The sequence below is a fragment of the Bidens hawaiensis genome, unplaced genomic scaffold (assembly GCF_021521415.1).
Source record: "Bidens hawaiensis isolate Kalapana, Puna unplaced genomic scaffold, B.hawaiensis_p1.1 tig00038085_1, whole genome shotgun sequence".
Lineage (NCBI taxonomy): Eukaryota > Viridiplantae > Streptophyta > Magnoliopsida > Asterales > Asteraceae > Bidens > Bidens hawaiensis.
In genome coordinates, this window is record NW_027496670.1 from 109,184 (window position 1) to 178,434 (window position 69,251).

The 69,251-nt window shown below is 38.6% G+C and overlaps 5 protein-coding genes across 5 annotated transcripts; all 5 read left to right on the top strand.

Moving 5' to 3' along the window:
* Window positions 1-1,860: 1,860 nt before the first annotated feature.
* Window positions 1,861-7,307, top strand: LOC143589991 (rho GTPase-activating protein 5-like). The gene is made up of 5 exons (XM_077070601.1): window positions 1,861-2,372; window positions 5,374-5,494; window positions 5,569-5,688; window positions 5,764-5,994; window positions 6,647-7,307. Exons 1-5 carry the CDS (start codon window positions 1,939-1,941, stop codon window positions 7,124-7,126), a joined length of 1,386 nt encoding a protein of 461 aa, XP_076926716.1. The 5' UTR covers window positions 1,861-1,938; the 3' UTR covers window positions 7,127-7,307.
* A 3,071-nt stretch (window positions 7,308-10,378) lies between these two features.
* Window positions 10,379-10,942, top strand: LOC143589996 (uncharacterized). Its single transcript, XM_077070604.1, has one exon. The coding sequence runs from the start codon at window positions 10,379-10,381 to the stop codon at window positions 10,940-10,942; it is 564 nt and encodes a 187-aa protein (XP_076926719.1).
* Window positions 10,943-23,778: 12,836 nt separating this feature from the next.
* LOC143589999 (F-box protein At5g07610-like) lies at window positions 23,779-25,033 on the top strand. Its single transcript, XM_077070606.1, has one exon. The coding sequence runs from the start codon at window positions 23,779-23,781 to the stop codon at window positions 24,886-24,888; it is 1,110 nt and encodes a 369-aa protein (XP_076926721.1). The 3' UTR covers window positions 24,889-25,033.
* Window positions 25,034-55,124: 30,091 nt separating this feature from the next.
* LOC143589997 (F-box protein At5g07610-like) lies at window positions 55,125-55,840 on the top strand. The gene is made up of 2 exons (XM_077070605.1): window positions 55,125-55,425; window positions 55,527-55,840. The coding sequence occupies exons 1-2, from the start codon at window positions 55,125-55,127 to the stop codon at window positions 55,838-55,840; spliced, it is 615 nt and encodes a 204-aa protein (XP_076926720.1).
* Window positions 55,841-58,100: 2,260 nt separating this feature from the next.
* On the top strand, window positions 58,101-59,605 carry LOC143590000 (F-box protein At5g07610-like). The gene has a single exon (XM_077070607.1). The coding sequence runs from the start codon at window positions 58,284-58,286 to the stop codon at window positions 59,568-59,570; it is 1,287 nt and encodes a 428-aa protein (XP_076926722.1). The 5' UTR covers window positions 58,101-58,283; the 3' UTR covers window positions 59,571-59,605.
* The last annotated feature ends 9,646 nt before the right edge of the window (window positions 59,606-69,251 follow it).

Here is a 69,251-nt window from a genome sequence, read left to right on the forward strand (position 1 = left end):
CCAAACCCCTTTGGTAAAAAAAACTTGGTTTATGCTTATGTTTATGTTACTAATATAGTGTATTAATTATATATTTAATTATTTAAATGAATTATTATTTAAAAAAACAAATAAAATTAATAATGACTGGGCGCCACGTGGCGCATAACCCCTGGATGTGGAGAGTTATGACTACAACCTGTTTTTGTACAAAACCATAACTCTGACTGGGCGCCACGTGACGCATAACCCCTGAATGTGGAGCTTTATGACTACACATAGTCTTAGGGGCGCCAAAGACTAAGAAAGAACCACATGGTCTTGTGATTTTGTCAATTTCATTATAACCAAACTACAATTTTTTGTATAATTTAACCCAAAACTAACTTTTAAAAAATAGAAGCATGTTATATTTTTTTAAATATATATTTAGGAAAATTCCTAAAATAGTCAATTCTGACAAACTATTTTAAAAAATAGTCATTGTTTAAGGTTAAAATACAAATGAAGATAAAAATAAGAATTGTGAGAAGGATTATGACAACACAAAAAACCTCTCAACAAAAAATAATTAAAAAAAATCATAACTCAGTATATAGTTAAAAAACAAGAGAACTCAAATGTTTCCTCCGTCATTCTCGTTAAAAAAATGACGAAAAGACACAATTTCGATATCAAACACACTTGTGAAAATGAACAAAAACACAATTATAACTAAAAAAACACAATAAATCGCAAAATATCATACAATGTCGAACAAAATATAACATAATGTTGAGCAATATAACACAATACTAAGTATAAAACACAATATAAGGGAAAAAAACATAATCAATGGCGAAAATAAACACAAAACACAATGATAGTTTTCCCTCAACATTTTTTTAAATGAGGAAAACAGTGAAAACATTTTTTTGTTTAAACTTTTTTTGATTTTTTGTTAAATTTTGAGTTATGAATTTTTTTTTTATTATTTTTTTTGGGGGGGGGGGGGGGGGTTGTGTGGCTATAAATATTTTTATCCTTCTCATCTTTGTCTCTTTTTATAGAATAACTTGACCATTTTAAAAATTCCCAAAAATGGCCATTCAGTCGGATCCGATGTAAACCGTTTCTGAATCGACAAATTAATCTACCCTATCAGAAGTTACCACATGTGTTGCTGTCTAGTCTTTCGGCGAAAAACAAAGTTTTTCTATTGTCCGACGTAATTTTTTCCATTTTAATCTTTTTCATCTCAAACCTTAAGACCTTTATAACATATCTCTATCTCCACCTTTCTTATTGCCACATTATAATCAAGCAAATCTACAATGTAAATGACCTAGTTTTTCGATAAGAACGCAATCATAATGCTTATTTTTCACAAATCACATTTGTTTTTGACAAATCCACGCAAGAAAGTGACCAACACATGAGTTAAATTTGGAAAAATTCGATGGAAGATTAATCTGTCGAATCCAACGGTAACATGGATTAAACCTTCAGACCCAACTGCTTTTTTTTTACATCACCTAACTCACTAATCCGTCGGAAGATTTCGCTAAACGTCAGATCCGCCCCCGTCAGGTCAGAAACTACGTCAGATCCGATCGTTTTTCACCATTTTAGGAATTTCTTTAAAACCATGATTAATTTTGAAAATGGATAGTCAACAATTTAGCCATTTTAAAATTTTTCCATATTTTTCATATTTTAAATCTTGTTTGGTCAAATACCAATTACCTTCATCATAAATAAATCATAATAAAAAGTGAATAAAACAAACAACCAAAACCAAAACCAACACCACCAAGTGGACCATACGTCGAACTGTCATCCACTCCCGCCTTCATATTATACGAAACACTGAATACATCACATTACATATATTATTATTATTATTACCTGTCATTTTCCTCCATTGATGCATCCTTCATCTTCTTCAATTCCAATTCCAATTACTCATTACAATCCTTCATGACGTCACACCTCAGATCCAAATCCTGCGGTGGCTTACCTCACCCCAAATCCTCCTTTTTCCGTTACTCTTCCGATGACGTCGATGATGACGTAATCGACGATATTTGTTACTACTGTCAAGATTATACTAACAGTAACAATAACAATAATTACACACCAATTACCACCCCGTTTATTAGTCCACGTCAGCAAACCCCATCATCTCAACCCACTCACAATTTCACCATTGTCTCGATATTATTAGCCGCGTTGCGTAAGTCGCTGCTGACGTGTACTGTTAATGATTCCGATGATGTTTCGAATTCGTTGGATATTGGGTGTCCGACGGATGTACGCCACGTGGCGCATGTGACGTTTGATCGGTTTAATGGGTTCCTGGGTTTGCCTATTTCGCTTCAATCTCATGTTCCTTGTAGAGTTCCAAGTGCAAGGTATTATTATGCCCACCAACTGTTTGATGAAATGCCTAAGTTTAATCTCTATTGTTTTTTTTTAACATATTTTTTGATTTGGGTTTTGCCCACTAAGTTTTAGATTTTTATATTTTTTTAAGTTTTATTTGTTTTATTTTATTTGATTTACCGATGGGTTTAGTGTTGATTTAACTGATACCAACTGATACCAACTGAATGCACCTGTAAATAGCGGGTTTTACCAATGCCATGTCAGTAAGATATTTTAATCTATTTCCCTAATAGTTCTGGTATAACCGATACCAACTGAATGCACCTGTACCAATGCCATGTCAGTAAGATATTTAAATTTATTTCCCTAATATGACAATTTTTTGTGTTTGAGCATTCACGAATTTATTTTTTGGTTTAGTTATTTTTTTTTTATTTTTTTTTAACTTTTGATATTTTCTTATTTGGTTTTTATATTTTTATATGTTAGCGTCACAAACCTAACCGATACTAACTGAATTAACGTCGCTGGTTTTTGAGAGTTCACGAATATATTTTTGGGTTTAGTTCCGGTGCCGTCGTCGCGTTGCTTTCTATTACCAAGTTCTTCTATAATTAACAAATACATGATATGACTTGAAAATAAGTGTCACAACTCACATGTGACCCGTTACTAATATTATTAGGCTGAGGGGTGTGGGGGGCTCTAATGGGGGCTTTAGTGGGGGCTCTAGCCAATAATATTATGACGTGTGGCAGAGAGAGAAACTAGATAAGGGGGTTGTTGGAGCCCCCGTTGGAGCCCTGGCCCCTGGTGTGGAGGGGCTCCAACAGGGGCTCCAGCGAAATTTTTTTTATTTTTTTATTTTTTTATTTTTTTATAAATATATTCAAACAACGTATTATTAAAAAAACTTATAAATTATTAAAAAAACACACATTAATAAAAAAAAACACATTAATATCTAAAATTCAAATTACAAAAAAAAACATACTAAAAATTAAACAAACAATAATACTTAATAATAACACTAATCTAATACAAGATCATCGGGTCGCCTCGCCCACAAATGTTCAACCAACTCATGTCGAAGATCCCCGTGTATCTCACGGCTCTTGATATTTGCTATGTTATGAAGTCTTTGTTGATCACTGATTGTGGACGGTTGTGGCGGAATGTCACCTTGGTAGTTTTGGCAGATAGCTTTGCCCTCGTCTTCTAACGTCATGTTGTGTAGGATCAGACACGTGTAGACGACGTCCGTTATCCTCTCCCGAGTCCAATAACATATCGGGTTCGCCACTACATAATATTGTTTTTTCAGAGCTCCAAAAGCTCTTTCAATATCTTTTCTAGCAGACTCTTGCTTCTTCGTAAAATACTTCCGTTTGTCGGCGATTGGATCTGTAAAAGCTTGAACTAACAAAGCCCATTCGTTGTAAATACCATCGACCAGATAGTACCCGTACTTGAAGAGTTCTCCATTTGCAACAAAAGATTGAGGTGGTTCAACCCCGTCGATAAGGTCGTTGATCAAATGTGACTGATCGATAACATTAAGGTCGTTATTTGACCCAGCAACACCAAAAAAAGCATGCCAAAACCAAAGATCCTGTGACACCGCCGCCTCAAGTATAAGGGTCGGCCCTTCATGATCACCACGGTGGAACTGACCTCGCCAGGCCGTTGGACACATAGCCCATCCAACATGCGTACAATCGATGCTACCTAGCATCCCAGGAAAACCATGTTTTTCTGCGTGCACCTCATATATGCGTTGGATGTCATACATTGTAGGTTTACGCAGATATCTCCGAGCGTAAATCGATATGACTCCTACGTATATAAAATAATCTATAAACATATAATATATATTACAAAATGTAATAAATATTAAATAAAAACTAAAATTAATGTTTTTTACCTTTGCAGAAAAAATGAAGGGATTCACGTGCAACCCTTTTCGACATCTGTAAATACTCATCCAAAGCGTCCGACGAGATGCCGTACGCTAATTGACGGATAGCAGCCGTGCATTTTTGAAGAGGGGTAAAACCGGGGAGACCCCTAGCATCCTCCCTTTGTTGAAAAAAGGGATACCGTGCCTCTAAATCACTTGCTATACGCATGAACAATTGTCTGCTCATTCGGAAACGAGTTCGAAAATCCGACTCCTCGTATACCGGTTGAGGGCTAAAATAATGCCTAATCAAAGTATCGTTAGCACCCGATCGATCACGATCACGAGGTGGTGCTCTAACCCTCGGGACTCGAGGTTGATGGGCTTGATTTTGCAAGAGATCGACCACGGTTGCGGTCAAAACTCCCCCTACATGAAGAAGCAAATCATCCTCTTCGGAGGAGTCGGAATCAGACGAGTACCACGACATTTTTTTTAAAAAAAGTTGAGAAGATGAATTGATTTTGGGTGAAGGTTTGAAGTTGTGGTATAAAAATGGGATGAAATGGGGTATTATATAGGGAAAAAACGTTTTTATTTTTTAATTAAATAAGAGCCAACGGCTCTTTGAAACACTACCAACGGCTCTTTGTCCCTTCCCAAGGCTACTTTACGCTCTCCTCTGCCGCTAACCCCATCATGCCTGCTTTGTTTTTCGTGCTCGCGCCCCGCTAGCGCCCCCGCTAGCGCCTGGTGGTGTGGTGGTCGCGCCTGGGGGCGCGAGCGGAGGGGCTCTAGCGCCCCCGTTGAAGCCCCACACCCCTCAGCCTTACACGGTTTGATGAATGATGAATCTTGTTTTTTGTATTACTAGGCACAACTAAAGTTTCACCAGTAACGGCTGCAATTAATAACAAAAAGTGCAGGTAGGTGAGTTTGATAGTGACTTTTTGTCTCTAGAGTTGCATCATGGATAATGATGATTTGTTTTAGATATTTAAAATCAAGAAAAAAGAGTTTATAATTAAAAATGATGTCTTTATAGATCTTTATTGTTTAATCATGAATGATGTTCAACTGTTCATAATGGTTTATTGATTTGGTATAATGTTTTGGTTAATTAATAGCGTTTGCGTGTTTGGAGTATCTGTGGAGTCGATGCAGTGTTCTTATGATTCGAGAGGGAATAGTGTGCCGACAATACTTTTAACGATGCAAAAGCGTTTATATGCTGAAGGCGGTCTAGAAGTAAGTCAATGTCATATATCTATCTAACATTTAAATTAGACGTATTTAAATTTTAGATGTTTTTTGTAACTAAGGCGGAAGGTATATTCCGGATAAATGGCGAAAACGGTCAAGAAGAGTATATTAGGAAACAGCTCAACAAAGGGTTTGTGCCTCATGGAGTTGATATTCATTGTTTAGCTGGTTTAATTAAGGTATTTTGTCTGTTTCATTGTATGACAAAGTCTTATAATAAAGAATTTAAAATGAGTTATTTATGAACAAAACAGGCATGGTTTAGAGAGCTTCCTAGAGGTGTGCTTGACTCTTTGACCCCGGAGCAAGTCATGCATTGCAATACAGAAGACGAGTGTACTCGGCTTGTTAAATCCCTACCTCCGACAGAGGCTGCGCTTCTCGATTGGGCCATAAATTTAATGGCGGATGTTGTTAAATATGATCAAGTAAATAAGATGAATGCACGGAATATTGCTATGGTGTTTGCCCCCAATATGACTCAGGTATGCTAGCTTTATTTACTTTCTGCTTTTCACAATTTGACATTCAAATAACTAATTTTGTAGATTTTCAATATCGTTCAGTAGTTTGAGTTTCGTTAACGAATTTCTAATCCATACGCGCTTGTAGGCTGTAGCAAATTCCATTTACTAACTGGAAGAATATAAATATTTGTTTAAAAGTTAGTTAATTTATTATGCAATTTCCCCTTTGAGGGTAATTATGCATCGGTCAGTCTGGGTCGGTTTTGGGCTTAGACATAACCAAAAACCGAATATTCTGTTTTTGGGCTATTGAAAATCGTTCAATTTTTTTGGTTTTCAGTTTTCATAATAGGTTCAGTTTGGATCGGTTTTGGGCTCAAACCAAAATGTAAGTTTTCTGGTTATTGAAAACGATTTTGTGTTTTTGGTGGGTTCAGTTTGGGTAGGTTTTGGCTCAACCCAAAAACTCGGTTTTTGGGTTAATGAAAACCGTTCGGTTTCGCTTATATTCGTTTTCATAATGGGTCTGGTATGGTTTTGGTTTTACCATTTAGGCTTGATATTTTTGGGTCGAAAATAATTGTCAAAAATCATGAATCTCGGCTTGAAACTTTGAGCCTAATATTTTCCTTTTTGTTAATTATTACATATTGTTGGTTGTGTGATGCAGATGGCGGATCCATTGACTGCATTGATTCACGCAGTTCAAATCATGAACTTACTTAAAACACTCGTATTAAAAACTCTTCGCGAAAGAGAAGAGTCATCTCCCGGTTTTAAGCCAATACATACATGTGAAGAAAAGCCCGAGTATCATAATCATAGTCCTTTAGGAACTGCAACTTTAAAAAGACTAGGAAGCGAAAACGAGGAGCAATTTTGGAGTTTTCCAAGAAAGAGCGGGTCTATAATGGAATATGATTACATGTCAGGCAATAACTCGCCGGTTTCTAGTAGAAACAGCGTTGACCGGTCAAAAGAAGAACCGCATAGAGAGGTAGTAAATAGAGATAGGATATTAGAAAAGTTAAGTTTGAGAAAAGGAGTAAGGAGGTTATGTAGACACCCTGTGTTTCAGTTGAGTAAGCCTGCCAAGAAGACTGGAACCGTGGTTGTTGATGCGCGAGATGATGACGTGGCGTGGTCTTGATTTAAATGTGTTTATGAGGTCTTGTAGTATCTATTGTAAAGGTTGTAGTGGTTGGTCAAGACACCACCTCATTAACCATGTTTAATAACTCTTGTAAAAGTTTTTAAGCATATTTAATAAAACTTAACCTCAACTTGTAAGTTGTGTGCATTCAAGCTCCAAATGGATTTATTAATAGTTACTCTTATGTTGATTGATTTGAATGTTCTATTTATTATTATTAATGGTAAGTAACTTTATTGATTGCCAAGAGACTAGGGTTCAATTCTTTTATAGGCCCTAGCACAACTTATATGTTTTTGTTCTATTTTAACCTCTTATTGTTTTTTAAGCTATTCTTTGTTTATGTTATTTATTAATTTTTTATTTTTTGTGTTTGAAGTTTTCGATTTTTTCCTAGGCCCTATCACAACTTCTTTCTTTTTGTTTTATTTCATCTCTCTTATTATTTTTTTTTCTTTTATTTTTAAACTATTCTTTGTTTACGTTTTTTATTTTATTTTATGGTGTTTGAAGTTTTATAATTTTAACTTTTTTAGGCATCGTCTATTGTATCACTTGCTTATTTTATTGTACACTTTCTTAAGCTTTATCTAAGCTTTATATATATATTTTACAATTGTTTTTTTTTTCATCGTATGGGTCGTTGAATTTAGTTCTTTTTGTTTCTTGTTTTAGCTCCGGTACCGTTACAAATATATAACAAAAACCAAACAAATTCGCGTAGACTCATTGCATTTTTGTTTTAATTTCGGTATTGCAACCAATGTGATGGAAGTCAGCCGAAGCGTAGACTCACCGCCTCAACTTTCGGGATCGGCAATGCTCGGATATTCCCAACGCCCTAGTGTTTCCGACTAACGCCACTCAATTGATCCACTTCAAATTTTATATGTTTATGTTTTATTTTTGGTTTTTAGTTCCGGTACCATAATGCACTTAACCAAAACCGACAGAATATGCGTCGACTTAGCGCTTCAACACCCGGACCAACAACGTTTAAGTTTATCATACCAACCTATATAACAATGGTTTATTTATATTATCAATACTGACTTGATCGTTGAAGGGTGGTTCTTGAAGCTCTCCGATTTTGGGACCTTCAACGGTGAGTTATTCAACATAACGTGTGAATTGATATTGCTTTGACCATTCTGATGCTGACTAAAAGTTGTTCTAATTCAAGTTGCTTTGAAAATCTTTAATGGTTTTTGAGGGAGGTGGCTCCCATAGGGTAAACCTTTGTTTCTTATTGTCATGCTTAGCCTGTCTTAAATTCAAAGATGATTGATTATGTTGAAAAATGGTACTTGAAATATTTTTTTTCCTTTGTCTCATTTGACCAAACTTTATACACTAGTAAAGTCCTTGACAAAATGATACTTATTCCAACACTTTAGAATGTTTTGATTTCATGTTTTAACAAAAAAAGAAAAAAACAAAATAGGAGGAGTTTTATTTTCAAGTTCTTTTTGAAGCTTAAAGTTTATAATCAATCATAATAAAATGGATTATAGAAACTAGTGTTGTGCTTTTGTTGTTAGAAGTTGGTTATAATAAAATGGGTCGTAGAAACCAGTGTTTGGTTCTTAGAACATGTGCAGTGGATAGAGTCTATATGGAGCGCTTTGTGTCATGTGGCATCACGTCACCATAGGGGCATTTTACGAAAAAGTAGTGTAGTGGATAGAGCTATTTCCAATTACTATATCATTATTATTTTTTTATTAAAAGATAAATAAATAAAGCAACCACCAATCATCATGGCCCATGCTTTCTCCATCCGGTGCTTTGTGGGAGGCGCCCATCGCCCAAAGAAAGCCTGGGAGCCACAAGGGAGCAGTGTGCAGGGCTTTATATGGGTGCTTTGGGGTGCGCATGGTTCTCACTACGGATGATCTTAGATGTTAGTTCTAATAAAATGGGTTGTAGAAACTAGTTTTTGGTTGTGCTTTTGTTGTTAGATGTTGGTTTAACAAGGGTGAGATATAGTTTGCTTAGCTTATATGCTTCTCTTAAGCATATAGTACTTACGTTTTATCTGTTATTCGATCCTGCTGTCTTTCTCACCGTCTCTCGTTGCTTGTTTGCTACTAGTAGTTTTGTTTGCCATCTCACCCTATATAGGTCAGATTAAAGAGAAAAATTAATTGTTTGTTATTCATATCAACATGCCTTGCTTGCGTTGCGCGCATATAATGTATATATGTGTGAACCCTCGGGTGACAAAAGTAAAATTGCACTAATTTTAACGTTATTTTACTAATCTCGTGAAAATAACGTTAAAAGTGGCGGAAGGTTAATCATGCATCATGTGGTGGCGTTGATAGCCGAAAGACAATGGTACATGCACCAATCAGTCGGCGTCCCGATGATTGAGTGCTATGGCCTTATGTCCAAGGCTTGATACAAAACTACTATCGAGCCGGGGGTCTCATCGGAAGCAGCCTCTCTATCCCGGTAGAGGTAAGGCTGTCTACATCTTACCCTTCTCAGACCCTACCATAGCTTTGCTATTGGTGGGATATACTGAGTACGATGATGATGATTATTATTCATATCAACGATTTTACAATTAAATATGAAAATAAATAATATCTTGAAAAGATTTTAGTAGATGCGAATGAAATAAAGTTCTCATGTCAAGTTGGTTTAGTAATTAGTTGGCATGTCCTGCCCAGTGGAGACGCATGTTCGATTCCCACTTGGGTCATTTCCATGGACATCAGGCCGAATGGACGAATCATGGCTTTAATCTCATGTTCAAACCTGACAAAGGACGAGGGTTTACGGATTCCAACCGGTTTCGGCGCATAAGTGGGATTTGGTCTCATGGAAGTCGAGGAGTCGACCTCGGATATAACCCTGTAAATGATAGTTTTACACGTGAAATCAGCTGCCATTACAAAAAAAGTGAAATAAAATTATGAAATCTTGAACTTTCAAAATCGAATCAGAAATAACTTTAAAGCGTTTAAACTAATAGATAACAATCGTAACTAATAATATTTGTATAATATTTGTATAAATTAAGATGATCTTATCTTAAGTTAGAGTAATCTCTTGTATTTGTAATTCCCTATTTAAAGGGCTGAATTAATAAGAATGGGAAAAACGATTCCAATCATAATTCTATCATGGTATCATACCTATAGATCCTAAACCCTAATTCTCTCCCATCGCCTCCCTCCTTCCGCTACCTTTTTTTTTCTTCTCTGCCGGATCTCTCTTCTCCCTAACAGGCAACATTCAATGGCCTCTCCCATTCACCCTGCCATCACCGTTACCAATATCCGGAATTTCATTACGTTAACCCTCGACAACGAAAGCCCCCAATACGTAACATGGTCCGAACTTTTCAAGATCCACTGTACTGCTCATCAGGTGTCCGACCACCTCCTGCCCCGTATCAAACCTGCTGCATCGGCCTCAACAGACAAAGACAAAGGTCCTGCTGTCCCTCCTCAGACCGAGGAAGAATGGAGACGCATTGTCGCTATCGTTCTACAATGGATATATGGCACGATATCCATTGATCTTACTCAAACGGTGATGAAGAAAAATACTACTGCACATGAAGTCTGGATCGCTTTGGAGAATTTATTTCAAGATAACAAGAGTGCTCGGGCCTTGCATCTCCAATCGAAACTGAATAACACCCGTCTTGAATCTTTTAAAGATATGGCCTCGTACTGCCAAGAAGTGAAGATTTTAGCCGATCAACTGGCTAACGTGGATGTCCCTCTATCTCCAACCCAACTGGCCTTACAGGTTCTTGGGGGCCTCACGGAGCAATATCGAACCGTGCCACCTTAATCCGTTCCACCGACCCATTACCCGAATTCAATGTTTGTCGTTCAAGACTCTGCCAAGAGGAAACCGACTTGGCTGCTCATGCACTCCACGCTGCTCAAAGCGCAGGGGCTGCTCTCCTTGCTGCATTAAAGATAGAAACATCACATGAAGCCTCGCATAACAACAAAATAGAAAGCACAGCTGATCGGGGAAGAGGTCGAAGCCGCGGACGCGGCCGTGGTCGGGGCAGAACTACGTTTGGACGGGGCAGAGGGGGAACTCCACATCTTCCGCAGACTCCATGGGGACCGTTACTCGCCTATCAACCCGGAGCAACTCCACACTCCTGGCAACATTGGCAAACTATGCCACCGTGCCCGTACCCGACAGTTGCTAGGCCACCGACACAAACCTCTCAGAGCATACTTGGACCACGGCCAGCGCAAGCATATCAGATGGGTTACGTACCAACTGGTTACGTACCGACAGATATTGACCAGGCATTCCAGACAATGTCACTTTATCTGCCCGAGCAGCCTTGGTACATGGACACCGATGCTACCAACCACATGATCAACCATCCAGGTAATTTTCACTCCTTTTTAATACCGGTATCTCACGCAATATAATTGTTGGCGACGGTAATATCATTCCCATGACCGGACAAGGCAACCAAATCCTTAAACCACCTTACCTACCCTTTAAACTAAATAATGTTCTACTTGCCCCGAACATTATTAAAAACTTACTTTCTGTTCGCCGCCTAACTACCGATAACCAAATATCAATTAAATTTGACCCGTTTAGTTTTCTTGTGAAGGATCTCAAGACCAAGGCGCGTATCCTACGCAGTGATAGCACTGGGGACCTCTATCCTCTCACGCCCGAGGTTCTATCCAAGATTCGCTCACCTTCTACTTTTGCTGCTTTATCCCAAGACGTGTGGCATCAACGCCTGGGCCACCCGCCTCTCGATTTACTTAAGTCTTTAAATAAGTCAAACTTTATTCATTGTAATAAATTTCATTCTCAAGTTTGTGAACCATGTATTTTTGGGAAAAGCATTAAACTACCGTTTGTCAATTCTAGTTCTTTTACTTGCATGCCTTTTGATTTAATTCATAGTGATTTATGGTCATCGCCCATCATTAGCACGGGTGGTCATCGATACTACATTTTATTTATCGATGACTACACGAATTTCCTATGGACCTACCCGATTTCTAATAAATCACAAGTCTTTTCGAATTTTAAACAATTTTACACTCTCATCGAAACTCAGTTTGAACGCAAAATCAAACAGTTTCAGTGCGACAATGGAAAAGAATATTCAAACAACTCTTTTCTAGCGTTTGACGCTCAAAACGGATTGCAGTTTCGCTTCTCGTGCCCCCACACCTCTTCTCAAAATGGGAAAGCGGAACGAACCATCCGCTCAATTAATAATATTGTTCGCACCCTTCTTGCCCAAGCCAACCTCCCAAACAACTTCTGGCACCATGCCTTGGAAGTCGCTACTTACCTTCTTAATATCTTACCCACCAAAACCCTTAAAAACCGCACACCGACACACATCCTATACAATCGCGCACCGACCTATGATCATTTACGAGTGTTCGGTTGCTTGTGCTACCCTTTAATACCATACAACACAATTCACAAACTGGAACTCCGATCCAAACCGTGCGTGTTCCTCGGTTACCCGACCCAACACCGAGGATATAAATGTCTCGACCTCACCTCACATAAAATAATCGTATGTCCACATGTACGATTTGATGAAACAGTTTCCCATTCAAAACTATTAACAAACCGTCTCTTCAACACTACAACTTCCTCACTGATGACCTTAATCCAAATATTTGGTCTCAAGTTGGCAATCCAAAACCCACCGCCCTTATATCACCAAACACCAACCTGCCTTCTAATAGCCCAAATACCAGCACTCTGCCGTTTGTCTATTCCAGGCGGCCCAGAAACCAGCCTCCACCACAGCCCGTATTCCCACCACAGCCTTCGGCCACTTCACCAGAAACACAACAGCCCTCGGTTACCCCTCCCTTACCCACGACTAACCCACCAAACCCACCCCAACCTCAAAACACAGCCACCCGCACCATCCGTACCCGCTCAATGGATGGAATAACCAAACCGAAACAAACCTTTAACCTGAACACCACATCGGTAGCACCTATTCCCCGTAACCCAACGGATGCCTTGTCCACACCAGAATGGCGCCAAGCGATGAAAATTGAATTTGATGCCCTTATTAAAAATGGGACGTGGGAATTAGTTCCCCGCCAACCGGATATGAATGTTATACGGAGCATGTGGCTTTTCCGCCACAAATACAGATCGGACGGGTCGTTGGAACGATACAAAGCAAGGTTGGTATGTGATGGACGAAATCAACAAATGGGTATTGATTGTGGGGAGACATTCAGTCCCGTGGTTAAACCCGCAACTATACGCACTGTGTTATCCTTAGCTTTAACACAGTCTTGGCCGATTCACCAGCTAGATGTTACTAACGCATTTCTACACGACAATTTAAATGAAACAGTATACATGTATCAACAGATGGGGTTTCGACATCGGGATTACCCTGATCATATTTGTCGTCTAAAGAAATCATTATATGGCCTAAAGCAAGCTCCTCGTGCATGGTACCAACGATTTACGGATTTTGTGACCACTCTGGGATTTCGTCAAAGCCGCTGTGACAACTCTTTGTTCGTTTTTAATCACGGCAATCACATGGCGTATTTATTAATATATGTTGATGACATCATTCTGACGACTTCCTCCGACGAGCTCCGTAAGAATCTTATGGCTAGACTTGCATCAGAATTTGCCATGAAGGACCTCGGTCCTCTCAGTTTTTTCTTGGGAATTTCGGTCGAAAGAACAGGTAACCGGATGTTCTTGTCTCAAAGTAATTATGTTACAGATATATTAACGAGAGCTGGAATGTCTTCATGCAAGTCAGTCCCAACTCCAGTCGAAACAAAATCAAAGATGCGTGCCGAAGACGGTCCCCCATTTAATGATCCGACGTTGTTTCGTAGTCTAGCTGGTGCGCTACAATATCTGACATTCACTCGTCCTGACATATCATACGCGGTTCAACAGGTATATATGCATATGCATGCTCCGCACATCACACACTGGAATGCCTTAATTCGCATCCTTCGATATTTAAAGGGTACTCAAAATCTCGGTCTTACGCTTGGTACTACGGGTACTCAACAGTTACGGGAATACACGGATGCTGACTGGGCAGGCTGTCCGGACACACGCCGATCGACCTCCGGATATTGTGTGTATTTTGGTGACAACCTTCTCTCATGGTCGTCAAAACGCCAATCAACGGTCTCTCGATCGAGTGCTGAGGCTGAATACAGGGGTGTCGCAAATGTCGTAGCTGAAATATGTTGGCTCCGGAATTTACTTCTTGAGCTCCGTAGGCCATTATCGTCAGCCACACTGGTATACTGCGATAACATAAGTGCAATTTACTTGTCGGGAAACCCGGTTCAATATCAAAGAACGAAACATATTGAACTTGATATACACTTTGTGCGTGAACAAGTGCAACGGGGGAAGGTTCGAATTCTACACGTACCTACAAGATACCAGATTGCTGACATTTTCACCGAAGGCCTACCGAAGATTTTGTTCGAAGATTTCAGGTCCAGTCTCAGCATCAGAGAACCTCCCGCTTCGACTGCGGGGGTGTAATAGATAACAATCGTAACTAATAATATTTGTATAAATTAAGATGATCTTATCTTAATTTAGAGTAATCTCTTGTATTTGTAATTCCCTATTTAAAGGGCTGAATTAATGAGAATGGGAAAAACGATTCCAATCATAATTCTATCATAAACTATGAATCGGCCCACTTTTGCCTGGCCTTTCAACTTTGGCACATTAATTCCACGATCACTAACCCCTCAATTCTATAAACCCTCAAACTTGCTTTTAGAGGGCTGTCATGGAGGATTACGATAATCAATATGTAGCATTAATCGGTTCCAACGATGACCTTTTAACCGAAATTCTCATCCGTCTCCCAATTACCTCCATCCTTCATTTCAAATCCGTATCTAAACACCGGCTATTGATTTTGACTCACAAACACTTCACGAACCGGTATGATAATAATAACCTTTCAAAATCTCCTCTTGGTCTATTTGTTTCTAATGATATTTATATTCCCTTTGATGTTAAAGACAGAAGCACTCCTCCTTTCCGTAGTCTCGATTTTAACTATAATCGTTCCGATGTTAGAATCATGCATTCTTGTAACGGTTTATTACTTTGTTGTGCCGTTCACAATGATGATATTGATGTTGAATATTATGTATTCAATCCCACTACCAAGCAACTCGCATTCATCCCATCCGTCCCGGAAGACGCCCTAACTATGGCTCTGGCATTTCATTCAACACATTGTGCGCACTACAAACTTGTTTGTATTTGTCCTTTAAAGCCTCGTCGTAAAAACATGTTTCAGATTCAAGTTTACTCGTCTGAAACAAGGAAATGGAAGATTTGTATCGAATCATTCTCTGCGCCTATATCCAGGGTTGACCATCCGGTTTACTGTAATGGAGCCGTTTATTGGGTTTCCATTTATCATATTGTCAGTGAGTTCGTATGCTTCAAATTAGACGCTGAACATTTGCAAATGCTGCCCTTACCGGTGGAGAAGATGCCTTATGAAAGACGTGTAATGTATTTTGGGGAATCGAGAGGCCGTCTACATTTAATATTTCATACAGAAGGGAAAGAATATATTTTGAAAGTGAATGTGTATGAGATGTTGAAGGATCATTCGGGGTGGGTTGTCAAGTATCGGATACAGCTTGAAGAGCTTCTGGGTGATTACCCGTGCTTGATTGATCGCTATTTGTATCTGGGTTATATCGAGGCAGTGAAAGGTCAATACAAAAATGTTTTTGAAGTCCTTGATGTGGTTACTGGTAAAGAAGAAGAAGAAGAAGAAGAAGAAGAAGAAGAAGAAGAAGAAGAAGAAGAAGAAGAAGAAGAAGAAGAAGAAGAAGAAGAAGATACATTCTTGGTGCTGTTAACTGACGGGAAAATGATAAGGTACAATGTTCACGACAAGAGTTATAAGGAGTTATACAATAAAAAATATTACTCCGTTGCCTCCTCGCTTTGTCATCGTCATATAGAAACCTTGTCTTCTTTCTTGAAGACAAGTAGATTTGTTTATGATTTTCGTTATTAAGGTGTTTGAATGTGTTTAAAAGTATAATTAAGTTTTGTCTGGTTTTTTTGTTCAAGAATTCATCGACGTGGTAGAATATGTTCTGGCGTTATTTTGTTTGATTTGAAAATGGTTGTAGTAGCATAGGTATTTCATATCTTGATGATGGTTCCACAAATAGCTTGATTCCATTAGATTAAACTGTTAAACACACATACTCAACTTGAATTATAAGTTTGTCAAAGATAAACCAGAAAAAAGTTAGAATAACGATCTGAAAACAGAACTTAGCGCATTTAAGGCGCGCATAGGACTCGCCTAGGGCCTAGGCGAGAAGCGCAAAAAAAAAAAAAAACGAGGGTCTAAAGGAAAAAAAAAAGTGCACAATTAATTTATAAAAAAATATATATAAAATATCACATAACTTGAATAATATGGTTCAAAACTTCAAATACTAAACATTAACCAATACCAAAAGTTCAAACCCCCAAAAACTTGAATAAGATAGTTCAAATACCGAAATTTAACCAAGACATGCGCCTTGACTAGTATGAGCGGCTTACCAACGCTTCGCCTGAAAAATTGCGCCTACGCGCCAATATCGATTGCTTTTGATAACTATGGAACTTCGTAACTAATACAACTAACAATAGAAATTCTTTAAATTTCACAAATGAAATTGTCGGATATCTAAATTTGACACCATCACAACCTTTGAATAAGTTAAATAAAGTCTTTTAACATGTTTGGCTTGTTACTGATATATCATGGGACACCATTTTGTTACATGAGTTAAACCACCTTACCACAAGGACCATTAGGGGCCGATCTTTTTAAATTTGGGACCGCCACTTATATATGCAAATACCGTTGTTGGCCTGTTGTTTCTCGTTGCTCGTCTATTGCTTGTAGAGTTGTAGTTTTGTTTCCCATCTCACCCTTACAGGTCAAATTTTATCGGGGCAAAGTTGTTTGTTTGTTTGTTATTTTGTCAACAAATTTATAATTAAACATGATAAAGAAATAATAAACAAAAAAGAACCGAGGGAATGCAAAGTAACTTTAAAGCGTTTCAACATTGGCCCATTAGCCCATACTCCCACGATCACTCTAACGCCTCATTGCCATTACGTTTTCCGTCATGCAATTGTAAGCCTAAAACCCTAAACCTGCTTCTCGCAGGCTTCCATGGAGGATGATTCCGATCATCAATCCGTAGCAGTAATTGGTTCCAACGAAGACCTTTTAACCGAAATCCTTATCCGTCTTCCGGTTACCTCCATCTTTCGTTTCAAATCCGTATCTAAACACTGGCGTTTGCTTTTGACTCCCAGACATTTCACCCACCGGTATGATAATAATAATATTAACCTTTCTAAATGTCGTGGTCTTTTTGCTCTCACTCATTTAACCGACTATACCCTTTCAAAATCTCTTGGTCTTTTTGCTCTCACTCATTTAACTGATCGGGACGATACCCTTTCAAAATCTCTTGGTCTTGTTGCCGGCGATATATATCTTCCCTATGATGTTGAAGACCGAAGCACTCCTCCTTTATGTAGTAATCTTGATTTCTACTTTAATCGTACCAATGTTAGAATCAGGCAATCTTGTACGGTTTATTACTTTGTTATGCTTTTCACAATGGTGGTAGTGAGTATTATGTGTTCAATCCCACCACCAAGCAACTGGCATTCATCCCATCCGTCCCCAAAACCATCCGTTGTATGACTCTGGCGTTTCATCAAACCCATTGTGTGCACTACAAGGTTGTTTGTATTCGTGGTTTAGAACCCATCAGGGACTTGATTCAGATTCAAGTCTACTCGTCCGATACAAAGACATGGAAGATTTGTGTCGAATCTTTCTCTGCACCGAAACTAGAGTTCTGCCTTGAATGGAGCCATTTATTGGGCTCCCTCTCCCTTTTGTGGAACTAGCAATTTTTTGTACTTCAAATTAGATGTTGAACAGTTGCAAATGTTGCCCAAGCCGGAAGGGATGGTGTCTAATGAAATATCGACGATGTATTTTGGGGAATCGAGAGGTCATCTACATTTAATACTACACATGAATGATATTTTGTGTGTGAATGTGCATGAGATGTTGAAGGATCACTCGGGGTGGGTTGTCAAGTATCGGATACAACTTGATGAGCTTCTGGGTGATTTCCCGTGCTTGATCGTTCAAGATGAGCTTCGAGGTGATTTTGGGGAAATGGAACAACGATACCGCAATGATTTTGAAGTTGTTGATGTGGTCAGAGGTAAAGAAGAAGAAGATACGTTCTTGGTGTTGTTAACTTTCGAGAAGATGATAAGGTACAATGTTCACCACAGGAGTTTTAAGGAGTTATATAGTAAAAAACATTGCTTTATTGACATCTCAAGTTGTCATCGTTATATCGAGACCTTGTCTTCTTTCTAGAAGACAATTAAGTTTGTTTATGTTTTTCGTTATTAAGGTGTTTGAATGTGTTTAAAAATATTAGTAATATTTTGTGTTTGTTTAAAATATTATTAAGTTTTGTGTTGTTTTTGGTTCTAGAATTCATAGACAATAAGGGTGCTCATATGATTAGCAAGAAGCTGAAAGGCTTCATGGCTCTCTTACATGTTTAACTCTCAAAATTATAATAACAGTTCTTCCTTAAAGAAAAAAGGATCCATGAAAGTTTTTGGGTTATTCCACTAACTTAAAAGTGTAGTATGACTGAATCTAACTAGGTTTTGCTGTGGTGGAGGGACTGGATCGGAAAAAAAGCGATTATAGTTGTAAGATATCAAATGAAACCGTCGTTGGAATTGAGATATTATTCATGTCCTTGCATTATTTTGTTTGATTTAATTATGGTTGTGATAGAATAGGTATTTTATATCTTGATGATCGTGCCACAAATAGCTTGATTCAATTAGGGTAAACCGTTAAAAACACTAAATCAACTAGAATAGGTTTGCCAAAGATAAACCCGAAAATAGGTTATAATCATGATTTAAAAAAATAAGGTTAAAGAAAGCCTTTACCATGTTTGGCTTGTTGATAATATATCATCCGGCATCATTTTATTACATGAGCAAAACCACTAGACTGATGAATGTTGCACGTGGCAAGAAATGACCTAATCTTTACTTGAAAATCCACTCGATCAAAATGAGTGTTAACATGCATGTTTCGCTAGTTAAGCATGTCATGAATGTAGCATAGTGACATCAGATCGACCTTCTCGCTAAGTGTTAAATAACAAAGAGAAAGAGACGACGAGGCTGTGGTGTTGGTAAGAGAAAGGTAGCCGCTAATGCTCTCATTATGCATCGGTCAGGGTCGGTTTTGGGCTTAAACGTAACCAAAAACCGAATATTCAACTTTTTTGGTTTCCGGTTTTCATAACATGTTCAGTTTGGATTGGTTTTGGGCTCAAACCAAAAGTTCAGTTTTTGGGTTATTGAAAACGGTTTCATTTTTTTTTTGTGGTTTTCGGTGGGTTCAGTTTGGATCTGTTTTGTGCTCGACCCATAAAATAGGTTTTTGGGTTTATGAAAACCGTTTGGTTTCGTTTTTTTTTTTTTTTTGATTTCGGTTTTAACATTTAGGCTGGAAAATTTTGGGTTGAAAATAATTGTCAAAAATCATGAATTTTTGGTTGTTGATGCGCGAGACGATGACGTGGCGTGTTCTTGATTTAAATGTTTTATGAGGTCTTGTAGTATCTACTGTAAAGGTTCTAGTTGTTGGTCAAGAGTCAAGACACCACCTCATTAATCATGTTTAATAACTCTTGTATAAGTTTCTAAGCATATCTATTACAAATTAACCTCAACTTGTAAGTTGTGTGCATTCTAGCTCCAAATGGATTTATTAATAATTACTCTTATGTTGATTGATTTGAATATTTTATTTATTAATATTATTAATACTGACTTGATCGTTAAAGGGTGGTTCTTGAAGGCCTCAGACTTTGGGACCTTCAACGGGGAGTTATTCAACATAATGTGTGAATTGATACTGCGTTGTACCTGCTGATTTTGTACATGCTGATGTTGACCAAAAGTTGTTTTGAAAATCTTTAATGGCTTTTGAGGGAGGTGGCTCCCATAGGGTAACCTTTGTTTCTTATTGTCATGTTTAGCTTGTCTTAAATTTAAAGATGATTGATTTTGTTGAAAAATGGTACATGAAATATATATTTTTCTTTTTGTCTCATTCTACCAAACTTTATACACCGGTAAAGTCCTTGACAAAATGATACTAATTCCAACACTTGAGAATGTTTTGATTTCATGTTTTAACCGCAACTGCAACAACAACAAAAAGAAAAAAAATTGAAGCGAAAGTTTATATAGTTCAATTAAAAGCATTAATCAATGTGCATAACCAATCAATTGAGTAAATCAAATAATCAGCCGCAATAAAATGGGTTGTAGAAACTAGTGTTTGGTTGTGCTTTTGTTGTTAGAGGTTGGTTCTCTTATGCATATTTTTTTTACGTTTATCTGTTATTCGATCATATTGTCTTTCTCGTTGTCTCTAGCTGCTTGTTTGTTGCTGGTAGTTTTGTTTGTCATCTCATCCTTAGACTGTTCACTATAGTGGGGGCTTTATTGTTTTAAAGTCCATCCGCAATGCTACGCCATGGCACGTGGGCACTTGAGACTTTAAAGCCCCAAGACTATGTTCCCATCTATGGTTTGAAGCCCTGAGGGGCTTTAAACTTTTTTTTTCATTAAACAAAAAAACTAACACAATAAAATAAAAGTAAATAATAATAAAAATAACAAAATAAAAAAATACTAAATTAAAATTTAAAACATATAAAAAATGAAAAAAAAATTACAACTATTTTAGTTGTCACCACTATTTTGTTTGTTCCTCCAAAGATGCTCAACCAAATCCGATCGAAGACTATAATTTGTATCCCGTTTTCATGTGTTTAATAAAGTAGCAAGTTTCTTATCATTGTATAGTGTTGATATCGGCACTGGCTCATCGTTGTACTCGCCTTGTAAAATTGCTTTGCCCGAGTCCTCCAATATCACATTATGTAAGATAATACAGGGTACATTATGTTTCTTAATTTATCCGTTTAGTTAAAACGAGCCAAACATTTCTTTAATACACGAATGCCCTTTCGATGTCCTTTCTTGCGTACTCATATTTTTTTCTTGAAATATCGACATTTAGCGTCATTCGGGCATGTAAAACTAAGAACCAACGTGGCCCATTCCGGAAAAATACTGTTGACTAGATAATATTCGTATTTGTAGTTGACATCATTTGCTGAAAATGAGGTGCCGGGTGCAATTCCATCTATGATGTGGTAAAAATAGGGGACAAATGTATCACAACTATATCATTGTTTGCGCCGGGCATTACATAAAACGCATGCCATATCCAAATATCAAATTATGTGACCGCCTCAAGAATAAGTGTTGGACCATCATGATCACCTCGATGATATTGATCTTTCCAAGCAACTAGGCATGGTTACCAAGTTCAGTGCGTGCAATTGAGGCTACCAAGCATCCCGAGAAAACCGTGTCTTCGTTGATAAACCTCGTATATTTTTTGTATGTCACTTTGAGTTGGCCTTCTCAAATATTTTTTACCATAAAGTTCATTAATACCTATAATACTCACATTCGCAGAACATGTGGAAGGCCTCACGGCCCATTGTTTTTGACACCTGTAAATACTCTTCCATGACGTCACATGTAGTCGTGTATCCTGTTGACGAATTACCGTCGTGCATTTTTGCATATGAAAAAATTTATAAATTTAAAGAGATGAATGAGATGTTTGTAAAATTGAAGTGAATTATGGATACATAAAGATTTATTTTTTTTTAATTTAAACAGTTAAATAATAAGGAAATGAAGGAACACCCCCTTTGCCACCCATCCTAGCCATACCCTCCTACGTACCCATTGCCGTATGCTCTTTACCGCCTCTCGGCGGTGTTCCCCCTATGTATGGCTGTCAATTTATGACATGAATCTGTTAACACGACACGGGTTTTAACAGGTTTGAGTTTGAGTTTAACAGGTTTCATGTCTTTAATAGGTCAACATGTTTAAGAGGGGCCGGGGCACTAGTGTGGGTAAGGTTCATGGGTAGATTACCATATGGTAAACCCACCCCTAACTATATGGGTAGTTTGCCAAATTACAATTTGTGGCAAATGTTTACCTTGTGTTTATATGATTGTTGGAGACTTTTGAAAAAATTAAAACACCCATTAATAACCAATTTATTACATGTAAATATCACCAACTCTTCATCATTTTTATTCACTCAAACATTTCACCATTTTTATTCACTCAAACTTCACCATTGTCATTCACTCAAACCCTCAATGGCTAATTTCTCAAACGATGATGTCGGGATATTCATATCGCCGAACGATTCTAATAATGATATTTTTCAAATGATAGTAGCATGCGCTTTTTCAAAGATCTCATCGAGCAAGCCGAAGAGGAAGACATGGCAACTTCATCGTGCATTTCTAAAAAAATCGTTCGACGTGATAGCGATAAAGGTAACAAAAAAGATAATTGGTCGAAGGATCATCTAGTTTAGATGTTCGTGTTTTAATTTGTTTGGTTTGATCGTCATATTTTATTTTTCCGGTATTCAATTATGTAACATTTTTTATTTTAATGAAAATTTAAATTTAATTACATTTAATTGTTTAATTTATTTTTAAATTTTAACAAAAAAGGAAAAAAAGATTTAGGGAACTTGTGGGTATGTGTTTTCATTTATTTTCTGGTTTGTGGGTACTTGAGGGTAGAAATGAAATAACGGTATATGATTGGTCGGTGAATGGGTAGTACCCATGATTGCCCCTTCCCCTCTAAGACATGTTAACATCCGTGTCCTAACATGTTAAAGACTTGTTAACCTGTTATTAACATATATAGATTTTTAATTTAAAAATATAAATAAATATACACTCCCAAAATCCTAAACCTAAAGTCTTACTTATATACAATATTTCACTCATGTCAGTCATAACCTGCTATTATATATTTTTAATGGATGTTATGATTTACTTTTAAGGTTTTTTGTTTCAAATATATTATGGATTTGTGGTTTTTTGTTTCATTAATGTTAATGATTGTGTTTTTTTTTTATTTCAAATATGTTATGGATTATGTATTAATTAAGACTTTTATACTTGTTTTGAAATTTTTATTTGTTTCATTACACATTTATTATTCATTGTTCGTTTAAACATGTCCTTTAGCATGTTAAGTTGTTACTAAACATGTTCGTGTATGAAAAATATGACACAGTTAGTTATCGTGTCGTATTCGTGTTTAGTATCACATATCATCGATTCTTATCGTGTCAAACATGTTATGATAGTCCTACCTTACGCCGCTCCCACACCACCCCATAGCGAAGGGTATTATAGGTCAGAATTTAAAGGGCAAAATTGTTTGTTTGTTATTTATTTTATACCCTGGATTTTACAATTAAATATGATACATAAATAATAAATCAAAGAGATTTTAGTAGATGAGATTCATGAGAATGAAATAAAATTCTGGAATCTTACGTGTCCACTTTTGCCCATTAATCCCAACCCTAATTTCCAGAAACCACCAAACCTTCCTCTTGCATGGAGGATTCCGATAATCATTCTGGAGCATTAATTGTCGGTTCCATCGATGACCTTTTAACCGAGATCCTTATCCGGCTTCCTGTTACCTCCATTCTTCGTTTCAAATCCGTATCTAAACGCTGGCGTTTGCTTTTGAGTCACAAAAACTTCACCCACCGCTATGATAATAATAATAATAACCTTTCAAAATCTGTTGGTCTAATTGGTGACTATGATGTTTATGTTCCGTTTGATGTTGAAAACCGAAGCCCTCCTCCTTTCCGTAGTCTCGAATTCTACTTTAATCGTTCCAATGTCATAATCGAGCATTCTTGTAATGGTTTATTACTTTGTTCTACTGTTTACAATGGTGCTCTTGAATATTATGTATTCAATCCCACCACCAAGCAACTGGCATTCATCCCATCCGTCCCGAAAAACATCCGTTCTATGGCTCTGGCATTTCATCAAAACAATTGTGTGCACTTCAAAGTTGTTTGCGTTTGTACTTTAGAGACCTCTGGTCGTTTGTTCCAGATTCAAGTCTACTCGTCCGATACAGGAAAATGGAAGATTTGTATCGAATCTTTCTCTACGATGATATCCGAGTTTTGCTACACTGTTTACTGGAATGGAGCCATTCATTGGGCTCCGGATAGTCAAAGTGGCAGTAAATTTTTGTACTTTAAATTAGATGATGAACAACTGCAAATGTTGCCCATGCCGCCTAAGGAATTGGTGTCTGATGAAGTATTCACAATGTATTTTGGGGAGTCAAGAGGTCATCTACATTTGATATCATCACACGCCCACCCCGAAGATAGAATATTGATCCTGGATGTGTACGAGATGCCGAGGGACCATTCGGGGTGGTTTGTCAAGTATAAACTACAGCTTGATGAGCTTCCGGATTTCCCGGTAATGTTCGATTATGTATCAGGAGTCGTTGATGTGGTTAGAGGTAAAAAAGAAGAAGAAACATTCTTGGTGCTGGTAACTCCCGAGAAGATGATGAGGTACAATGTTCATGACAAGAGTTTTAATGAGCTATATAGTCAAACCAACTACGGCTTATATCATGAAACCTCAAGTTGTCATCGCTACATTGTGGCATTGTCTTCTTTCTAAAAGACACGTATGTTTGTTTAATTTTTCATTATTAAAGGTGTTTGACTGTGTGCTTTAAAAATATGTTGCATAAGGCATGTGATTTCATCTGGATAATGTTTTGTGTTTGTTGAAAACTTTGTTTATCGAGCAAGCGAATTTTATTCACTAGCAAGGACGAAGCTTAGTTGGGGCCAGGGGTGGCCCCGGCCCCCTCCGTTTTTTTGTTCGATAGTATAAATTTATCCTTTTATTGTTAAAAATTTGTATACATAGTGTAAATTTACCCGTTTATGACCGAAAATTTGAGTCCGGCCCCCTCCGTTTTTTCGTTCGGTAGTGTAAATTTATCTTTTTTTTTCCGAAAATTTGTATACATAGTTTAAATTTACCCGTTTCCGACCGAAATTTTGAGCCCGGCCCCTCCGTTTTTCGCTCGGTAGTGTAATTTTATACTTTTCCGGCCGAAAATTTTTACACATAGTGTAAATTTACACGTTTCCGACCGAAATTTTGAGCCCACGCCCCTCTAGTTTATGAATTTTTTTATACATATTGAGTCCGGCCCCCTCGACATTTATGTCCAAGCTTCGCCACTGTTCACTAGCAATTTGAAAATTTATATTTTGGCTTGATTGGATCACGTATGGTTTGTGTTTGTGTGCTTCTGTTCTTGGTGTATGAAGTTGTATTGGGAATTTGGGATTGGTTATTAGAACATGTTATCTATCTAATTATGATTTTTACAAAACAATATGCACCCTTTAATAGTTCAAGTCTTTTGAAGCTTAATGTTAATATAGTACAATTAAAAGCATTAATCAATGTGCATTGCCAAAAAACTAAATAAAATAATTAACCATAATAAAATGGATTGTAGAAACTAGTGTTTGGTTGTGCTTTTGTTGTTAGAACTTAGAGGTTGGTTCTAACAAGGGTGAGATATAGTTTGCTTAGTTTATTTGCTTCTCTTAATCTGATTTTTTTTCCCTTAAATAGTTACAAAATTAGAATTAGATTCATAAGAAGTCTTGGCGCGTAGATTTTTCAGGGAAGAGTACACGTACTTCCAAGGCTGACTATGAGGCAGGCAGACCGACCGACCCAAGCCCAATTTTTTATAATAAAAATTATATTTTTTTTTGAATTTTTGTTTTTCATGTTCTCGGAGACGGCCTGCATAATTCCGTCGGGTTGTGATATCTTCTGCTTGTCAATACTAGTCTTTCTCATTGTTTCTCGTTGCATGTCTGTTGCTAGTATTTTTGTTTCCCATCTCACCTTTAGAGATCGGTTGCGACTAGGACTTGATTCATATTCATGTTTATACAAGGAAATGGAATATTTGTGTTGAATTTTTCTTTGCACCTAATCCAGAGTTCTGCCACCCGACTTACTTGAATGAAGCCGTTTATTTGGCTCCCTTTCCCTTTTGTGGAAGTAGCAATTTTTTGTACTTCGTTGAACAGTTGCAGGTGTTGCCCAGGCCAGAAGGGATGGTGTCTAATGATATATCAACGATGTATTTTGGGGGATCGAGAGGTCATCTACATTTAATATTACGCAAGGATGATATTTTGCGCGTGAATGTGTATGAGTTGTTGACGGATCACTTGGGGTGGGTTGTCATGTATCGGATAAAGCTTGATGAGCTTTTGGGTGATTTCCCGTGCTTGGTCTTTCAATATGCGCTTCCAGGTGATTTCAGGGACAATGTACAACTATATTGAAATGATTTTGAAGTCGTTGATGTGGTTAGAGGTAAAGAAGAAGATACGTTCTTGGTGTTAACACTCAAGAATATGATTAGGTACAATGTAATATGATTAGGTACAATGTTTACGACAAGAGTTTTAAGGAGTTATATAGTAAAAAACATTGCTTTATTGACCTCTTAAGTTATCATCGTTATATCGAAACCTTGTCTTCTTTCTAGAAGACAATTAAGTTTGTTTATGTTTTTCGTTATTAATAATAATGTTTTAAGGTGTTTGAATGTGCTTAAAAATATTAATAATGTTTTATGTTAGTTGAAAACTTTCTTTTGAAATATTAGTAAGCTTTGTGTTGTTTTTGGTTCTAGAATTTATAGTTAGTAAGGATGCTCATACGATTAGCAAGAAGCTGAAAGGCTTCATGGCTCTCTTAGGCTTGGGTATATTTGGCAAGGAGCTTTTAGTAGCTTTTAGGAGTTTCGAGCTTTAATATTTAAAGAAAAAACTCATATTTAATAAAAAGCTTTGTTTGGTTAAAGTAGCTTCAAGCTTTTAGATTAATAGAACTCCATATTTGAACGCTAGTATTGGTAGCGTTTGAGAAAAAGCAAGCTACAAGCTTTTACATTTGAATTTACAAGTTTGTTACTTGAACTTATATCAGCTTTTGTTAATTTATATAATAGTTACACAATCAACCCTTATTCATAACTAACTACCCCACGACTTTTTTAGGAGCCATAACTTTTTCAAACGTTAATAATTTTTTTAACAAATTACATCATAAAAACGAGCATTTTATTCTCTTTAATTTGAGTATGATATTATTATACTTCTTTAACTTTAAAAAATTAACATACGACGTGATTATCGGTTAGGATCGGTAACAAGTTGAGTCAGGTGAGCTCGAGTCATGTGTAAGACCAAATTAGTAGTCGAGTAAGATGAACTTGAGTCATGTGTAAGACCAAATTAGGGTCAGAACGAGTCGATACAAAAATGGTTAAATTAGTTCGATTCGTGTCGGTACGCTTTTGAGTCGAAAGAGGTCAGGTTAGAACATGTTTCAGATTAGAACAGTGCATGTCAGAAAGAGTTTCATATCAAAATAGGTTGGTTTAAAAAATTATATATTTGAAATTACTGTATATTTCAGCTTTGTTTCTTGATTTTCGCCATCAATTACACGCTTACTGTTTTTCCAGGAATTACACGTCTGCATTCAGGTTACGTATGCACTGTCATCTGGTGAATCATGTACAGACACTGATTATGCGGTTGATGTTAGGTTGTACGCCCGTTCCGCTGCACCACGCAGGCACCCAGCTAGTTTTATTAAAAGTTTCTGCTACTCTGCCAAACACCTATATATATTTAAAAAGCTACTGCTAGCTACCAGATACCAGCTTCCAGCTTACAGCTAACAGCTACCAGCTACCAGCTAGTTTTGCCAAACATACCCCCTATGTGTAGTGCAGATGGGGGATTCTTGACACGTGGCCAATGAGGCGATATGTAGCCCGGGGCGGTGTTGTAACCCACATAAATATATATCCCCCTCCCCCATCGCCTATTTGTAGCCAGGGACGGTGTTGTAGCCCTTATCGCGCAAAAATGCCCAACTTTTCGCCCCACGATGCACACTCTTACATGTTTCTCTTAAGTGTCAAACAACAGATCTTCGAAAGAGAAAAAAAGATAGTTCTTTCCTGAATTCGAAAAAGAGTACCTGGGTTTTTCCAATAACTAAAAAGTATAGCTGAATCTAATTGGGTTCCTGTTGGTGGAGGGTCTGGATCGGAAAAAAAGAAGGATTATAGTTGTAAGATATCAAATGAAGTGGCTGTATATGGTACTTGCATTATTTTGTTTGATTTGACAATGATTTTGATAGAATAGGTATTTTATATCTTGATGTAGTGGCACAAAAAGCTCGATTCAATTAGGTTAAACCGTTAAACACACATAATCAACTTGAATAGGTTTGCCAAAGATAAACCGGAAAATAGGTAAGAATAATGATCTAGAAAAAGAAGGTTAAAGGAAGTCTTTAACAAGTTTGGCTTGTTGATAATATATCATCTGACATCATTTTAGAAAGAGATTTCCACCTTTACAAATAATTCCCGAAATGTTCATTACTAAACGAGCAAACCGAGTTGAAAAGAAGTCAAGACGAGTAATTTGCATAGCCAACAAAAACCGAATGCATGCCACTAAATCAGATACGGCGAGCGTATCGTTAAACATTACACTCGCCCCATATCAATTACTATGCGCTACCAAAGTAGTCGGGCCGAAGAATGCATTCATTTTATTGTTGTATGCAAGTGTTTTACGTAACAAAAAAAAATCAGGGGCGAGTAGATCATGAACCACGAGTTTTCTAGAGCTGCAATACCCGAGGCCGAGTAGATCAAAAAGCCCGTTGACTAATATGTTAACTGAAATGAGAGGGCCGAGTAGATCAGGGTCCCCTAGTTTTTTGAAAATTTTAAAGTTTTAAATAGATTTATTTAAATATATTAAAACTTATAACATTCTTAAAATAAATTAAAACACATAAATTAAAAAAGTAATGGAGACGAGTACATTAATTAAAAAGAGATTCACAAAGTAAAAAAAGAACTATATAGTTATGCCATTTCTTATGACGCTTTTGCTCTTCCACATCAACGTCACTTTGAGGTTTGATCCGGTAAAATGATTGATAATTCACATTATCATACGTCACGTATGGTTACTGGCTAGACATCACGGTATTTACGTGAGGCCACTGGTACCACACAGTGGCAACTCGTGTGCGTGTGGTGCCTTAGACTATCCACAATGCTTTAAGAGCCCTTAGGTGTAACATTATATCCTTACAAATCCTTAAAATCACTCATTTTATCTCCAACCTTACAAATATCCTTACAATTCTTATTTTCCACCTCATCATCTATACACTACACACAACATTTAAATAAAACCTTTTCTTTTACTTAACTGGGCCCACTCATATGTAGGGCTGTGCAACGGTTCAGACTCGCGAGAACCGAACCGGAACTGAACCGGAATCGAAAATGACTAAAAATTAGAACCGGAACCTATTATAGTAAAGCGGTTCGTTTCCAGAACCGGTAAAGTCGGTTCTCGCTAATCGGTTCTGGCCAGAACCGTTTCCGTTGTATATTTATCAAATATGTTGTGCAAACTTTGCAAATTACGAAACAAGTTTATATAATTGTATGTATTCTTTCACGGTAAAATTAATCTAGATTATAACATGAACATCCGTTATAGTTTTTACTAAAACCTAATTGTTGAAGTTAAATAAATCACTAGCAACGATAGATCGATTAAAGGAAGACCATATCGTTTTATACTAAATTACCTTGATAGCTTAAATCAAAATTGATCATGGTTGTTAGGTCTTGAACGCAAAGAAAGAAGATTTGAATTAAATTATGATTGAAAGGATGCGGGTTAATAAGTTACTCTATAAAAAATGAGTATTGGTAAATTTAGTTAAAACGATTTTGATATTACGGTTCTTCGGTTCCAATTCTAGAACCGCCGGTTTTAACCGGAACCGAGCCGCGAACCGTTTAATGCAAATTCTGAGAACCGAGAACCGTAATGTAACACATGTTAGCGGTTCCGAGGCACCGGTTCGGTTCCGGTTCCACGGTTCTGGCGGTTTCGAACCGTTTTTTGCTCACCCATACTCATATGCAAAAAGCAACAAAACCAATGCCCTTGTGGAAGGTCTTGGTTGCTTCAAACACCCCTAAGGGCACACTTCTCCTATGGTAAGGGCATTGAAGGGCTAGCAACTAGTAAGGGCATGCAACTTAAGCATGCATTGGAGATAGTCACATGAACCTCCCAACCAATGTATTGAAACCTGGACCGGACCAGCCGGTTCGACTGGGAACCGGTATGAATTCTGGTCTGGTTCACGGCATTCGGCTCATTTTCTAATAACCCGGTCGGGTTTGAAGGGTGGCGGTCCGACTGCAACCGGTGAACCGCTTACTGAACCGATAAAAGCGTTTTTGTATTATTATTTCAAAAATTATCTGTAGCAAACTGGATTCAAACTCGCGCCAAATCTAAGCTGAGATGTAAAACTTAAATGTTTCTCATGAGCCAACCAACCATGCTTCATTTATATTCTTAAAGGTGAAACATAAATCCTATATAGTGGTGTCAATCGTGTCAGGTTGGTGGGTTGACGATTTGATGGGTTACGGGTTGGCGTGTTGAAATTCCTCAACCCTAACTCAGCCTGTATATTTATTCGTGTCGTGTCGGTCGACCCATTTTAATTCGTGTTGTGCTTTGGGTCAACCCATTTTTACGTTCATTTATGAATATGAGTTCAAGTGACTTATTAACAACTAGGATAGAGCCGGTGTGATACACGAGTGCTTAAAAAAATAAAAACAAAAGGCTAAATTTAATAATATACATAATAACATATTTTATGGATTCATAAGATATAAATAATCTTCTAAAATACATAAATTAGTAAGAATATTTTGTATTTGTACTTTTAAAATAAATCAAAATGGAAGGTTGTGAATCTATACCAATTAAAAAAAAAGAGAGAATGCTAACACCAGTTGATCCTAATTAAGTTAGTAAGCAACAAGCATTTTAAAAGCAATGTAGTGAGTTTGATTCTTATCAACAACATATTTTTCATTTTATCATTCATGAAGGGGAAATTGTAAAAATGGAAACTTGTACACTTAACAGCCTATGTGGAGGGAAATTGTACACTTGTTCAGTGAGGTAACTCCCTATTTTCGTCCCAAAGCTATTTTCGATATGGATTCTGGTCCCAACTCTGCTTCTGATAGGGATTTTTCTGGTGGTCTACCATCTCTGATAACTCAGCTGGAGGCGCTCGTTTCCAGATCCAAAGAGCGTTTGTGTGGACATGGAAATCTGATGTTGCCTGGGTTAATAGGACTATATCGGAAGATGAACACGGGACGTTGGGCTCAGAAACTATGATGGGCGATGGTGTGGAATTGAAATCAGTTGTGGATCTGGTTTATCCTAATCCAGGCCAAGGTATAGAGCAGAACTTGAGGGTGGGGTTGACTTGTTCACTTTTGGATTTGTGTGGTATGGGCAAAGCTCCATTTGACAGGGGAAAAGTTACATTGTATCATCCTCCTCTCAACGGATAGGGTTCGCGGTTTTCGGTTACGTGGCATATCTGGGTCATGCATGGGCAGCCGCGGCCACCAGAAACGAATCTGGATTCCGGGTCAAGTTTCTGATCAAAGTCTTGGGGACAAGACTTTTTCGAAGGGGGAAGTATTGATAGAATTTGCACTAATAGTATATTGTAATTGTGGAGGGGGGTTAGTGTAATTAGTATCTCCATAAATAAGGCATTAGTCACTAGTGGAGGGTAGGGAATAGAATTGTGAAGTTGTTAGGCTCGTTGCTTGAAGCATGGGAAGGGAATAGCCCTGGGACCACTTAGGTGGTTAGTTATATCTCCATAATAATATTTCGATTTTCACCATTGTTGCATATTTTAAGTTTCAATTGATACCGTTTCCTATCACTTAACAGCCTATGTAGAGGGTATAATCGAATGACTATGGAAAAGTTGTTTTACTTTAATAGATGGTATAGGTAGATTTTAACAACTAATTACTCTTATTCATATAAAACATTTTAGTAATTTATGATATATCAAATTATCTTTGTGTGTTTACCTCTCATTCATAATTAAGAAACTTGGCTTTCACATATTTAGACAAACGAATGAAAATGATCTATGAATAAATAAATAGAACTAATAAAATTAGAATGTTGGAGGTGAAGAGTAAATAAAAGTCTTTTAAAAAGAAATTAATTTTATTTTAAAAGTTAATAAATATACGAAAAATTAAAAATCTAAGTTTTTAACTTTAAAATTTAACACTTCTTATCTCTAAAATCAAAATATTAACTTTTCTAAAATTCTTAAACGTGTTAACAAGTCAACCCACATTTTAATGAGTCGTGTTCGGATTACCTATTTTTTAAATGAGTCGAGTTCAGGTTGACTCGTTTAAGAAAATGGTCGTGTCAATCGACTCAAAACCTATATTTTTTTCGTGTCCGGTTCGGGTCGTGTCAGAAATTGACACCCCCTAATCCTATATACTTAAAAATCTGTGCATAAACGTAAATGGACATGAAAGTTGGTTATTTTTAATTTTTTTTATGTATATAAATTATATATTAGTATATCTAAGTGTGTGTGTATATATGCTAGAATTAAAGTAAAAAACAATAGTTTTGTGATAAGCATAGGAATAGATGTACACCATTGGATCTAGAATCTAATGGTTGGGATTAGTAGTTTCTAAAAGTTGTATAGTTTCCTATTTACATGATATAGTGTCCTATTTAAGTGTTGTACTTTATTTTAAAATATTCTCACTCTTCTCACAAAACAGTTGTTTTTTATTTGAACCATTTTTCTGTATATATATATATATACACATACATACATACGTACATACATACATATATTTTAACCTTGAAATTGATTCAATTAATCATAAATTTGAAGCTTCAATCGATCAATTTTGAGTTTTGAATGTTGAGTTTTTTAACCTTGAATGTATCAGGATTTAAGCTTGAACATTTAGGTTTTTTGCCTGAACGTTTTAATGTTTAACCTTGAACGTTTTAGGGTTGAATTTGGCTTGAACGTTTTTGGTTTTTTAACACTGAATGTATTTCGCGTATCTAATGTACGTATAAGCAATTATTGTATGTTAACGCACCCCTATATTTATTTATATATATATATTTATACTTTTTACAACGACATCCAGATTAATGTACGATCCAGGTCCGACCTTTTGACTCAATAAGACGTGGGAGTCGATCTCTGCCCTGGATATGCGGAATAGGAATCCAACATTCCAACCCATTATTGAGAATACGATCTCTCATTCTCTCTTATCAAGAGATAAAAGGTCAAAAACCTAAGCACCAGAAAACCCAAATCCACTCCTTCCATGGAGGATTCCAATCATCAATCGACTCCATCTAATGTTGGACTTGCCTAAGTTTTGTCATAATCAAAACCATAGCAATCTTTCAAGCATATCATGTTATTCATATAGAGAGGTAGTAAATATAGTCCTTTAAGGAGTTGGACCGGTCAAAAGAACTGCATAGAGAGGTAGTAAATATAGATGGGATATTGGAAATGTTAAAGTTTGAGAAAATGGGTAAGGAGGTTATGCAGGTACACTGTGTTTCAGTTGTGTAAGTTTGCTAAGAAGAGTGGAACCATTGATGTTGATACTAGGGGGGCGTGGGTGAAGTGCGGGCTTGATCGGTGTTTAATGAGGTCCTTTATTTGCTAATTGTTAATACTATTGTGTCTGTTATACCAAAAAAACCTTTTTAAGTAAAATGAAAAAGAAAAAATCATGAATCTTCAGTCGTTAAAATCTTATATGATAAAACCCTATATACAGTCTTTCTCAACAATCAAAATCACTCCAAACAATATATAGTGAACATGATACGACCCGCCTACCTTGACCTGACCATTAAAGGCGCGTAGAAGGCCTGCAAGTGACATTTCCATGTCCTACGCTTAATTCTGCATTTTATCCCACGATCACTGTGAAGAAGTTTGTAAAACCGTCTGTTTTATGGCCGACCAAAACAGATTGTGTGCACGACAAAGTTGTTTGTATTCTAACTTTAGAGCCGGACGGAGACTTGTTTCATAGGTTCTAACAATGACCTTTTAACCGAAATCCTTGTCCGGCTCCCCGTTACCTCAATCCTTCGTTTTAAACGTGTATGTAAATATTGGTGATTGCTTTCGAGTCACACTCATTTCACCCACCAGATATCTTTGCAAAAACTCCTGGTCTTTTTGCTCGAAATACTATAGATGTTCCTTTTGATGTTGCATACCGAAGCACTCCTCCTGTCCAAAGTCTTGATTTCTACTTGAAATCGCTCCAACGTAAGAACTGTGCAATCTTGTAACGGTTTATTACTTTGTCATACCGTTCACAATCGTGCTCTTAAATATTAATTATGTATTCAATCCCACCACCAAGCAACTGCCTGTCATCCCACCGGTCCCGTAGGCCATTATTGTTTTATGGCTCTGGCATTTCATCAAACACATTGTGTGCTGCCTGATGAAAACATGTTTCATATTCAAATCTACTCATTTGATACTATGGAAATTTTGTATTGAATCTTTCTCTGCAAAGGATCCCGTTCTTAGGGACCCAGTTTACTGGAATGGAGCCGTTTAGTGGGCTCCAGTTATAGCAATTACTTGCATTTTGAAATAGATGTTGAACAACTGCAAACTTTGCCCTTGCCGGAGGGGTTGGTGTCTTCTGAAATATTCGCAATGTATTATGGAGAATCTAGAGGGCATTTACATTTAGTATTATACATACGTGACCATGATGGTTTACGTGTGAATGTGTATGAAATGTTGAATGATCATTTGGGGTGGTTTGTCAAGTATCAAGTACAACTTGATGAGCTTTCTGGTGCACTCCCGAACATGGTCCATCAATACGATCATGATTTAGAAGACGTTGATGAGGTCTATAAACATGACTTTGAAGTCGTTAATGTGGTTAGAGGTAAAAAAGAAGAAGTTGCATTCTTGGTGCTATTAACTCCCGGGTGTATCATAAGGTACAACATTCATGACAAGAGTTTTAAACAGTCACAACAGCTATTACTCCTTTGAAGTCTCAAGCTTTCATCGTTACATCGAAACCTTGTCATCTTTTTAAAAGACATTGAGGTTTGTTTATGTTTTTTGTTATTAAGGTGTTTGAATGTATTTTAAAGTTATTAGCAAAGTTATTAGCAACAAATGAACACAGGCACAAATTATTAAACAAGAAATCTCAACTTGACCGGGCTTGGGCCTGGCCTCCCGCACCCAATCTCTTCTTTGACTTCAAATAATAAACTGAGCCGACAAGGCCTACGAACCCAACAATCAAACCATAGGTAGTCTTGATTAAACGCTAATCTACGAATCATCTGAATCAAAAGCAGCAGTTTGACTAAAAGCCCTAATTCGTTTTCGTAATTTGGTGGTTGAATTCGTCAGTAAGGGGTTTTAATTGGTTGGAACCTCATTTTCTAGTCTTGGTTTGGTTGAATGGGTGAGATCTTTGCACAGAGAAGCGTCAATTTCGTTGATTCAAGTTATGTGTATCAATTAATATGAATTCAAATAACCCGAGTTGAATAAACCGGAACTTGACTTATTCGACTCGATAAACACTCTAATTTACTAGTTGTCATATGTTATCTTCCTCAAAAATGTATTCAAAGAACAATAAAATAAATAAAAATAAAAATAGGAAGAGAGACAATCGTGAGCGAGGGTACCTTATATCTCGAACACATCATCATTGTTGTCGTCGTCATCATCTCCAATCTATTTCGCGTTTTTTTAGAGTGTGTAGCATTTTATTTTTGAACAAACCCTTTTTTTATAGATATTTTTATTTTACGATTTTTATAGGAAAATTGGTTTTTATTGGTTCCAACTATCGTCTTTTGGTCACTGCTGGTCCCAACTAACGAATTGGCTGCTGACGGTCCCAACTTTTAAAGTATTTGTTTCTAATAGTTCGCGACTAACAGAATTCTAACTTCGTTAGTTTCAGGTCGCCGGAAAACACACATTTTTCCCGAAAACTCAACAATTTTGTCGCAAACATCATGGTAACTTTGTATCGTATATTTAGGAACCTTTTTCTAGTAAAATCCCCAATTATTGATGTCGCCGGAACCCTAGAACCATCGTCAGAATCAGTTGACGGTGCTTAAGTGATGATGGTTGGGTGGCGGTGAGTCAATTGGTGGTGGTGGCGGTGTTCAGGTGGTGTTTTCCGGCAAAAAAGTTGACTTTCCCGGCCAAAAACGTTTTTCCGGCGACCTGAAACTAACGGCGTTAAGATTCTGTTAGCTGTGGACCGTTATGAACAAATACATTAAAAGTTGGGACCATGTGATCAATTCGTTAGCTGGAACCGGCAATAACCAAAAGACAATAGTTGAGACCAATAGAAACCAATTTTTCTTTTTTATATTATAATTAACGGTCCTTTAATATCATGCTGTTTTATTGGGCTTTCATTCAAGGGGTACTCTGCTCATCTTTAATAAATTCGAGGTCTCATGCGTAAGTCTTATTAGCTCTCATGCTAAATCAAAATCCTAATATTCAATTGATCGTCTTCTTCCTTATGGAGGACATCGATCATCAATCTGGAGCAGTAATTGGTTCGAACGAAGACCTTTTAACCGAATTCCTTATCCGCCTACCCGCTACTTCCATCCTTCGTTTTAAATCCGTATGCAAACACTGGCAATTGCTTTTGAGTCACAAACACTTCACCCTCCGTTATGATAATAATAGCCTTTCTAAATCTCCTCTTGGTCGCGGTTTTTTAAAGAACCCATACGAAACCCCCTGCAATATCTTTATATTTCCCGTTTGATGTTGAAAACCCAAGCACTCCTCTTTTTGGTAGTCGTCTTGATGACTACTTTAATCGTTCCGGTGTCAAAATCGAGCAATCTTGTAACGGTTTATTACTCTGTTCTGCATTTGACAATAATGGTGGTAGTGAATATTATGTTTTCAATCCCACCACCAAGCAACTCGCATTCATCCCACCTGTACCCGGAGGCCATACTCGTTATATGGCTATGGCTCTGGCATTTCATCAAACACATTGTGTACACTACAAGGTTGTTTGTATTTTTGATTTATACTTTATTCAGGTTCAAGTCTACTCTTCTGATACAAGGATATGGAAGATGTGTTTCGAATCTTTCTCTTTGCCAGATACCATCTTCTACCACCCGGTTTACTGGAACGGAGCCGTTTATTGGTCTCCTTTTGCTAAATATAAGTTACTGCAATTCAAATTAGATGCTGAAGAGCTACAAATGTTGCCCTTACCGGTGGAGATGATGACTGATAAATCAAGTTTTATGTATTTTGGGGAATCCAGGGGTCATCTGCATTTAATATATTGCACGGAGGGCGAAGAATATATTTTGCACGTGTATGAGATGTTGATGGATCATTCGGGGTGGTTTGTCAAGTATCGACTACAATTTGATAGGCTTCTGCGTGACTGCCCATTCTTATTCTTACATTATGAGCATGTAGACCATAGTTTTTTTCTAGTTGTTGATGTGGTTAGAGGTAAAGAAGAAGAAGATTCATTCTTGGTGTTATCGACCTAAGAGAGGATGTTAAGGTATAATGTTCATGACAAGGGTTTTAATGAGTTTTATAGCAGAAACGACGGCACCTTCCATCCCTCATGGTGTCATTCGTACATCGAAACCTTGTCTGCTTTCTAGAAGACAATTAGGTTTATTTATGTTTTTCTATTAAGAAGTTCTAATGTGTTTTAAAATGTTCAGCAAAATTTTTGTTTATTAAGTTTAGGTTTATATATCTAATTATTGATTTTTATGCAATAATATGCACCTTTTAGTAACCAAATTGTGTGGGTTCTTTTTTTTTTGTCTAGAGTTCACAGATCATTAAGAATGCCCCGTATGACGAGCAAGAAAGATCCTACGTATTTCAAAACTCTATAAACAACTGTCTGCAGCCTCAGTTCATTGCCTATGTTAATTAACAAACCTAATAGGTATCCCAAATTTACTAAAAAGACTTAAAATATGTACTTACTACCCCGGTTGTGATTACCATTGGTGCAGTGAGTGCACTTAATTCAGATATGACGGGAACTATTAAGTTTTGTTCTAAAGTTGTTCATCAGAAACCATAGAACTGATCATTTAAGAATATCATGTTCTTGACGGTCTGGCGAAGCAGGCGGGTTGGGTTGGGTGCCAGGTTAAAATAGGCTCATACCATACTTAACTGGTTCGGGTCAAAATGGGTTGCTTTAGAAATTTATTACTTTAGTTTGGTTTAAAGCAAAAAATAGGCTAGATTAAATTATCATCATGGTAGCCCTCAGTCGATTCAATAGCCATTTACTCAACTCCATTCTATCTGCATCTGAACAATATGCGCCTTCAAATTCTATTTATCCCAAGAGAGAACATAACCATTCAAGCTACTTCAACAAACGGATCCAATCCATTCAAATGTAATTCCGTTAGATCACTTTTATAGTGGTGATTGATCCAACGTGCTACGTAAACGAAAAATTTTGTATATAAGCTAGATAAGCAGTGATTTTACTTTTGCGCAATATGTGTAGATGCTCAATGGAGACACCTTAGACTTAAAATATTTCTAGAGCAAATACCAACTTCTATACATGGAACTTATGAAAACATATAAGTATGTGAGTATGAACCGTGTATATAGCATTAGACTTGTACTCCTAATCTACAATGGAAAAGAAGAAAAAAGTTTGTCAATATAAAAAGAATTACTTTCACCATGACAAATAGATATGTCGGTAAAGGTGAGCGGATCTAGCATAGGTTGAAGGGTAGCTCCCTTTCAACTTTCTTGGCCAAGTACATTTTTAGTGCAATTTTTTTCCTTCGTTTTATGTATCCGCTACCTTGAACAAAAAAATTTAAGCCCACGCTATCCCTCTACTTTTCTTTATAGGTCCCCCACTGTCAGTGAAGGTGGATACCAACGGTTGTCCATCATCCATACTATGTCAAAAACCAGGTCATGGGTAACACAATTTCCAGCGGATATTACCTAGAGATCACCCATGAGTTAGTCAACGACGAGTTACCAATAACTCTTCCAATGTGTCACTTAAATGATTTTTTCCAACAAATTATTGAATACCAAATGCCTTTTTATCATGGTTTCTTTGAAAATGTATCGATGATTGTCCCTATTGGTTTGAGTTATGGTACAAAAGGAGTTCTTGCCTATACGTTTTAAAAAGTATATCAATATATGGTGTTTTAAAACGTTAGGCGTGATGTTACACGTTGACACGATGAAAAGATAATGACTTTTGGACACGCATCTAGTATTATAATAAACAAAAACAATTGTTGTGCCACATGTCGCCTAATTGTCCCATTTTTTCCAAGTGACATCATTATTGTTCAACTTTAAAAACACAATTAATAAATACTTCAAATATTCCATATTAATGACTTATCTATAGTTTTATAGTAGTAAATAAAATAAAATAAAAATAATTAGATATTAAAAAATGTATGTATAACTTTTGAAACTCATTTTAGTGCGTGTAAATTTGTTTTGTATGTTTTAATAAATTAAAAAGAATTAGAAATAAAAGAATGTATGTATAACTTTAGAAACTCATTTTAGTGTGTGTAAATTTTTTTTGTATGTTTTATGTTTATTAGTAACCAATTCAAAAGGTGTCATAATTCGTCTTTACCCTGAGCAATACGAAAATAGTTCACCTCATTTGATTATTTTTTACTATTGATTTAAACTTTTTTTTATATGTATTGATAACTTTTGCTAAAGTGACATAATTTAGCACTCGATGAGAATAGTAGATTGATGATAGTGCATATAAGTACTCTTTCTTTCAGATCTAATAATTGTGTGCATCTTTTTTGTCGCATTGTTCATTGTGCTTATTCATTGTCACAAACTTGCATCAACTAGAGTTTCAGACCAAATTGATATAGAAAATGAGTTGTTTTGATCCCTAAAATACAGTGGTGTCATGATGAGTTTTATTTCCTTTATATGTTTGTATCCATTTATATTCATAAAGTAAAAGTCATATCTTTTTGGAAGAGTATCCTGGTGGTGACGACATTGTGTTGTCTGCTATGTCACAACACCTTTTTTTTCAAATATTGCAAGTTAAGACCATAAAGTATACTTGACTATTATAAATGATAGGAAAATTGTTGTAATTATGGGTGTTACAAACCGATGTTATACAAAATCATTGTAAGAAGTAAGATCATGAGCAGGGTAAACGAAATACTAATTGTTTCTTTTAAGTTGGTTGTTTATCATTATGATATGTTTGTGTGTCTGTCTTCTATACAAGAATCTCAAAATTGTTTGATATGCTCGAGGAATGATGGTTTGGTATGTAGTGAGATACTTATTTGTTGTAAATAAAACCTTTGCAACATTTTTTAGTCTGATTTATGTAATGAGTCACAACAAGTTCCACTTGTAACAAGTTCACTTTTAGTACGACTTGGAGAATTTCGGGCAAGTTCAATTTGTATTCGACCATTTAAGTAAATGGGTCAAATTTTCTACTTATGTTCACTTATAGCTGGCAAAATGGACGGGTCGTGTCAGTCGGGGCAACGCATAAGAACCGGTTTGATCGGTACAAATTAGGGTTAAAACTGGTCATTTTAAGAAAAATATTAAAAAATGTATGTATAACTTTTGAAACTCATTTGGTTTAGAACATGTTTTCTTTACAATATTTTTTTACTTTTACACGCAAATATAAAACTCAATATAACTGTTTAGTTCTTGTATGTTGTTAGAGTTGAGTAATATGCGCTAAGATCATCTAAAATTAAAAGTTTAGTAAGATGACATGTTTGAAACCGAAAAAAATTGTGATAAAATGCTTATAACTTTATTAGCATTACCATTATTTCCTAATATTACCAAATACGCATTTGCTCCTGCTTCTAATTTTGCTTCTAATTTTATAACCTAATACATGAATTAGAAAAAAAGGGCGTGAAGTAAGCCACACAAGTTTATTTTTTGTTGGTTATGAATGGTTAATAATTTAATATCATTAAACCGTCAATTTGAATCCTTTGGTAACTTATTTTTTACCGATAGAAACTCTTGCAACTGTGAGTTTAATAGCAAGATTTGTTGAAACTAACACGACAATATACTTAGAAGTAGTTTGTTTACATTTTTTAGCTCTTGTGACTTTCAAAGAGTTTTGATGTGTTTTTTTTACATGATTATTACAACTTAGAGAACTAGAATCATAAAATAAGATAACAAATGAGATTTAATTTTTCAAACCCGTATAATACACGGGTTTATAACCTAGTATATAACATGTATATACAACTTTAATATTTTTAATGTGGTTTATGGAGGTTTGTTGTTGTGGAAGAAAATGATGTTTGTGTGAAAAGTTTGAAATATGATGTCGTGATGACGTGACGATTTGTATGGGTTTGCTGTTGTAGATGCTCTTAGTAAGAGGGATCTTGAACTAAGAACAAAACCCTATAAACTAAAAAGGGTATCCTAAGCAATTTCGGATTCATTTCATTGATATTCCTGGATAAATTGATAAGTTGATAAGTCAGAGACTAGCAAGCGAAACATGTGATTTCTTGGACACGATCAGCTAAAGCTAAAGTTCCATTAAAAAGCGTTTCCACGGGTAAAACCTTCTCAAAGAAAAGCTATATAGAAATTCTTGAGCGCAAGAACTATTGTGAATTATATCATTTTCACTATTCAACCATGTGTGCCACATTTGTTTTTGCTTTGGCAATATTACTTTTTATCTTTTATTTAACATACGTAGACACGGGCATGTTACATGTATAGAATACAAGAGTAATTTTTATAACTCAAGTAGCAATCTTTTAATAATTTACTGCCATTCGGTCAACGTTGAAGGGCTAATATGCTAATCATACACAAGTTTGAGGTCTTAAGTGTCTTCTTGACTCTCTCTTGACGGCTTAGGGTTAATAATAACTAGTGTTTATGATAGTAATATTCAGAGTATCATTACCAAGGAGGATTTCGATCATCAATCCGGAACCCTAAAAGTGTCGAGGGCCATGGATCATCAATCTGGGAAATGAATCGGTTCCAACGAAGACCTTGTATCCGAAATCCTTACCCGGGTCCCAGTTACCTCCATCCTTCGTTTCAAATCTGCATGTAAACACTGGCGTTTACTTTTGAGTCACACACATTTCACCCACCGGTATGATAATATTAACCCTCCTAGATCTCTTGGTCATTTTGCAATCACTTATAAAATCAACTATTCAACATCTATAGCTACTAATGTTCGCGATATATATGTCCCGTTTGATGTTGAAAACAAAAGCACTAATCCTTTCGGTAATCGTGCTCTAGATTTCTACTTCAATAGTTCCCTGTTCGAATCGTGCATTCTTGTAACGGTTTATTACTTTGTTATACCTTTCACAATGGTGCTGGTGGATATTATGTTTTCAATCCCACCACCAAGCAACGGGCACTCATCCCATCGGTCCCAAAAAACATCCGTTCTATGGCTCTAGCGTTTCATCAAACGGAGTGTGTGTGTGAAGAAACACTAAGTGACCCCGGGCAGATTACGGATAATCTGGGGGTTAAGTAGATGTTTCCCACGAGGGTTAGGTCCGGCAAAGATGGTTGTTCTTCTGATGACCTGCAAAACAGACACCGTGAGCTCGTCACTGAGAAGGGGGGGGGGTTCCTCCTTGTGACCACCCTCCGGCGTGAGAATCAGACTAGATTGCTCTGAATATGTGTATATATTGAGAGAGATTGCTAAAGAAGATGAGATACCAGATCATGATACCGTTCCAAGGTGTTGGAGTATTTATAGCCGAAGGTAGGTTTCCAAGCAGGTACAGCCAGCTGTATAATATTCTTTTTCTACCAACTGTGGGCTACGCACGTGCCATGCTGGTAGTTGGTGGGTAGGCAGCGGCTGATAGTGACATGGCCGGCTGTGTACTATTCCTTTTCCACCAACTGCAGGCTATGTACGTGCCACGACAAGGGTTGGTGAGTAGGCAGCGGCTGATAGTGACATTTTGTACTAGAGCGTGCTCCTCGTACTGTTGTCGGTGAGCTGTCACCCTGTGATTGGTTCATGGGCTGCTTTGGTCAGATCTTGTCTATTTTGTCCATACCTTGGCAGGTATAGTACAAAAGATCTTCCAGAAGCGTACGGACTGGCTCATTTGGGCGGGAGTATTCCCGCCTTGCTCATTCCTTCATGTGACACTGAATTATTGAGTGCCTTGTGCGTGTAGCCTTGCTATTAGTACGGGTGGCCTTACCTGATGGCTTGTATCCGCAACTGCGGGAACAGGCGGGGTACTTCACCATTGGGAGGCTTTTCCTACGGGAACAGCTGGCGTGCTGTGCGTAAGGTCTTCATCTCTGAGCATGGTTGGTCCTGCGGAACCAGTTGGTCCTTGCGCAGACGTCCCTCTTCAAGGTGAGTCTTGCGGGTCCAACTGGGCTCTGCTGGGACCTACCTCTTCAAGTCTCCCCAGTCCAATGTTCTTCTCATGAATGGTTAAGTGAGGTAAACTTTTGGACTTAAGCAAGGGGTTTTGAAAAGGGTTTTTAGTTTTAAGGTTTTCCGTGGGGATTCTTCCCGCGGTTTTCCTAATGTCACGCAGAATTTCCCACTTTTCTGCTTGATCTTTGGGTATGATGCGGGTAGGTGTGTAACCTCCTCGCAAGTCAGGAGCGTTGAGTTTCAGTTGTATATGTTCTCCACGAGGTTTTGGTAGTTTGACATAGTGATCAATTATGTTTAAACAACCAATTCCATCTTGGTGCATCAAACAACCTAGTTCTCAATGTTCCCGCTATGCGGGGATGTTATATCCCTTTCCACAAGCATGGCCCAGAAGATCCTTCTTGGTTTCAATTCCCTGCGAGTGCTAAGTATGTGAAGGGTTTCGCCTTGACACTGTACCCGCACTCGTCTTATAGTTACTTTACTTCCAATGTATTCTTGGCTTCAATTCCCTGCGGGTGCAAAGTATGTGAAGGGTTTTGCCTTGACACTGTACCCGCACCCGTCTTATGGTTACTTGGTTGCCAAGGTAAGGGGGGTGTATTCCCTCTTATTTTTGAATCTTTTTGAAATTCGAAGAGTTGGTGAAAGGATAAGAACAGTCCAAACTGTTGAAGGGACGTTAGCGTCGTCCGACGGTTTCTTCTGACAGTTTCAGGACGTGCAGGAAGTTATGGTGACGTGATGGTATATGGTCATTCCAGACGCTTTTTTAGGCGCGTGGGCGCGAATTTTACGGCACGCGTCCTTTCAACAGCTGTTGCCAGCTTGCTCTTTCCACGTGTCATAGTTTCATTGCACCTGCGCTCTCTCTCTCCTCCGCATTAAATTCATCGCATTCATTGCGATGAGTATATAAAGGGGGAGAGGGTGCATCTTAATCCACACCTTCACTTCACTCTTCTTCTAAACGATTTCCGGCGAATACTAACTTTTGTCGAGCATTCTCCTGAAATCGTTCCTTCTTTGCATCTAAAACATGTCTACTCATGATCATGAGGCTACCGCCGAGGAGTCTGACGTGTATGCCGAGAACCCATCGTCCACTTCTGACAAGGACGATAAGAGTACTGCTGGCGAGTGCCAGTGTGCTCTTCCCCTCGACCTCTATCAGTACATCGTCAGGAAGTTCATGCTCGAACCTTTCGAGCCTGAGTTTCCTGCGTCTCATCAGACGGTGTACGATGCCCCCAAAGGCAAGATAGGGGTATATGCTGCATTCTTCGTCTATGGGAATCTCAGGTTCCCATTGACGAAGTTTGTAGACCGTGTTTTGGAAAGACACGGTGTGCACCTGACGGAGGTACACCCAATGGCGATCGCCAAGATCCGCCATTTTGAATGGGTGTGCCTCATTCTGGGTGTGGAGCCCCATGTCGACCGCTTGATGACCTTCTACTCCTGGAGGTGCATCCAAGGCTGGTACACCTTGGTCACCCGGATCAAGGGTTTGAAGATTTGTGCTACCGAGCGCAGTCTTCGGTCTTGGAAGCGGGAGTTCTTCTACATATCTGCCCGTGTCGTCCCTATTGCGATGACATTCAAGAACGGGAGAGCACTCCCCAGCCTTCACGCCTCCAACTATCAGGAGGTGGAATGGTTTGCCAAGATATCCCGGATCCAGACTCCGGTTTACCGCTTCGCGGAGTCTGGGATGGTGATGCTCGGTATGAGCCGGGTGTGGAAAGATGCCCGGGCGGAAGCGCCACGGATTCCCATCTTCCTCGAATACGGTTTGAACTCTATCCCTTACGGTATGCTTCATATTGTTTGCTAATTTTGGGTTTTTGTTCTAACCAGTTCTCTTTTTATTTTCAGAGGGAAACAACTTGCAGTCTCTTCTGCAGCCGCGAGAGAGCGGTGGTCCCGCTCGGTTGGGTACTCGTGCTCTTGACGAGAACGAGTTGCCCATCCTTGAGCAGACGGCGGATCGGTTTGTGGAGGCCTACCCGCCAGGCCACGAGATACTGAGCGCCATGCGGCCAGGTAAAAGATTATTTAACCCTCGCCCTCTCAATGCTGAAACCTCTGCTGGAATTCCTCTAATTTTGTCATCTTCTGATGAGGAATCCGCAGATGGTCCTTTCTTCGCGAGGAAGAAGAAGGCTGTTGGCGGGAAGGGCATGGCAAAGGTTGCCTCCACTGCCGATCAGGGGAACCGGTCTGAGTCGGAGACCGAAAGTGAAGAGGCGGCGGGGAACCCTGGTGGTGGTGAGACCACTGCTTCGGAGGTTGAGACAGCTGTCACCTCCGGGCAGCCCAGTACGACGGTGACCGGCGTGAAGAGGCCGGCTCCATCGGGTTCGTCCCCGCCTGTTCGCACCTTCAAGCTCAAGAGGACTCGTAAGTATAAACTTCATTTACTTTTAACTTCATATCTTTCCGCCATTATATTTAAATATGTTAGTCTTCATGCAGGCGTGGATGCAACCGCATTCCAGAGTGGAACGAGAAGGAGCAGCTCTGGACCCACGACGGTAGGTTTGGTCAACCTACCCGAGGCGATGACCCAGGCGGCTACGCCTGTTTGCAGTATTGGTTCAGTTGCTCATCCCATTTAGGCAACTGTTACAACTGTAACATCATCCCCGCCGGCTGTCAGTGCCATCTTCACGGAATCCTTCACTGAGCCGGCGGTGGTTTCTTCTGCGGGTTCTTCCGCGGCGACGGCCACGGTTGTGAGTTCACCTCCGTTGGTTTCTACCGCGGCGGCCTCCACCATGTCTCCTCTGGCGCCAGCGACCGCGGCCGGTCCTTCAGGTATGTTCGGGGTTGGGACATCTAGCCAATCTTTGCCTCCTTCCCATCTCCTTGACCTTTTGGATGGATATCCCTTAGGTTCAGGTGATGGGTTTGGTGGCTATCGACCTGTTGTCGACCCTACAGGTGTGTGGGGTTATCTTGGCCTTATATCCCTTTCATCATTTTCTCTTAACTGTTTTTTGTTTTATTGCAGTTCGTGATTCCAACGAGGTGTACGCTCCTCGGTGGAGTATCCGCCGGGGAACGACCCTCCGGACTGCTGCGGATTGCGTCGAATGGGCGCGCCACGCCGCCCCAAGCGTTGCGCTGGGGGAAGCCATGGCCATCTACCAGGAGGGTAGGCTGTCCAACGAGCTCCGAATCCTCCTTGCCCGGATGCAGCAGCGCGTCGAGCTACTTTGTCGTGAAAACGACAAGTTAAAGACGGCGCGTAGCCTGGAAGTGGCTCAGGCGCGGGCTATCCGGGAGGAGAATAAGAGGCTTGCCGCTGTTGCTGCGGAAAAGGAGAAGGCCTTCACGGCTCTCGAGGTTGAAGTTCAGGCCCGGCTCGAGGCCCGTTCCAAGGCTGCCCAAGCTGTTAACGAACAGCTTCGGCTGGCTAAGGAAACTGCACGGAACGCAACTGAGAGGGCCACCAAGGCTGAAGCTGTTGCCGAGCCTCTACGCACCGAGAATGAGGAGCTTAAAGCCAAATTAGAGAGGCTCCAACAGGCTCATGATGCCTTGGCCATGGAAGACGCCAAGAAGCTCCAAGAGATCCTGGACCAGAGGGGCATGCTTGACCACACTGAGCGTAAGCTGAAGGGCGTCGAAGAGGCTGCAGCTAAAGATGTGTTGCTTGCCAACCTTACTAAGAACGAAGCCGAACGCGCCCGTGATGAAGCTCAAGCTGCCCTCCAGGAGGCTCTGGTTACCAAGGAATGGCTTCTTCGAGAAGCATTGTCTCAGGTATGCGCAGTTTCACAATTTCTTTACGCTTTTCCTTTGAAGAGTTTTTGATATACTTTTTTGTAGGTTGTGCATCGGGTTCTTACGAACACATCATATGACGATGCCATGAGCGCAGCCCTCAACGCTTCCCATGAGGATGGGGAAAAGGCTGGCTTCTTGCTTGGTCTAGGGTTTGTTGAGAAGGGCATCCCGCCTTCCAACTTCCCTCTATATGATGTGGATACTGAAGCTGCTTATGACCAAGTAGTGAACCAGTACGCTGCCTTCCCGCATCCGGTGGTGGAGAAGGTGAAGGAGATTACTGCTGCTGATGATGGGCTAGCTATCCTCAAGGCTTTCCTTGAACCGCCACACTCTACTGATGGTGCGGGTTCAAGTGGGAGTGGTCCTGAAGCTTGATCCTTTAGATCACTTCCCACTGTTAGAACAGATTTTTATTTTTGTATAGATTTATATTCTTGTACGCGGGTATGTGCCCAGCTATTCTTGTAATACTTGAATTTTTATGGAATATAAATCTTTTGTTAATGCCTTGCCTTGTAAACCTTACATGTTTTGCTTATGCATATTCTAGTTTAACTTGGCAATTTCCTAAGTACTTTGGATAAGTTAACCTTTCAACGTGGCAGATAATAGGTTAAAGTTCTGCTTCCTCTTTCGTGATTGTGTGGGTAAGACCGTCACTTTCACTTAGTAGGATGGCTAAACTCTACCTCTATCTGACCTGCGTGGAGGTTTTCCTCATCTTTTCCTTAGAAATTTTCTAAGTGTTTTGAATAAGTTAACCTTTCGACGCGCGGTTGTTAATAGGTTAATGTTTAGTTTCCTCTATCATGATTGTGCGAGTAGGACCGTTACTTTCATTTAGTGGGATGACCAAACTTCACCTATAACTGACCTGCGTGAAGGTTTTCCTTATCTTTTCCTTAGAAATTTTTACCGTTTTTTGTGTTTATGCGGGTTTTGCCGCCTTCCACACGCAACGACTTACTTCTTCCCATATTTATGCGGTGAATATCGGCATATCAGTGTGGGAAGTTCATAAGTATAAAGGTAAGGCTATCAACACAATGTGAAAGGAGAATCATTTCCATTAGAAGTGGCTCTAGGCCTTTTCTTTACAAGTTTGGAATTGATCTACATGTAACATTTGCGTAATTGAGCTCCATTCCATGTTCTTGGGATGGGGGTGCCATCGATCCTTTCGAGCCGGTATGCGCCCTTTCCCAAAACTTCTTTGATAATGTATGGCCCTTCCCAGACCGGGGCCAGCTTTCCTGGGCGCTCTTGGTTCGAAGCCTCGTTGTTACGCAATATGTAGTCTCCCACATTGAAGTTGCAGAGTTTTACCCGCGTGTTGTAGTATTTTTACATTTGTCGCTTGTAATTCTCTTCACGCACTGCGGCTAAGTCTCTACGTTCTTCGGTTAGCATAAGGTCTAACCGTCTTTCCGCATCATTGTCTTCTGGCTGAATCAAGACCCTTGGTGAGGGTAGACCGATTTCGACCGGGACCATGGCTTCAGTGCCATAAGTGAGGCTGAACGGGGTTTCTCCCGTACTAGCCTTTTTCAGCGTTCTGTTTGCCTAAAGGACGTGTGGAACTTCGTCCACCCAGCCGGATCTGTGTTCCAAGAGTCTTTTCTTTATGCCGTCGACGATGCTCTTATTTGCTCTTTCCACCTCACCATTACCCTGCAGGTGTGCCACTGAGGTAAAGGTGTGGGTGATTTGAAGTTCTTCCAGCCACTTTTGTAGCTTCTTGTCAGCAAAGTTGGTGCCGTTATCGCTTACCAAAGTCTGTGGAAGTCCAAAACGACAAATAATAAATTCCCAAATAAATTTTTTGATATTTTTTGCTGTTGTTTGGGCTAAGGGTTTTGCTTCTATCCACTTGGTGAAGTAGTCGATGGCTACCACTAGAAACTGAACGTTCCCTGCTGCTTTGGGAAATGGGCCTGTCACATCGATGGCCCACTTCTGAAATGGCCATGAAGAGGTGACTGGAACAAGTTCATTCTTCGGGCGATGCGTGTTGGGTGCGTAGAGCTGGCAAGACTTACACTTTCTGATGTATGCCAGCGCATCCGTATGCATCCCCGGCCAAAAGTATCCCGCGTTGTTTAGCTTAGCTACAACAGCGCGTGGACCTGCGTGTACTCTACAGATGCCCTCGTGTACTTCCCTTAAGAGGTAGCCGGCATCTTGGTTGTCCACGCATCTTAGGAGTGGACCAAGAAAGTTACGTCTGTAAAGGATGTCATCTATGAGTTGATAGTTCAGTGCTTTACAACGTATTTTTCTTGCCTGTGTTTTTGACTCTGGTAGTATACCCGCCGCAAGATAATTTATTATGGGTGTCATCCACGTTTCTGTACCGGTTTGGATGACACAGATTTCCTTGTGCGGGATTGATGGTGCTCCAAGGAGTTCAATGCGGATGTCCTTTCCTAAGTGGGTGAAGGCTAACGATGCAAGCTTGCTTAACGCATCCGCAGATTTGTTTTCGCTACGCTTGACGTGTATGACTTTACAATCATTAAACTCGCGCATAAGGGTTTTTTCTTGTGCGAGGTACAGGGCCATTGTGTCGTTCACGGCCGTGTACGTCCCGTTTATTTGGTTGGCTACTAACATGGAATCCACGTGGGCTTCCAAGTTTTTCACTCCCATCTTACGCGCAATTCTCAGCCCGGCCAAGAATGCTTCATACTCCGCTTCGTTATTCGTACTTGGAAAATCCAGTCGAAAAGCGTAAGTGTATTCCTGGCCTGCTGGGTTGGTTAGTTTCAACCCTGCACCTGAACCCTCGTTGCTGGCTCCTCCATCAGTGTAGAGTCGCCAGACATCATCGATGTCCTGTGCTGGGGAGGGTTGAGCCTCCTCCTGGCACTCTTTCTCCCACGAAGCAGGGACTTCTGCAATAAAGTCGGCCAAGACCTGGCCTTTTATGGCTGGCCTCGGCTTATACTTTATCGCGTATTCTCCCAATTCTATTGCCCATTTGGCTAGGCGTCCCGACAATTCGGGTTTGCCTAGAACGTTTGCAAGTTTGAAGTTGGTGAGAACGGTGATTGGGTGACCTTGGAAATATCGTCTTAGCCTGTTTGAAGCCTGTGCAAGTGCTAAGACTAATTTTTCCAGGGTAGAGTACCGGGTTTCTACGTCTGTTAGGACACGGCTAACATAGTAGATTGGCATCTGGATGCCTTTTCGCTCTACTAGCAGGACTGCCCCGGTTGCTCTATCTGTAGCGGAGAGGTATAGGATTAATTCCTCCCCCGCTTCTGGTGCCGTGAGCGTTGGGAGTTCGATCAAGCGTGACCGAATTTCCTGAAAAGCTGCTTCCGCTTTTGGTGTCCAGTGGAAGTGCGTTTTCTTTAAGCAGTTTCTCAATGTTGACACGAATGGAAACGACCTATTCGCATGGTTTTCCAAAAAGCGGTTAAGTGCGACTAGTCGTCCATTCAGTGTCTGAGCTTGCTTGATGGTAGTAGGTGATTCCATTTTGATAATGGCTTCGACCTTTTCAGGGTTCGCTCTGAAGCCATCTTTAGTAATGATGACTCCTAAGAACTTCCCTTCTTCCATCCCAAAGGAACACTTGCTCGGATTGAGCTTCATGTTTATCTTCCTGAGCGTGTTAAAAGTTTCTTCGATGTCTTTCAACATCGCTTCTGGGTCAGGGCTTTTGACGACCAAGTCATCCATGTAGACTTCCAAGTTCCTCCCAATTTGGGCATGGAACTCTTTGTCCATCAGGCGTTGGTATGTGGACCCGGCATTCTTAAGTCCGAATGGCATCATTTGATAACAAAATGTGCCATCGGGCGTCCGAAAAGCGGTTTTGTCCTGATCGTCAACGGCCATGTGAATTTGATGGTATCCCTTATACGCATCAAGGAAGCATTTAAGGCGAAACGGTGCTAACGAATCTACCTTAAGATCAATTTCGGGTAACGGGTAACAATCTTTGGGGCATGCTTTGTTTAAGTCTTTGAAATCTATGCACATGCGCCATTGTTTGTTAGACTTCGGTACCATAACGGGATTTGCAACCCATGTTTGATATCTGCTAACGCGTACGATGCCCGCGTCAAGGAGTTCCTTAACTTGGGTTCTACACGCGTTAGCTTGTTCCGCCCCCATTACTCTGCGCTTTTGGATGACTGGCGTAAAAGCCGGGTCACACTTGAGCTTATGCTCTGCCTTACTTCGAGGTACACCAGTCATGTCAGCTGGTGTCCACGCGAAGATGTCAGCGTTTTTCTGTAGTAAGCGTTTGAGTAAGGTGCGCGTAGGATCAGTGACTGTTGGGCTAATGGTGACGGCCTGGTTAGGGTATTTGCCATTGAGGGCCCATTTTTCTGGTTCGGTGATGGTTGGTTTAGCCATCTTTGGTTTGGGTTTAGATGAGACAGATGCGATGCATACCTGGGGAATTACGGTGATCATCGCTACACCCTCAGCTGTTGGCCATCCCATTATGCCGTGGACTGAAGATACCACGGCATTGAATCTTGCCATCCCGTCTCTCCCGAAGAGAATGTCGTATGTGTGGTGTGGCTTCCTCATCACGACAAAGTCCACGTCTTCTGTGCGGGAGTGTTTCCCGTCTGTGAGAATGACGGGGAAAGATAGGATACCCAGGGGGTGTTTGTGCTGCCGTTGAACCCTTCCATCGAGGCGTAGACCGTTTCTAGGAGTTCCTTGTCTTCGTCGTCTAGCTTGTCGAAGAACTGCCTGTACATAACCGTTGACGAGGCGCCGTTGTCAGCAAGAGTGCGGGAAGTGATGTAGTGCCCCAGCTGGCTTTTGATGACGATAGGGCCTTCTTTGCTGGGTCCTCCTGGCACTCGCGGGAAGCGCACCTCAGCTTCCTTCCACGCGCATGGTTCAGTCGTTCGTCTTTTTCTTCCTCTGATGTTACTATGAACCATGTGGATGCTGATGTCAACGGGCTTTCGTCCGTTGCCTTTGTATCGGTTATCATTCCTCCATTCTTGATTGATGCCACAAGGTGTGTAAGTCTTCCATCTTTGACGAATGTTTCAACAATATCTTTCAAGGATGTACACTCCTCAGTGTTGTGACCCTTTGTCCCGTGGAAGTCACAGGATTTGCTCTGATCCGCATTAGGTCGCTGCCGAATCATTGGAGCTTTCGGCCATGGGAGTTTTTCGGTGGCAAATATCTCCGTGACGCTTTTGGTGAGTGGCGTCCACCGGTGTTTTCGGCTTGATGGGTGTGTGTTATCCCTTCCGCCTACTAAAGGGCGAGAGCTGGATGAGGTGTCAAAGTTTACCCTTGACTGTCAAATACCTAGCTTCCTCTTTTTGTTTTGCCGGGCGGTCCGAACGTTGTTTTCTCTAGTCCTCTACGTGTAGAGGTGTGTATTCTGGGGAAGATCCCTACCAAGTTGCTTCTCCGTTTCAGCAAAGCGCTTGGCCGCCGTCATGATGGCATCCCATGTGGATGGCATGCCGTCCTTACCCGTCAACGTGCGGATAAGCTCTGGGTATTCGGCGCCCTGGATGAAAGCGGCGCGAACAAGATCTTCGCTTATGGTGCCCAGACTCAGCTTTTTGGAGTTGAAGCGAGTGATGAAGTCTAGTAAAGATTCATCTTCCTCTCTAACGCAGTTGAGGATCGTCCACTGCTCTTCAGTATATTTCCTCTGTTGACTGAAGTGTTGGCTGAACTTGTGTTGAAAGTCCGCCCAATCATAGATGTGGTGGACCGGTAAACGATCAAACCATGCCCTGGCCGCTCCAACCAGCGTCATCTGGAACATATAACACCACGTGGGTTCCGTCCAGTTGCTGACGGTTGCCCCCGCTATGAATCTGTTCAAGTGATCGTCTGGGTCGGATATACCGTCATAAGTGCCTATGTTGGACATTTGTTTGACACTCTTCGGGGCGATTGCTTCCGCAATGTCCCTTGCAAACTTGGATGTTCCCGCATTTGCAACAGTTGGTCTAAAGGTTTTGGAGAAGTCACGTGGGTTTCCACCCGCGTTTTTTGGTTTGAAGGTTTCTCCAAAATTCCTTCTCGGTTGGAAGTCTGTTTCCTTACGCTTCCCTTTCGCCCTATTTGCGTCGCTGTCGGACTCCTCCCAATCATCGTCCAAGTACTCGCACTCATTGCTCATGTTGAGCTGTTGTCGAGTGCTTCCGAATTCGTCAGCCTGTTGGAGTGAACGTAAGCGTTCATCCAACTCAGCTTGGAATTCCTTTTGACGTGCTTCCGCCCACGCTTTAACTTGATCAAGTGTTTGGCGGGGGAGCCTCGTCTGTTGTCTTTCCACCTGGGTATCAATGAATCCCAGGTGAGGATTGTTTACTGCACTTGCCCCGGCTTGGGTAGCCGGGGTAGTGTTCGTAAAATGTGTGTACTCGCCGGTGTTCCCCCAGTAGCTGGGGTTGTGGTTATCGGGGTCTCTTGGTCACTCGCTAGCCTTGGCACCGGAGTAACCTTAACCATTTTTCCAGAAGTTTTGAAAAAACTGAGAATTAGTTCTAGCTTTTATGCACGGATGGTGCCAATGAAGAAACACTAAGTGACCCCGGGCAGATTACGGATAATCTGGGGGCTAAGTAGATGTTTCCCACGAGGGTTAGGTCCGGCAAAGATGGTTGTTCTTCTGATGACCAGCAAAACAGACACCGTGAGCTCGTCACTGAGAAGGGGGGGTTCCTCCTTGTGACCACCCTCCGGCGTGAGAATCAGACTAGATTGCTCTGAATATGTGTATATATTGAGAGAGATTGCTAGAGAAGATGAGATACCAGATCATGATACCGTTCCAAGGTGTTGGAGTATTTATAGCCGAAGGTAGGTTTCCAAGCAGGTACAGCCAGCTGTATAATATTCCTTTTCTACCAACTGTGGGCTACGCACTTGCCATGCTGGTAGTTGGTGGGTAGGCAGCGGCTGATAGTGACATGGCCGGCTGTGTACTATTCCTTTTCCACCAACTGCAGGCTATGTACGTGCCACGACAAGGGTTGGTGAGTAGGCAGCGGTTGATAGTGACATTTTGTACTAGAGCGTGCTTCTCGTACTGTTGTCGGTGAGCTGTCACCCTGTGATTGGTTCATGGGCTGCTTTGGTTAGATCTTGTCTATTTTGTCCATACCTTGGCAGGTATAGTACAAAAAATCTTCCAGAAGCGTACGGACTGGCTCATTTGGGCGGGAGTATTCCCGCCTTGCTCATTCCTTCAGGTAACACTGAATTATTGAGTGCCTTGTGCGTGTAGCCTTGCTATTAGTGCGGGTGGCCTTCCCTGATGGCTTGTATCCGCAACTGCGGGAACAGGCGGGGTACTTCACCATTGGGAGGCTTTTCCTGCGGGAACAGCTGGCGTGCTGTGCGTAAGGTCTTCATCTCTGAGCATGGTTGGTCCTGCGGAACCAGTTGGTCCTTGCGCAGACGCCCCTCTTCAAGGTGAGTCTTGCGGGTCCAACTGGGCTCTGCTCGGACCTACCTCTTCAATCCCACCACCAAGCAACGGGCACTCATCCCATCGGTCCCAAAAAACATCCGTTCTATGGCTCTAGCGTTTCATCAAACGGAGTGTGTGTGCTACAAAGTTGTTTGTATCCGTGCTTTAGAGCTTGACGGGGACTTGTTTCAGATTCAAGTCTACTCGTCTGATACAAGGACATGGAAGATTTGTGTAGAATCTTTCTCTGCGCAGATATCCAAGTACGACTACCCGGTTTACTTCAATGGAGCCGTTTATTGGGCTCCCGATTATCATAGTGGCGGTAATTTCGTGTGCTTCAAATTAGATGCTGAACAGTTGCAAATGCTGCCCTTACTGGTGGAGATGATGCCTTATGAAACAAGTATAATGTATTTTGGGGAATCGAGAGGTCATCTACATTTAATATTTCACACTGATGGTGAAGAACATATTTTGTGTGTGAATGTTTATGAGATGCTGAAGGATCATTGGGGTGGCTTGTCAAGTATCGAGTACAACTCAATGGGCTTCTGCGTGATTTTCCGTACCTGGTCACTCAATATCAGATTCTGGGTGATTTCGGGGAAATGGAATATCCACACCAAAATGATTTTGATGTCGTGGATGTGGTTAGAGGTAAAGAAGACGAAGATACATTCTTGGTGTTGTCATCTAACGGGAAGATTATAAGGTACAATGTTCACGACAAGAGTGTTAAGGAGTTATATAGGTGCAACAGCATCTACATGCGTCTCACAGGGTTCCATCGTTACATCGAAACCTTGTCTTCTGTCTAGAAGACAACTAGGTTTGTTTATGTTTTCTCTTAAGGTGTTTGAATGTGTTCTAAAGTATTAGTTTATATATGGTACTAAGTTGATGATAAAACTGGAAAGTTTAGTAATTTGTGGTTGTTGAAAACTTTGTATATGGAGAAATGGACATTTATTTACTTGCAAGTTTATATTTTGGCATAACTGGAATTTTTGTTAGTTTGTTTGTGTGCCTCTGGTTATTAGAACCTGTTTATATGTTTGTGTAATTGATGTGCAAAAGAAAAAGAAAAATCTATTTGACAAATGCTTTGTAGAACAGGTTTTAAAAATCTTGATGATGGTTCCATAATTAACTTGTTTGGCTAGCTGATAATCATGGTGCAACATCTTATTACATGTGTTAAACCACTACTATGAATGCAGCAGAGTGTCATTGGAATGTCCAAATCTTTACCAGAAAAACGACCCGCTTAAATAATCAAGAGCAAACAGAGACGACGCAGCGGTGTTGGGACTGTTGGTTGATAACAGGTGTGATGAGTTTTTGATAAGCTCTCACTAAAATTAGAAATAAGTGGAGGCCACTATAAAGCTACTTACCACAGAGTCTCCATGTGAAGTTGGAGACAAAGAAAATCAATCACCTTAGAATAGGTCAATGGATAAAAAAATATAGTTAAATTGGACTTAAATAATCTCAATTATGAATTATTGGCAAAATAACATTCTCAACTAATGGGTTTAGTGCTGACGGTTTCATCTTTTAACATATATGTATCAACGAGTTGTGACTAACGGAAATTTGATTCCGTTAGAGTGATGATGATATGTCATGCATATGTGGCAAAATCATACTTTTCTTATATATATATATATTAAATATTGTTTTTAGAATAAATATATATTGAAAAAAGTAAAAAGTATATTTAATTAGTACGATGTAGTAGGTTGTATTCATTGTACTAGATTTAGGTGGTGTTTGTTTCTTTAAAAAACGTCTGTGTTGGTTCTTTTGTCTGCGTCGCGCAGACCACGGACATATATTGCATGTGGTTTGTTAATTTTAACTATTTTGGTCCAATCGTCAACCACTTAACAATTTGAAACACTAAAGTTTTAATATGTAACAATTTTAGTCAAGCTGATAAACACCATCCAAATTTTTTTTTTGTTAAAACCCCATGTACGCCCCGTTTGAGGGGTATTTTTGTCCATTCTGATTTCTAAATATCTCCCCCACCACCCACCATCCCCATTCTTGCAAATCGATTTAGGGGCCTTATAGCGGAAAGCGAAGCTCGCATGAAGTTGTATCACTATTCGGACCTAGTTCGCTGTAAACGTTGGATTCGCAGGAAAGCTCTCCAGATCACCAAGAATTGTGATTAAATAACCCAGGTCACAGTCATTGAAAAGCTATTGGTCTGTGAATTCAATGGAAAAAACATATTTCATTTGTAAACGAACTCTAAACCCTAGCTATTATCGACATTATTCGATCCACTATCTGGAATGTGTTAATCTAATATATGGAAGTGCACGACTGTGACATCCTGTTGGTTCATCCGCCGTCTCTGATCCCTAGCCACCACCGCTCTCCAACTTGTTCACACCAGCGCCATCGTCTTCATTGTAGTATTACCGTTTAGTCCTCTGATGTCGTCGGGTCTGTTAGGAAGCCATCGTTTTTGTTTGTTTTGCAGCACCACGTACCACACAGTCGACACCATGGTTGTTTGTACGGGTACCGGCCATAAGGGCCCCAAATCGCTTTTCGGCTTGTGGCCGAATTTATGGTGGTGATGGCATTGGTGGTGGAAGGATTTTGATGGTTACGGAGTTTTAACTAAAAGTGTGTATGGCATCCCAATGAAATAAACCCCTCTATACAAGGGAAAACATACAAAGAGATAAATCAAACAAATATCTAACCATATCTTCTAAACATATAATTGATATGAAATATACTTCTAATAAATATAAATATAATCTATAATATTAACATAATGAGGATGATCACATGAATACAAAGAGAAATATGGGTGGATGAAAATACCTCTCACGTGGGGCAAACATGAGGGGTTTTAACGGATAGGTTGGACGATGTTTGTCAATTGGACTGAAATATTTATAAATTGAAACTTTAATGACTAAAATTGTTAAAAGGGTTTAATGATTGGACCTTAAGAGTTACGATCAACAAACCACATGTACCAAAATAGCAAACATGAAAAGAAATCGTAAACCAAAAAAATTTTGTGTAGAATATGAGTAATTTTTTTATATATCAATTAGCAATCTTCGAATAATTTGCTGCCGTTCGTCAACGTACCTTGAACTTGAAGGGCTACAATACTCATCTTTCATAAGTTGGAGGTCTCAAGTGTCTTCTTGCCAATTGGGTTTATCAAGGAGTACGCTTAATCAAATTAACAACGTACTTTGGTGCTTATGATAATCTTCTATGGAGGATTCGAATCAACAACCTGGAACAATAATTGCTTCCAACACAGAAGTGGCTAGCAAATCAAACAAAACCCTTAAAACCTGCTTCTCCCAGGCTTCCATGGAGGATTCTGATGATCATCAATCGACTCAATCTGGAGCATTAATCGGTTCCAACGAAGACCTTTTAACCGAAATCCTTATCCGGCTTCCTGTTACCTCAATCCTTCATTTCAAATCCGTATGTAAACACTGGCTATTGCTTTTGACTAACAGTCATTTAACCCACCGGTATGATAATAATAACCTTTCTAAATCTCCTCTTGGTCTTTTTGGTCGCACTCATTTAACCCGCTTTTCAAAATTTGATGCTCATCTTGCGCGCGATATATATGTCCCATTTGATGTCGAAGACGGAGGCACTCCTCCTTTCCGTAGTCTTGATTTCTACTTTAATAGTCCCAATGTCGAAATCTCGCACTCTTGTAACGGTTTATTACTTTGTTGTACCATTCACATTCATGGTGCTCGTGAACATTATGTTTTCAATCCCACCACCAAGCAATTGGCATTCATCCCAACGCTCCCCATAGCCATCCGTTTTATGGCTCTGGCATTCGATCAAAAACACTACAAAGTTGTTTGTATTCTTGGTTTAGATCCTAGCAAGGACTTTTGCCAGATTCAAGTATACTCGTCTAATACGAGGAAGTGGAAAATTTGTATTAATTTTTTCTATGCACCAAGAGCTATTTTTGACAACCCGGTTTACTGGAATGGAACCGTTTATTGGGCTTCCTCTTATCAAAATAATTTATGGTACTTCAAATTAGATGCTGAACAATCGCAAATGTTGCCCTTACCGGTGGAGATGATGTCTTATGAAACAAATATAATGTATTTTGGGGAATCGAGAGGTCATCTACATTTAATATTTCACACAGATGGGGAAGAATATGTTTTGCAAGTGAATGTGTACGAGATGTTGATGGATCATTCAGGGTGGCTTGTCAAGTATCGAGTACAACTTTACGAGCTTTTGCGTGATTTTCCATGCTTGCTCCTTTACTACAAGACTCCGCGTTATTTCTGGGGAACGGGACATCCATACCAAAATGATTTTCAAGTCGTTGATGTGGTTAGAGGTAAAGAAGAAGAAGATACATTCTTGGTGCTGGTAACTCCAGGGAAGATGATAAGGTACAATGTTTACAAAAAGAGTTTTAAGGAGTTATATAGGTGCGACAACTACAACTTGCATCTCTCAAGTTTTCATCGTTACATCGAAACCTTGTCTTCTTTCTAGAAGACAATTAGGTTTATTTGTGTTTTTCTATTAAGTTGTTCTAATGTGTTTTCTATTAAGGTGGTGCCTGCTAGTTTGTTTTATGCACCTATGTTGTTCAGGGTATAGGGATTGCTTATTAGAACATGTTCTCTAACTAGTTATTAATTTTTGTACAACAATATGCACTTTTTTAGCATCCAAATTGTGTGGTTTTCTGTTTTAGAATTAGTAGTATTATTACCCGTGCTTCACTGCGTGGGTTTAAGTTGGTGACTATTAAATAAAACTGGGCTAATGCAACCTGGTTTTCAAAGGAAATGGGATATATATATATTTAACCAGGTGCAAGATCTGTTTCTTCATGGTAAGAGTGGGTAACAACCGTAACATGATCAGTAAAAAAGGTTTGTAGGCCAAAAAGAACATACACGTCAAATGAAGAACATCAACACGAAAGCAATGCCGAATGCTTTGGTTATCGATTATCATTCTTACTATTATAAAAGAAAAATAGATTATCATTCTTATTTTCTGGATCATAACTAAACGGAAAGATTGTTGTGGTTTCTAGTTCACTGCTCGTGTTAATTGACAAACCTTTTAGGTATCTAGGGGTGGAAAAACAAACCCAAATGGGTTGTTTTGTGTCAATATATATGGATAATTTTTTAAATTGGAATGGGTTAAGATGGATCAAAAGGATTTTCTAAGGAGGTCAAGATGGGTTGGGGAAATGCTAGTGACTGATGGTTATGGGTTAGAATGGGTTTGTACATGGGTTAGAATGGACTAAAACAAGCTCTATTCAATTTAATTTTAAACAAAACCCACGGAACCGAATATAAACCAAGAAATCGAAACCGAAATCATTGAAACCGCATAGATACCAAAACCGACCGAAATGAAAAAAAAACAAAATCGAACCGAAAAAAACCCAACAAAAATCGAACATGAACCAATACAAAACCGTTTTTTTAATGAACGAGGATGACGGGGGAAACATTTTAGTTATTTTACATTTTGCGTTTTTTTATTTATATTTTGAGTTATTATTTTTTTATTAATTTTTTGAAGGGTTTTTGAAACTCTTTGTATTTTTGAAACGTTTAAGTTTTGTTACAAAGTTGTTAATTAGAAACCATATATCATGTTCTTGACGGTCTGGTGAAGCGGGCGGGTTGGGCTGGGTGCTAGGTGAAAATGGGTTCATGTCAAACTGGGTTCGGGTCAAAAGGGGTTGCTTTTAATAATGTATCAGTTCGGTCCTGACTAAGACAAAAAATAGTAGATTCAATAGCCATGTACGGTGTATGTGGTGGTTGCTCCAGTAAACATATTAAAGGCAGAGATCATGGTGTATGTGATGGTTGCAGTGGTAGTTGTGTCTATGGCGGTGTGGCTGCATCAGTAGGAGGGTGGCGCTGGCAGCATTGGTGTTTTACGATGTGTTGGCAGTGACGAACGGTAGGTTGTGGTGACAACAATGAGCGTTAGCAAGTATTATCAAGTTACCCATTTTGACCCGGTATTTAATTTGAATCAACCTAGATTGACTTCTTGTGTAATTTGAGTAGACCCAAATTAAGCAATGTGCTATTATTATTATTTTTTTAAACCCAATTAAGTCAGCCCATTTATTAGTAATAAGATTGGTAATTGTTAACAAGGACAAAATGTTCACTTTAAGTCCTTAGTACAGAATGTGCATATGGAGTAAATATTTGAGTTACGATATTTACTGACACGAGTATGAAATAGCATAAGGATGAAAGAATGAAATAACATAAGAATGGAAGAATGCGCGAGTCTCGTTTCTATATTGATAGTAACTCGTTTTGTACCGCATGTGGTGCATTAACATGCATTCGCTATATGTTAAGTTCGCTACAATCTCAACACTAATTTTTTTTTTAAAAAAGTAATACGTTAACGTCGAAAACAGTATCAACACTCATATAACTTATAATTAGAACATTAATGTATTAAAATATTAAATATGGAATTGGTAACACTTATTTTATAAAAAATATTTAAAAAAACCATACCGTACCGACGCTAAACACAAAAGGTAAATTAGGAGACGTTCAAAACAGTATCGATACTCGTATACGATTAAAACAATAGCGGTACTCGCATAACTTACGATAAACAATTTAATATGTTTTACTAATCAAATGGTACTGGAAAAAAATCAACAAACATCCTTGGAAATAAAAAACATATGGTACTAAAGTTTGTTAATACAATCACGAAATAAAAAACATACAATCTCGAAATAAAAAGGCAATTAACACATTAAATATTTTCAATGAACAATTATCAACAAACCAATTCCTTGTGAATGAGTAGATTTGTTTTGCAAGCTAATTAAGTGTTGAAAACATATCCTATTTAGTTTATATAACATGCATTTTTATTTATATTAATTTATTAGTAAACTAACTAAACATTTGAAAAAAGTAAAACTTTAAAAGGTGTATATACTCTCTCTTCACACCTATTTTATCATATTATTGCTTAATACCAAAATATTTGAATGCAACAAATCAACAATCACGTATAGCTAGTAGCTATATATTGACCAGCCATGAATCGGTTTTCCATATATAGAGGTATAACATAATGAGATATGATAAAATGCCAATAACTATCCAAATACTTAAACTAGAGATATAATAATGACAAAAACAAACTAAAACAAGAATTCAAACAATAATTATAATTTATTTATAAGATTACAATTTCAAGTGAAGTTACTTAGGTTGTTGTAATCTATACTTTCGGAACCCTAGGTAGCGTTGGTTTGGTGGTGGCAGTGGTTGTTGGGGCGACCGGCTTACATTTTGTAACCCTAGGTGGCGGTGTGGTTTTTTCTTGATATTGGTTGACCTAATTGTTTTTATTTATTCTATTTACACTTCATTTCATTTCAGTGTCGATTTATTGGGTTTATTTAGTTTTAGGATTTTTGTTGAATGCGGGCTGTAGCAAGCAACTATTAATTTTTGTGTTACATTTTTTGTTTGTTCCTATTGATAATGTTTTACGTATCCTTGTAGTGTAGGTTTCTTTAGGAATTATTGTAGGAGTATGAACTGATGGAAAGGTATCAATTTCTTTATCTATCGTTTGGTATTGCAGTCCCCTAAATGTATTTGTCTTCATTTTCTTACTTTACCAATTCACTTTGTTCGTCTATTGGTTGCTGCCGGTTTCAATTTCCGTGTGTTACAGTAGGTGACGGCGCATGGCGTGCCCGTGGTGATGGTTTACAGTGGTAACGATTTGTTTGTGTTGTTGTTGATTATTTATTTTCTGGCGACCATGTGTTCGGAAAACTATAATACCTTTGGATTTTGGGTGTCATCTCAATGATGGTGGAAGTATGGTTATCTGAAAGGTGTTCGATTTGGCACTCTATGTCTGGTCGAGAAAGAACTGAAGGTAATATGCTTTAGTTCATATATCTATTATTATGGTATTTTATTTCATCATTTTCTTATGCAGTTAATGTGTGTAATATGATTTACTTTATTGTTTTTATTATCATCTTTCAGGACATAGATAAACAAGCTACAAAAGAAGTAGATTAAGCCATGGCTTTGGCAAAGGTAATATACGGACATGTCAAATTTCTCCCCTTTATAACGGGCCAAGCATGTCAAATTTTTCAAAATTAGCTACTAATGCTTTGCAGCAGCCTATATCATTATTTTGCAGTTGTCAAGTTGAAATATCCTTATGTGTATGATGTTTTTTTTATTTTAATGCAATAATAACAAACATACGGATATAATCTTTCTTTTGTTATGCACTTTGTTATCTACTAATGGTCAAACCAAATATTTCCCCCACCAAATATGAAAATGAAAATTTAATATTAGGTCTCATCTCTCCTTTCCAGTTCAATTCTCCAATTCATCACCATCGTTTCATCACCATCCACGGTCAGTTGCATTAAATTGGGTATTTAATATGTTTCTTTGGGATAACGAATGTCTTACCGTTGCATTTAGTTTGGTATTTAATATGCTTTTTTCGTTTACAGTTGCATTAAATTCCTTGCAAAATTCAACGATGATGAAAGATAAAGACTTGGCGACGGAAACGCAGCAACTCATCAACCAGGATAATGATACTCATGTAGGTAGTGGTCGTTCTTCAGAAGATGATAGCGATGCGGCATCCTATACAGAAGAGGACCACGATTTAGAAGATAGGGACCACGATTTAGAAGATGCGAGTGACCATCACCTGAATTCAAAGAAGCGTTCGAAAGGGCTTGTGCACAGGGCCTGACCAGGTTACCAAGAATAGGCAGAGACTACGTACACTCTGGTGGAAGAAAACGAATAATTACTTTTGATGAACAAGATAAGTTTTCAGGTGAATATAAATCAGAAATCGTAAGTTATTTGGGAGATCGAGTACGATACAATGTGGGTTTAAGGTTTCTGTCGTGGAAGAGTGTGCCTAAAGAGACAAAGGATGCTATTTGGGTTGAAATTACAGTTAACTCTTCTCTAATTACTTGTTAATTTGCAGTAGTTTAATTTTACAGTTTTCATTTTCTGATTTTTGTTAACATATACATTGCAGAAATTCTATGAGGTTGATGCATGTCGTAGGCGTCAGATAATGACTCACCTTGGTACCCTGCTCCGGAATTTTAGAAGAAAAATGTATGAGGGATACATACTACCCAACCTAAGTAAGCCGAAGAAACTTGGCAAGGTGCCTCAACAGTATAGTACATTCGTGAATCAAGATGACTGGAACAACTTTGTTGCATATACAGTCAGAGAAGTTCAAGGTTTTATAAATTAACTCGATCTGTTATTCTAATTAAGTATTGTTTTTTGATGATCTTGAAAACTCTAATTAATTACTTAATGGAAAATTTAAAACTTGTGTATGGAAGGGATTGTCGATTAAAGCCAAACAAGCCAGGGCAAAGAACCGTTATGATCATTACCTGGGAAGAGGAGGATATACTTATCTCAAAGATAAGCCAATAACTTCACTTCCTTAATTTAATTAATCAAACTTTTTTTGGTTGTATGTAGAGATGTACAAACAAACTGATTATGTAACTGAAATCGAAAAAAAAATCAAAACCGGTTAGGATGGAAAACCGGTTTTTTTATAACCGGTTAGACCGGTTTTATACTGGTTTTTAATATTTTCTGCTGGTTCGGTTATATAACCGGTTTTTCCTTAAACCGGTTAAAAAACCGGTTTAAGAAAATAACCGGTTATATAACGGTTAACCAATAACGGATAGAAAAAACCGGTTTTTTTAACCGGTTGAATGCAGCAGGTCATATATGACCGTTGAGACTGGGTTATAGCCGTTTTTTTTTGTTGTTTTTTGCCAATAATTCATCTCCAAATATGTATAAAAGGGTGGTGGGTGTTTGGGTTCAACCACACCATCCTTCAATTTCCTAAAACTCTTAAAAATAATATATACTAGTAGTGGGTATTCGTATTTAACCAGTTATGTATGTAACTGTTTGTTCCAAGACTTAATCGTATGTTGTTTTCACTTTTTACATTTTCATTGATGCAACCGAATGTCTCTCATGTATATCCTTTCGCTATTAAGTAAAAGGGTAAAATAGTCATTTCATATTTGTTTTAACAGTTATATTAACGTATGCTAGTGATAAAGACCAAACGCGTTACAAAGTGGCAAACAGTTAGGGCCAAAACCGATTTTTTCAAGAATACTAGCCAACCCAAATCACTGCCAATTTTGTATTCCAGTTAATAAACTAATTTACAATATTAGACTCATGGTTCCTGAGCTGCAACTATATACAACCATTGAACCATGGCTAAGAAAAACAAAAACAACAGCTGCAGACTAAAACAAGACAGCAGCTCAGACCAGTTATTTTTCGGTTTTTTAACCGGTTTCTGCGGACCGGTTTTTAAAACCGGTTTCTGCGGATCGGTTTTAAATAACCGGTTTTTTAAAACCAGTTACAAACCGGTTCTAACCGGTTAGTATCGGTTCAGGTTTTTATGCTTCTATAACCGGTTTAAACCGGTCATGGTTAAAAAAACCGGTTTTTTTTAAACAAAAAAACCGGTTCGGTTAAAAACCGAAACAGGTTTTCAAAAAAACCGATTTGTACACCTCTAGTTGTATGCATGTCTGATGTGATTGTGTGTTTGCTGCTTAACTTTTGTTGTGCATATTACAAGGTAAGAGAAAATGAACTTCAATTGATGAAGTCCCTTCCCGAGCACTCATGTGGAGGAAAGCAAGGAAAAACTAAAAAGGGGAATTCAAGAATGATGAAGTGAAAGCCATTTCAGAAAAAATAGTAATTATTAAGTTTAACTTAATTATCAAACTTTTTTTGGTTTATATATTCTTTATTTATATATAATTATTTATATGTTTACTTTGTTAAAAAACATCTCACTTATTTAACTCTTTTGACATTTACAGGAACACAATGAAACCCAAATACAACAAGGAGCCCTGGCCCTTGAACCGGGCATGGATGCCCTCACAGAAGTTTTTGGCGTGGAAAAGGGTGGATTTGTGAAAGGGGTGGGTTATGGGTTGACCAAAAGCAAGTATTGGCCGGGTTGTCGAGCAAAAAATGGATCAGCCGACAAACAAAACAGATAATTGAAAACCTGAAGGATCAACTTGAAAATGAGAGAATGGCCAATTTGAAAAAAGATACACAACTCAAAGACCTTTCTGCACAGATGACACAAACACAAAATCAATTTGCAGAACTTTTGGCTTGTCTGAATCAAAAGGGAATTACTTTATCAAAGCCAAACGATATCCCATCTCTAGCACAACCAGCTGTAAGTGAATTACTATGCCTTAACATTTTTGCATATATTATATAAGTACTAGCTAGTTGGGTGACTTAATTATACTATGCCTTTAATGTGATTTTCCATAAATATATTATAATTAACTGAAATATTGTAGAGCGTTTCTATGGACATCCCGGAGGCTGTGGAAAGACAAGGCATCACTCCTATGTCTAAAAATATAGAACATGTCCAAAATGAAAAGGTAATGATAATTACTTAACAAATACTTCTTTAATTAAGTGTATGTGATTAATTGATGATGTAATTAATCGATTGAATGTATTTTAGCGAAAGAAGATCAAAGTAAATAAGAACAAAAGGCTAGTTACATCATCTGAAGTAATTACTAGCAACACTGATACAACAAACATCTCATTACAAGCTGAGGAAGGGGTGGTAAGGAATGCACATAATATACATTAACTTTGACTTTATATATGATGCTAATTAATATATATATATACATATATATATATATATGCCATTAATGTTTTTAGAATACATACAAGTGTAAGCTGTATCATCTAGGCATGAGGGATATTGTGGCAATGGGTACAGTCCACATTCATCAGGATCAAACAAAAGTCATAAAAGTTCATGGCATACCAATTCAAAAAGATGACCTGAAAGTTTCAGTTGATACAGCCGAAAAACCTTGTGCATTTTTACCAATTCCAACAGACGAAGCTACAACAGTTGAACAAGCATTAGGTGGCTTTGTTGCCTGGCCAAAAAGACTAATCAAATGTCCTGAGTTACAGGTTTGGTTTCCTCTTTGCTCTCAGTTCTGCTTTGGTTTTCATATATTTGAATAAGTAACTTAATGAGCTTAATTAATTTATTTTCTATTTCGGTATTGATATATTCCGCATCCATTTGGCTGTGAATTCATTTGATGATGTGGGAAGTGAACATCCAGTTTATTTGTTTTCATTTGGCTGAAAATTATTATGCAGTGAATTATATTTACATTGATCATATATGTAGTAAGTTTGATCCACTTTGGTTTTTATCTGTTTAATATATATTAACTTTTATCCATGTTTTGTCCTCCGGCTACCACCAGAGTCACCACCAAAGAAGAAGAGAAAAAATCAAAACCTGGTTTAAGGGACGAAGATCTGCATGATGATCCTGACACAAGGATGATCGATCAACAAAGACGACCTACAAATCGATAATATATATTGTACTTCAATGTTTAGTGTGATAAACAATCTTATGTATGGATATATATTATTATCAATATATGATATGATTTGGATTTCCATTAGCTAGGGGTTTCATGTTAATTTAATGATTTTTTAATTAGATTTACAATATATTAATTGAATTTGGTTTTTAGTCACATTTATAGTTAAAAGTGGGCAAAAACATCATGAGATTAAGAAAAAGAACTCTCTTTCTATTCTAATTTCTAATTTTTATGTATACTGAAATGACTAAGCTTTTTCTATTTCTTTGTTAGAAAAGAGATAGTTTCCAATTTTTTACTTCACTTCAATACTCAATATAATAACAATCATAGTAGACTGGAAACGAGAGTATTTATCCCGCATCCATTCTTCATATCTTCATATGATTGAAAAAAAATATTGGATGCAAAGAAATGGAAATTTTTTGTACAACAAGCCGCGATCTGATAGCTATCAATCTAAATAGAAATATTATATAGATATAAATAAAATCTCGATCCTGTTACAAAAGATAGACAATAGCCACACTTAAAGTTGAAACTTGGGCAGATACAATATGTGTCACCAAAGATAGACAATAGCCACACTTAAACATTAGTCACACAGTGTGACTTTGTTTTTGTTTTGTGTGACTGAATGATACAAAATGTCATAGATAAAATTATAACATTTGTTTATTTTAGTGTGACAGAATGCTGGCAAATGTCACTGAAAAATAACATATTGCGTGATTGAACGACACCGAATGTCATTCAAATATATAAACTCTGTCCCTAAATCTTGATAATAGCCTCTCTCAAAACTTAAAAAGTTTTAGTGTGTCTAGACATACTCTATAGCCACACTGATGGGGAAAAATGTGTGACTACTTAAAACCTTTTCAGTGTAATTATAATTCAATGTGACAATAACAAGCTTTCACGTCACTATATATAAGAAATGACCACGCTTATAAGAACATCATGTTGAACTTGCTACATTTTGTCACTGTTGTTTTAAATTGTTGTCGCTAAAACATAAATGTTTGTGACTATACAGTAGAAACGTTCACATTGAAAATAGATTCATGTGACCGTTGCTACCTTTAGTCACACTTAATAAACGAAAGCTTGATTCCAGCAAAGATATTGAAACCTTTTAGTCACGCTTTTTAAGACCTACGGTCACAAAACTTCAAGGTCACCGTATGGTATCTATGGTGGCGGCGGCTTTGGTGTCACTTGGACTGAAAGGGATATGTGTGACGAAATGGATACAGTGACACTTATTATGTGTCACCGTATCTAAATTTTCACGCAGTGTTGACGGTCTGGCAAAGTGGGCGGGTTGGGCTGGGTGCTAGGTGAAAATGGGTTCGGACAGGTCATACTAGGTTCGGGTCAAAAGGGGTTGCTTTTAATAATGTATCAGTTCGGTTCAGACTAAGACAAAAATAGTTGACTTAATAACCATGTACTCAACTCCATTCTTGCATATTTGCTCCAGTAAACATATTAAAGGCAGAGACCATGGTGTATGTGGTTGTTGTAGTGGTAGTTGTGTCTATGGCGGTGTGGCTGCATCGGTAGGAGGGTGGCGCTGGCAGCATTGACGTTCTAAGATGTGTTGGCGGTGACGAACAATGGGCGTTAGCAAGTATTATCAAGTTACC

Coding starts and splice junctions, on each gene's coding strand:
- LOC143589991 (XM_077070601.1), top strand. CDS start 1,939: ATGACGTCACACCTCAGATCCAAATCCTGCGGTGGCTTACCTCACCCC. Junction 5,689..5,763: donor GTTTAGCTGGTTTAATTAAG/GTATTTTGTCTG, acceptor TGAACAAAACAG/GCATGGTTTAGAGAGCTTCC. Junction 5,995..6,646: donor TTGCCCCCAATATGACTCAG/GTATGCTAGCTT, acceptor TGTGTGATGCAG/ATGGCGGATCCATTGACTGC.
- LOC143589996 (XM_077070604.1), top strand. CDS start 10,379: ATGGCCTCTCCCATTCACCCTGCCATCACCGTTACCAATATCCGGAAT.
- LOC143589999 (XM_077070606.1), top strand. CDS start 23,779: ATGGAGGATTCCGATAATCATTCTGGAGCATTAATTGTCGGTTCCATC.
- LOC143589997 (XM_077070605.1), top strand. CDS start 55,125: ATGGCTCTAGCGTTTCATCAAACGGAGTGTGTGTGCTACAAAGTTGTT. Junction 55,426..55,526: donor GATGATGCCTTATGAAACAA/GTATAATGTATT, acceptor GAGATGCTGAAG/GATCATTGGGGTGGCTTGTC.
- LOC143590000 (XM_077070607.1), top strand. CDS start 58,284: ATGGAGGATTCGAATCAACAACCTGGAACAATAATTGCTTCCAACACA.